General features: G+C 49.0%; 3 protein-coding genes and 3 pseudogenes across 3 annotated transcripts; 2 read left to right on the top strand and 4 right to left on the bottom strand.

Annotated features, from left to right (window-relative positions):
- Positions 1–26,618: 26,618 nt before the first annotated feature.
- Positions 26,619–26,736, bottom strand: LOC120596833 (uncharacterized; annotated as a pseudogene).
- An 8,448-nt stretch (positions 26,737–35,184) lies between these two features.
- LOC120596677 (acyl-CoA (8-3)-desaturase-like) lies at positions 35,185–40,364 on the top strand (annotated as a pseudogene).
- Positions 40,365–43,386: 3,022 nt separating this feature from the next.
- Positions 43,387–59,514, top strand: MAP3K10 (mitogen-activated protein kinase kinase kinase 10). Its single transcript, XM_039854052.1, has 10 exons — positions 43,387–44,627; positions 48,784–48,964; positions 51,832–51,980; positions 52,442–52,617; positions 53,233–53,479; positions 54,912–55,028; positions 56,886–57,060; positions 57,172–57,284; positions 57,630–58,286; positions 58,908–59,514. Exons 1-10 carry the CDS (start codon positions 43,943–43,945, stop codon positions 59,228–59,230), a joined length of 2,823 nt encoding a protein of 940 aa, XP_039709986.1. The 5' UTR covers positions 43,387–43,942; the 3' UTR covers positions 59,231–59,514.
- On the bottom strand, positions 46,330–46,448 carry LOC120596838 (uncharacterized; annotated as a pseudogene).
- Positions 59,515–59,686: 172 nt separating the features above from the next.
- On the bottom strand, positions 59,687–62,161 carry TTC9B (tetratricopeptide repeat domain 9B). Its single transcript, XM_039854053.1, has 3 exons — positions 61,546–62,161; positions 60,822–61,004; positions 59,687–59,897 (listed from the first exon to the last, which is right to left on the bottom strand). The coding sequence occupies exons 1-3, from the start codon at positions 61,958–61,960 to the stop codon at positions 59,794–59,796; spliced, it is 702 nt and encodes a 233-aa protein (XP_039709987.1). The 5' UTR covers positions 61,961–62,161; the 3' UTR covers positions 59,687–59,793.
- Positions 62,162–64,457: 2,296 nt separating this feature from the next.
- CCNP (cyclin P) lies at positions 64,458–68,681 on the bottom strand. The gene is made up of 7 exons (XM_039854033.1): positions 68,676–68,681; positions 68,406–68,464; positions 68,009–68,235; positions 66,381–66,695; positions 65,639–65,797; positions 65,395–65,546; positions 64,458–64,654 (listed from the first exon to the last, which is right to left on the bottom strand). The coding sequence occupies exons 4-7, from the start codon at positions 66,642–66,644 to the stop codon at positions 64,489–64,491; spliced, it is 741 nt and encodes a 246-aa protein (XP_039709967.1). The 5' UTR covers positions 66,645–66,695; positions 68,009–68,235; positions 68,406–68,464; positions 68,676–68,681; the 3' UTR covers positions 64,458–64,488.
- Between the last annotated feature and the right edge of the window lie 1,533 nt (positions 68,682–70,214).

The raw sequence follows: 70,214 nt of genomic DNA, 5'->3' as shown, positions 1-70,214 counted from the left end.
TTTTAGGGCACAGAAGTTCTTTAGATTAAAAGAAAATAAAGGAATCAAATGATAAATGAATTTTGATTGGCTCCTGAATTGAAACGCACCGTCACAAAATCAAAACTTTTTAAAGAAAAAAGAAATGGGAGAAATTTAACTATAAACTATACTTTAGACGATGCTCCTGAAATGATCATTTTCTTAGGTGTGACAATGATAGGTTATTTAGGTTAATTAGGAAAATAAAGTTAATTAGAAATAATGAAAGTTTATTTAGGATAACATCCTATTCTTAGATGATGCAAGTCATGGTATCAGTGACTCAGGCCTACACATGGTTCAGCAGAAAAGGCTGAAAACATTTCTATGTAATCTCATCTCATTTTGAAAGAAGTTGAACTTTTCTGGTTGTTCAAGGGCCTGCGTGTACTACCAGATAAGACTCGTCATGATCTCAGCATCTTGTGCAGATCTGGCTGCAGAGAATAATCCAAGAAGCATTCATATGGATTCTGCAAATGCTTCTTTTCTCTCTTTATTAGAGTAATAATTTTGATTGTTTAGAATTGCTGTAGCAGTCTTCTCCCTGGATTATAAAATGTTGCCCTTTGCAATGACAATGATTTGCCACTGCCACTGTTTTTCTTATTGTTCTTATTGTGATAAACTTTGATGTATGCCAAAATTCAGAGGAATTTACCGTTCCTCAACTAGAAGAATCCTGAAGGTATAGAATTGAGCACATTGAAATTTAGAGTTTAGCAACAGAGAAACCAACAGCCACCTTCCACCTGTAATCTTACCTGAAACCTGGATATCTCTAGGGCTTTGGATCTTTTTAAAGTCTCTCGAGCATTTTAAAAAGGAATAAATGCTGGTTTTTAAAAAGCTTAAAAATTTTTTAGATATATAAATATCTATAGCTAGTGTCGCAAAATGGTAGTAATTGGTGAATCTAGGTAATAGTTTTAAATGGAAATCAATTATTATTCTTTTAAACTTTTCTGTAGGTTTGAACATTTGCAATATAAAAACCTGAAAATATTTAGGGAAAAAAGTGACCTTGAGTTAAAGGAATGATCAAGAAATGAAGAAAATATATTGGGGGAAAATAAGGAGTGACTGTCAATGTATATGGGGTTTCTTTCTGGGGTGATGAAAATGTTAAAAATTAATTGTGGTGATAGATGTACAACTCTGTAAACATACAGAGAACCACTGAATTGTACGGTTTAAACTGGTGAATTTTATGGTATATGAATTATATCTCCATTGTTACATTAAAAAAAAAGAATAAGACTGCAAATTGTTATCCATGTACAAATACTCAGAATATTGTTCCCATGAACCCTTGCTTAAGAATCTAAAAGAGAAAAAGTTCAAACGACCGAATTGACTAGAGATACAACATTCTTATAGAATCAACATACATTCTTATAGAATCAACACTAAATTAGGATTATAAAAAAGAGATTGTTATATATAATGGCTATGTAACTTTGAAATATAGATAGAATAAAACTATGAAAAACAGAGAGAAAATGGAGAGAGCATAAACTGTTTTCAATAATCACGTTTTCATGGTAATGTTGGCACTGTTATTCTCAGAAAGTTTTGTATATAATGTTAGATACAACAAATCAGTAATTATAAGATATTCAAATTCTGTTATCCCCAGTATCATTGAGAACCAGGAATTTCCATTTGAGAAACAGATACAAATTTAAGACAAATTAGGTTAAATAAATACCCTGTAATTCTAAAATTGAGTTAGAAAGATCAGTATGAACTCGTGAGGTATTTATCTTTAAAGTAAGACTACATATATTTATTTCTTATCTCTATCCATTGAAAACGCCTAAAAGTAATGCTCTAACCAGGAACAATGAGCATCTCTGGTACCCAGACTATAGTCTCGAAATACTATTAATAATAATGGAAATTAAAGAAACCAGGGCTTTTTGGAGAAATATCTAATTCCAGGTTTGGAAAAGGATATGTACAAGACAGGCCTAGGACAGCTTGTCTTATGAGAGAGCAAGGAATCTCTCGAAGATTACCAGGGTCAGGTTAAAAGGTCTCAGGAGCCAACTTGAAGAAGCTCGCACTGGCCAATGATGACACAATTTGAGCATCAGTAAAAATAGTTACAACAGAATAGAACACATCAAATAATTTAATTCCATGTATTCGTAATCATCATAAAAAGTAGGCCACCTTTGAAAGGATGGTAAGAAACTAACTCGTTATTTAGAAAACTGGTAAACAAAGAAAAAGAATCTAGTATTTATCTTGACTTCTTATCTTGATCTGTATAACTGAGTAACCAAGTAGTAAATGAGCCAGTTTCTTTTTACAGATGCATTCTAGCTGATAAAGAAGGATAATCACCAATTTGCAACCTCTGCTGAATTAATGGACACAGTAACTGGCTATCCACGGTTGCTAACATCACTAAAACTAGACATCCAGATATGGTGTGCCAACTGACTGAAGAACATCACTGCCACCCACGCTAACAGTCTTGCCAAAAATACCCCCCAAAGCTTCCAGACCCAACCTTCAATTTACAGGAAATAGAGCACAGAGGAACAGGGTAATCTGTACCACAGGGAGGCAATCAGCGAAATCCAGGTGGTAGGAAACTATAGGGCAAATGATCTCATTTCATCAAAAAAAACCTGTTAAGAATAAAAATAAAAATAAAAATGAAGGGGAATCTAATTTAAAAGAGACTTAAAAGACTTTTTAAAACAACAGGTAAAATACAATCAAGAGTTCTGGGAGAGGCTCACTTAGGTGATAAAACTCTAAAGAAAATATTTCCTGCGGGGAGGGAAAGCTTTGTGATCGCATAGAGGCACATCACAGACTTCTGGAGCAGCTGGCAAAGTCCTAACTTTTACCCAGTAGTTAAAAGTGTGTATACCTTAGCATAGGGAATGCAGTTAATAATATCGTAGTAACTATGTATGGTGTTAGATGGGTATGAAACTATAATTGAAAAGAAAAAAAACATAAAAGTATGTGTGATAAGAGGTTAATATCCAAAACACATAAAGAACTTACACAACTCAACAACAAAAATCCAATTAAAAAATGGGCAGAAGACCTGAATAGATATTTCTCCAAAGAGGAAATACAGATGGTCAATAGACAATGAAAAAATGCTCAAGGTCACTAATCATCAGAGAAATGCAAATTAAAACCACAATGAGATATCACCTCACACCTGTCAGAATGGCTATCGTCAATAAATCAAAAAACAACAAGTGTTGGTGAGGGTGTGGAGAAAAGGGAACCCTCATACATTGTTGGTGGGACTGCAAATTGATATAACCACTATGGAAAACAGTATGGAGGTTTCTCGAAAAATTAAAAACGGATATACCTTTTGACTCAGCAATTGCACTTCTGAGTATTTATCCAAAGAAAAGCAAAACAATAATTCATGAAGATCTATGTACCCCAATATTCATGGCAGCACTATTTATAAGAGCCAAGATATGGAAGCAACCTAAATGTCCATCAACAGATGATTGGATAAAGAAGTTATGGTTCATATAATACAACATTACTCAGCCATTTAAAAAATGAAATCCTACCATTTGCAATGACATAGATGGACCCAGAGGTTATTATGCTGAGTGAACTAAGTCGGACAGAGAAAGATAAATACCATATGATTTCACTTATATGCTAAATCTAAGGAACGAAAAGAACAAACTAATCAAAAGCAGACTCACAAATATAGAGGACCATCTGGTGATGGCCAGAGGGGAGAAGGGCTGAGGGGCTGGGAGAATGGGGTGAAGGGTTAAAGAAGTACAAATTAGTAGCTGATAGATGGTCACGGGGATGGGGGCCACGGCATAGGGAATGCAGTCGGCAGTAATGTAATGGCGAGGTGGAAAAGCAAAGAAGAGAGGAAGCAATCAGGGGGATCATTTTATAAACTATATAAATGTAAAAACTATATAATGTAAAAATATAAATGTACTGCATACTTGAAACCAATAATAAAATAAAAAATTTTTAAAAATACTTGAGATTTTTAGTGTATTTTTAGGTATTTTTACCTACTTATTCTATGTAGATCATTGATAATATTTTTTATTAGCCTCTGAGAATTAGCATTCTGAATATTCTGGGTGTTACCTCTGGATCCAATATTATTTTACTGTCTGTACCAACATTTGCAACTTTGTTGTATGAGTCTTTATTGAGTGTTTGCTTTGTGCCTGATCTTTTGTTATTGTTCTATTTATGAACTGAGGCGATGTAGAAATTTAAAAAATATTCAATGAACAAACAAACAAAAAAAGTCTGTGTACCTCAAAATAATTAATCCTGCAATTCTTGTTTTATGTGGTTTTCTGTATTCTTGTCGTATTTAGTTTCTTTAAAAACTAAGAAATGAAAATAATTTTAAACACAAATGAGAACATGGCTATAAATAACTCTTGACAAACATTCTTTACTCCCCAGGACAATCAAAACCTCCACAGATCCGGCCCAAGCCTAAGGCTGGACCTCCCTCCCTTCTCTCCCTTCCCTGACTCTGCTTTAACCCTCACTCTGCTTCCAGCCATACACAGGTCACCTGTCCCCAGGGCCTCTGCATTTCCTCATCAGTCTGACTAGAATGCTCTGACCCCAGGTGGGTGGCCTGAGCCCTGACCACCCACGCTCTGTCCTTCTCATCTGACTACTCCTATTCACTTGTCCGCACAGCATGATTTCTGATATTATTGATCTATTCATTTGTTTATTTGTTTAATCCATGTCTCTCCAACTGCAGGTGAAGTCCACGAGAGCAGTGACCTTAACGGTCATGTTCATTGTCACTGTAGTAGTGACTGTGCCAAAGTGCCAAAGTGGGCACTCGAATAGTATTCGCTGAATATATGAATACATTTTTAGATGCTGAAAGCTGTCTAAAATAGAAACAGTGTCTATTACAGAAATCTAAATGCAAAGCAGAGCCGGGAAGCAGCTGGATCCAAAATATGTGTCAAAAGGTGATAATGGCAAAGACAGAGGCCCTGACTCCACGAAAAGGAGAGGAAACGAGAACAGAAATTAGGTGATTAGCAAAAGATGATGTTCCTTCAAGAGCTTGTGCTATGACCTTTCTTTCTTTCCCAGGTCTCAGGCATGTTTATCCTATGGGCCTCAGGTCTTTGAAGGAAGTTTGCCAAACCACATCCCGGGAGTGTGACTCTTCCATGTGGGCTGTCCCCAGCAATGATGGCTTCCCCTGCCTGCTTTTCCCTCACCTGGGCACCATCTGCTTATTTCTTTCCTCGTTCTTTCTCTTGCTCCAATAAGGTAATCGCATCTGGCCTAAAATGGAATTTCCTGCTTAAAAGAAATAACATACGATGTAGAATTTTTTTTCGTTAAAGAAACTTTAATTGAGACCTGGTTGGATTTATAATAAATTAAAAGTCAAAACGATATTCAGAAAAGACGTCAGAAAAGGGCAAGAAGATTGAATAAGAGACCAGATAGATTAGAAGAAGAACTTCATTTCATTTAAATTCATATAGCGTCTGTCCTTTGAGACAGACTTAGTGGTTGATATCGTGAAGCCTCAAGCCGGCTGCCTGGTTCAAACCCTGTCTCTGCCACCCACGGGCAGTATGACCTTGAGCGAGCAAGCCATTTAAACACATTGTCCTTCAGTTTCCCCATCTCTAAAATGCGGACGATAATCATACGTATTTTATAGAGTTGATGTTAAAATTAGATTCGTTAATATAGGTAAAACAGTTCGAACATTGCCTGGTATATAGTACTACAAAGCTAACTCTTATTATATTTATTGTTGTTACTCATTTTGCCTCCTTAGACATTTCGGTTTATTCTTAGTATATTCATTCAGTGAAAAATACACTTCAGTTTTAAATGAATTCAGTTCACCCGGTCAATATTAAAGAAGTCGTAGAGGTTCTTTTGACAGAAAAATTCAACATACCGCTCTCCTTGCAAGTGAGTTAAAAACAAAAACAAACATACAAAAAAACAGAACATCCATTGTAATTCTGTGATCAAACACAATATGAAACTTGGTTTCCTAGATAATGATCATGCAATGAATGTCCGAGACTTCAAATTCAATTCCTTGGTCATTAAGAAAGAGGCAGTTAGAGAAAGCACCGATGTAAGGCAGACGGTTCACTGAGGGGTGGGCAAGATGCAGGCATTCTCAAAGTCCCAAACTATTTCCCATGGGAACAAGAAGAAGCAAGTCCCAGTGAAGAAAGCTGATATTCTAGAGAACAAACGCTCTCGACTTATTATTAACAATTATAGTTATTTCACAGTAATTTTAATTTAATGTTGATTAATTAACACTTACTATTAATTCACATGGGGCAGTTCATCTTACCGAGTGAGACCAAATTACTGTAGTTCTCCAACATTACATCCTGGTACAGGTCCCTCTGAGCAGGGTCCGGGCACTCCCACTCCTCGTGGGAGAAGCCGATGGCCACATCTCTGAAGTCACCAGTCCCTGAAATCACAAACACATGGATCGCAGTGAAACTGAAGGAAGTCGTTTCAAAATGAATGGTGAGGAGAGGAAGAACAGCACTTCAGGAAAGAAGCGATATGGAACTCACAGAGTGCCTCCACGTTCTTGAAGAATCCTGCTATTGCGAGGGCAAATTTCTTGCATGCTGCGTTTGTTGGTAACTTACTTACCCCAGCATGTCTGGGAACAGACAAAAATATCTGAATTTTGCTAATAAACGAGCACTATGACCGCCATAAATGTGCATTTCTATGCCATCTTGACCCTTTAAGGTATAAGAAGAAAAATTCTCATGAAATCTTTCCTCCAAGTTTTATATAAAATATCTATCTTAAAAGATAGTTTACATAAAATTGAGAATGTTCTCATTCCTCAAGTCAATTATATTAAATGATATCAAAAGAATTTTTCTTGTCATAAGTGAGTTTATGAGCTGCATAATAATCCATACGACTGACATTAGATTTAGTCACATTTTTATTTATACATTAGGATGTTCAAAATCTCTAAGATCTTCCTCAGTTCTGGGGATTTATAATTACATGCCACTTACCCATGGCTACCATCTGCCAGCCCTACTAAACATTTTCCTAGGAGCCACATAGAGCAGATCATCACATCACATACAGAGACTGAGGCCACGCGATGTCAAATTCTACCTTAACTACCTGGAAAGCTCAAGTCTGTGGAGAAGTTTCAAGGTTTTCCCAAGGGGGGTCAAATCAGACAACCACCTTTAACTTCTCAAACCCCAAAAGCCCCTGTTTCTCTGCAGGGACCAAGTATCCAACATTTTTCCTGACAGAGTAAGATTAGTACAGAGCAGAGGCTGAATAACGTGTTCAAAGAAAATGTCAACACCAGTTGGAAAAGAGGCACAGGTAGGAAAAGGACCGAATCTTTTGCTTCACCTGCCTTTGCTGTAATGGGACAAACTGGGGTAGAGGATCTTGGATCTTTAGGTAGGAAGCTTCAAGATAAGTAAAACCAGCCACCTAACCTGAGAGTCATCCTCTGGCAAGGAGAAGAGAGAAATATCAACGTACATGGGCCATGTTTTTAGAATTACAAAGTTGGTCAATCTCCGTCATGTTTTCCCTCCTGGGGGTGGGGGGGTGGGGGGGTGGGAATCCTTAAGCCAAGCCATGTGTCAGTGCTTCAAAAAAGACTGAAATTTAAAAAACGATTTTTTCTTCCATTTCTTTCTCAACTACCCTGGTAAGGTCCTTCTTCCATTCCTTCCCCTAATGCACACACTCATACGAGTTGGCAGCAAACAGAAGGAAATCAAGCCCTGAACAAAATCGAGCTCGCTCCTAAAGCTCACTGTCCTTCAACATATCTCGGCAGGAGGGACCCCCGCAGGTTCTCCATCCTTGGGCTGTTCACCACGGCTCAGTACGAGGCCCCTCTTCCTGCTCTCAGCAGCTCTTCCTCCCCCAGATCCCCTCTGTGAGCGAAGGATGGGGAGAGGTGGGGCGAGGCTGGGCACTGGAAGGGAGGCACATGCAGCGCTCGGGCCGCGGACCGCCCTCTGGGCCCAACCAAGTCAGCTGGGTAGATTCGGCAGAGCACTCCTGTAATGGAACGCTAAGTAGTCATTACATGTCCAACATATATAGTCAACGGAAAAAACAAGTTACAAAATAGGATGTATAGGACTACATTTGTAAAATATGTGACATATAAATATTAAGACGAATAGACATTGATACAAAAAAATTCCAGAAAATTATGCAATGTTAACTAACAGTTCTTGACTCTGTATTGTGGCCCCAATTCTCTACTTTTTCCTTACAAGTACTTCATAATTGTTGTAATTATGTGAATGGTCAGGCATTAACTTAGAAATACCCAGAGTTACATCTTATATAGACATATACATATATGTATGTATACATATACAATTTCCTATGAGGAGGACCTGGTTCCATAGTGTAGCGGTTAGCACGTCTGCTTTACACGCAGAAGGTTCTGGGTTCATGCCCCAGTGGAGCCACGGTCCACGGTCTACAGCCATGCCACCCTGAACAAACCCGATGTCTGATCTCAGAAGCTAAGCAGAGTTGGGCCTGGTTAGAGACCACCTAGGAAGACCAGGTCCTGCAGGCATAAATGATAATAAATAATAAGAAAAAAATAAGAAAAACAAAAGCAAATTCACAGATACGAAAGACATTTTGAGGGTTACCAGATCAGAAGGGGGCTGAGGGGTGTTGGTGAAAAGGGGGAGGGGATTAAGAAGTACAAATTGGTAGTTACAAATAGTCATGGAGATGGAAAGTATAGCATAAGGAATCTAGTCAGTAATATTGTAGTCACTGTGTATGGTGTCAGAGGGGCACTAGATTTATTGGGGTGATCATTTTGTGAGTTATATAGATGTCTAATCACTATGTTGTACACCTGAAACTAATATAGTATTGTATGCACACCATAACTGAAAAGTAAAAAATTATTATTAAAAAGTGAACTGCAGTAAACATCCTTGGGCCTATGTCTTTATACACGCAAATTATTTTGTGGGATTGACTTACAGACACAGAATGGCTAAGCCATAGGATATGCGTGCTTTTAAATTTTATTTAGCACCCGTCGGATTTCTCTCTAAAAACTGTGCCAATTTACATGTCCACCAACATTGTTTATGAGCATGTCACCTTCTACACACGCTTGGCAGCACTTCATATTATTGGCTTAAGTTTTGCTACTCTGATATCTGTCTTTCTCTGACTTTAAAGTTCATTTGCATCCAGAGTTCCTGTAGCCACAGATATACATATACACATACACTTTAACTAATACACCTTCCCTAATAAAATGTTTGATCTGGGCAAATTACTTTGCATCTTTGATCCTCAGTCTGTTCATTTTAAAGTGGGGATAAAATGGCTGATTTTCAGAAGTTTATGAAAAAAAAAAGACTATACATAAAGCACCTTTCGCACAGTAATTCAATGAGTGACAGTGGCAGCAAGCAATACTAGAAGTGGTAGGTAGAGACAGCAAAAGTTTCAGATCTCTGGTTAATGGAGGAGATACACGGCAGGACTCTGTGTGAAGTCAGGGCATGCACATGGCCCAATTGCTGGCATCTCCAGAGAATGGGGTTTGACGCAAGGAATTTGAAATCAGACATCTTGGGCTCAAATCCTGGCCTCACCATTTGCTAGTTCTGTGGCACTGGGCAGATTACATAATTTCTCTGGGCCTTTGGTTTCTCATCTGCCAAATGGGGATGAGGATAGTGGTAACTACTGCCTCACGGGGCTAAGCTCCATAACATGCAGAAGGTGCTTAAAGCAGGGTCTGGCGCTCGGCGAGCGCGTGTAAATGTCGCCGTTACTATTGCTTCGCTCTCTGCTCCTGCCTCCCCCGCGTCTGCCACCGCCACTCAGGAGAGGGGAGAAGGAACAGGCGCCACTTGACTTCTGTCTTCACAGTCAATTGAGTGGAAAAAAACAAAGGCTTTTGGTGATTGCTTCGTAAGTTACAGACATGTCTGATCACTATACTCTAACCTGAAACTAATATAATATTGTAGGTCAATTGTAATTGAAAAAAATAAAAAGAAATTAAAAAACAAAACAAAACAAAAAACTAGGACTTGAAAGCAGGAGACATAAGTTCCAATCCTGGATCCAAAATAAGTTACCTCAGTGACCTTGGGCCAGTCCATGGTCTCCTTCACGACCGTCTCCTACTCTGTTTAAGGGGATTGGAGGTGGCCTCTAGGCACATGGCATTGGGGGCGGGGGCAGACACAGACCGGGCGTCCCTTCACTGCCACCCAGGTCCCTGAGAAGGGCCTGGGGCTGAGCGAGGAGCCGGGTACCCGCCCCCAGGTGGAGGCAGACTCCGCCCGGCCCGCGGGGGGCCGTTCCCCAGGTCACCCGGCCCGGAGCAGCAGGCCAGAAACCACGGCCATGAGCATGACCCTCCCCGCCGGTGACTCGGCGCTTCGCCCTTTCTCAAAGTCAGAGCCCAAGTGAAGGGAGGTGTTTATGGAGCGGATGCCGCCATTCTTAGGTCGTTGACCCTTTCCCACTGCAGAGAGTCCGGGGCAAGAAGAGAACCCTTGTGCGTCTTCTGGCTGGTGTCCCCGGAAAGTGACTCTCCGTCTCTCGACACCGGTCTCCTCTTGGAGAAAATGACAATAGCAACTGCCTGTTGGAGTTGTTATAGAGACTGTCAGTTACGGTGCAAGCAACAAGAAGAACCCAAATCGGACGGTTTAAACAACAGCGGATTTACTCAGCTATCCCACTTATAAACGGGCCATATGTAGGGCAGGCTCCACTATTTATAGTCTAAACAGATCTTTTCTGTATTTCTCCCTTTTTATACAGAGGCAGGAAACGGAATACATAAAAATAAAGCAACAGTTGCCTACACTCTCATCTCTTTACTTGTTAATTATGGAAATCAAGAAGTAAAAGTTTCCGATCCCAACCTCTAGAGGCGATTCCCGCTTAGAATTTGTGGCATATTTTTTCAGATTTTTTTTTCCATTCCACCTAGAGACATCTCTAGATGTTCCATATAGACAGATATACACATACACTTTAACCAAAATAAAATCATGCTACATATGTCGAGTTTCAAACTAGTTTGGATTTATCTAGAGCAGTGATTAAAAATTCATATACATCATCCCTAGAGACAGAAAGCAGATGGGTGGTTGCCAGGGGCTGGGTGGAGGAGGGCAGGAACTGGTTAATGATTACCCAACGAGGTCTACGGAGGACAGAGAGAAAAGATCAAGGAGTGAACAAAGCCAGGTGTAGGGCAATAAGGAGTGGCGGGAAGTGGGGCGAACTAAAAAGGCCAGGCTGGTGATCACGACCCCCTCCATCAGTTGTCACCATGAGGAACATGGGCCCAGTGTTGTCAGATTTTAGAAGTTTTCAAGATAAGGCAGAAATGTGGATGTTATATGAAAACCACCATTAGATATTTAGATATGGGACACGTAAGTGACGTTTTTAAAAACAGAGTCTGGGCCTATAGGTTACCAATTTACAACTTTGGTAGCAGGTCACCTTCGGGGTTCAGCCAGCCCGCTACAGAAATGTGGTATACAGGGACAGGGGACAGGTGCTGGGAGGTGTCTCGCACCTGGCCAGATACATGTCAGCTCTCTGACTGTGGAAAAGGGAACCAGCCTTACATTCAGTAGAGCGAAGAGCCCCTGCCTCTGAGGTTTGGATTAGGTTTCGGCAAGCATTAGCCCCGCCCCTTCGCACAGTGGGTGGAGTTTGTTTGCCTCTTCCCCCAGTGATAGTGCGCATAGCTGCATGACTGGCTTTGGCCAATGGAAGGTTAGCAGACACCGTGGCGCACAAAAGTCTCAAATGCGCCAGTGCAGTTGGCTTGACTCTCACTCTGGTGGGCACCCCTGAGAAAAGCGTGTCCCAGGTAAAAGCATGTTGCCTTCAGCCTGGGCCCTAGAATGAACCTATACAGAACAAACCTGAAGCCAAGACCAGCTTGACACAGAACCACCCGGTGAAGCCGACTTTAGATCAGTCACACTGCAGCTGACCTCAGGCTAGTGATCGTGAGGCTAAATGTTTGCTGACGCCACTGAGGCCACATCTGACACTGTCGGGAACCAAACGATCTGTAAATCCTGCCCCCAACCCTGGTCTCGTGGTTACCCCTATACTCGAAAATTACTGAGGACCACAATGAGCCTTTATTTATGTGAGTTCTGTCGATATTCACTATATTAGAAATTAAATGCCATTTAAACAGAAATTTTTAAAACACAAGAATACTCGACATCCTTAATCATCAGAGAAACGCGAATCAAAATCACAGTTTTGATACTACTTCGCACCCACTAGGATAGCTATGATAAAAAAAAAAATACAGATAATAATTATTGGCAAGGGTATGGAGAAGTCAGAATGTTCATGTCCTGCTAGGGGGAATGTAAAATGGTGCAGCCACTTCGGAAAACAGACTGGCAGGTCCTCAAAAGGTTAAGTATAGAGTTACCATATGACCCAGTCATTTCTACTGGTAGGTATATACTCAAGAAAAATGATGACATGTGTCTGTACAAAATTTATACGCAAATGCCCATAAGAAGCCTAATTTGTAATAGCCAAAAAGTGGAAACAAACCAAATGTTCCTCAACTGACGAATGAATAAATATAATGTGGTATGCCCATACAGTGGAATATTACTTGCCAATAAAAAAGGGAATAAAGTATTGATTCATTCTACAATGTGCACGAACCTTGAAAACATTATACTAAGTGAAAGAAGTCAGTCTACATGAAATTTCCAGAACAAGCAAATCTTTAGAGAAGAAAATAGATTAGTCAGTGCAGGAGCTAAGGGTGAGGGAACAGGGAATAACTGCTAATGGGTGCCGGATTTCTTTTGGGGGTGACAAAATTTTTGAAAAATTGATTGTGGTCATAGCTGCACAAGTCTATGGATGCACTGATAACCATTGAATTGTACACTTTATGGGGGTAAACTGAATGGGCAAACATGACTTATATCTCGATAAAGTTGTTAAAACACACACAGGAATACCTACGCAGAGAACCCGTTAGCCGGCAAAGCAATGACACCGTCGCACATGTAACCTCTGGAAAACTCCGCTGAGTCCTCGTGGGAGATGATAGTGAATGAAGCAAAAAATATCTGATTATTATAGAAACCGTACTGACAGGGGCCCCAACCCACACGTTGAGAACCACTGCCCCAGATGCCGAGGGCACCAGGAATAAGGTCCCCGAACCACATGTCTTTCAGGAACCGGGGGTTTGGGTCCCCATCGCTGCCTCTCCGTGGTTCCCAGTTCTTTGGACCATTCTGAGTTCCGGCTCCACGAAGATCCCCCAGGGGACCTTCAGCACATGCCCATCCCCTCAGCCTCTCTGCCTACTGGGAAGGTATCAGAAAAGTCTGCCTGCAGCAGAGGCAACCAGTTCCGAGTCTCGACAGAGAAAAAGAGCCAGACACAGAAAAGAGGAAGGGGCTCCCTGGCAGAAGAGCCTTCGGCTGCAGCTAGGGACTGACTAGCTGTCCTGGTCCGCGCGGGAGGGACCTCACCGCTGAGCACGCTGAGTTCTCCTTCTCCCTCCTTGTTCTCGTTCTTAACGAGAGTGATGGTCGTTAACGGCTTCAGGCGCTGTGTGCTTCCTTTATATACTGGGCTGGATTTCACCGTTAGCACCATGCTGCGGGGAGCAGGACCGAGCACTGGGTGAGCCCCATCTCGCGGCAGAAGAAACTGAGGCTCGGAGAGATGAAGTCAGTCACTCAAGGTCACACGGGGTGGGGCACACTTCCAAAACGTACTTGATCCCAAGTCCCTGCTCTCTGCCATTGCCTCGTATTGTATCGCATAGGCTCGGATGTGAACCCCTTAGGACCCAGCTCCGTTTATTATGCAGAGCTATTCTCCCCGGCCTGTGCCTGAAACAGTGCATCGGGACAGAGCGTGAGCTGTTTATTAAGAAGATGCTTAAGCGCATCTCCCTGACTACGCCAGATCTTTCTGGAAACAACACTTAAATCCTGCAGCATTTTGCTACGTTCTAGGCACATCGTCGGCATTTTACACGTATTGATTCATTTCATCTTCGCAGCAACCTTGGGGACGGGCATTATTCACCCGCTCTACAGATGAAGAAACTGAGGTTCGGAGAAACGCTTCGTTCAGCATTTTGCACGCCTGGTAAAAATATCAGAGCCAGAGTCTGCGCTTAGCCAGTTCACGCTTAACCTCACTATGCTGTGTCTCGGAGGGAGTGAAGGAAGCGATGTGACAAGAATATACAAGTCTTGTCAAGAAGCCCACACTCAGCTTCTGTGGCAGGCTGAATAACGACCCCCAAAGATGTCTTTGCCCCGATTTCCAGAACCTGGAAATACATTCTCTTACATGGCAACAAGGACATTGCAGATGTGATGAAGTTAAGGATCTTAAGATGGGGACATTACTCTGGATTATGGTGGTGGCTCAACATATTCACAAGGGTCCATATAAGGGGGAGGCAGGAGGACTGGAGTTCGAGGGAGAAGGTGCAAGGGCAGAAGCAGAGGTCAGAGAGGAAGAGGATGCTGTGCATCTTTGAACGTAAAAGGAGCTTCGAGCCAAGGAGTGCAGCCTCTAGAAGCCAGATGGACAAGGAAATCGATTCTCCGCAAGAGCTTCCAGAAGGAATCGGCCCTGCAAGCACCTCGATTCTAGCCCAGCGACACCCATTTCTGATTTCTGACCTCCAGAACTATACAATAATAAATTTATGTTGTTTTAAGGCCTTGAGTTTGTAGCAATTTTTCTTTTTTTTGATTATTATTATTTCTGCCTACAGCACCTGGTCTTCCATCCAAGTACTAACCAGGCTGGACCCTGCTCAGCTTCTGAGGTCAGACAGGATTGAGCTTGTTCAGGGTGGCATGGCCATAGACCGTGGCTCCACTGGGGCGCAAACCCAGGACCTTCTGCGTGTAAAGCAGACGTGCTAACCACTACACTATGGAACCACGTCCTGCAGCAATTTGTTACAGCAGCAACAGGAAACTAATACAGTCTCTTCAATGGGAGCTGCTGATTCGCCTTTTCCACCAAACCCACAGAACTAAGGAGTTTCACCAAAACAGAAGAAACGTTTGGCTTCTGGGTAGACGAAAAATGTAAAATGTCCACCACATACATCAAGAGGGACTTTGTGTTCCTCTAATATTTTAATGTCTCCTGAGAACACTTCCATATACCAACAGTGTAATTAAAATTAAAGAAGGAACAAATTTATTCTCGTGTAGAAGTAAGTGCTACATCAAACTCCTGCCAGCATTCATTTAAAAATATTTATTGAGCACCTAGTATGTGCTGGGTACCATTCTAACACTGGGGATTCGGCAAGAACAAGAGGGACAGAATTCCCTGTCCTTGTGCATCTTGCACACTCTGGTGGAGAGATAGATAATAGACGAAAGAAATAAGTAAATTTATTGGGTGGTGATGAACACAGTGGAGAAATACACGCCAAGAAGACATGGCGGACCCAGACGGGAGCTGCGAGTTGAGAGGCGGAGCCAGGAGCACCCTCTCTGAGGAGGCAACTTTTGAGCAAAAGCCTGAGGGATGCAAGAGGGGGAGCCTCAGGGATCCTGGAGGAAGAAAATTCCAGATAGAGCGGAGTGAGCAAGGAGGGAGAGAATAGATGAAGTCAGAGTTAACGGGTAGTGGGGGTGGGAGGGGGTGATCTTGCCGGGCCCTCTGAAGGGACTTTGGACTTGACGAAGCCACCGGTGGTAGCAGCAGAGAAGGGACATGATCTGGTTTGCATTTCAACGGGAGAATAACTTAGCAGGACCAAAGTGGAAACACACAGCCCGGTTCTGGCTACGGAGCAACTGCAAGAGCTCAGGGAAGAGGTGCGTGTGTCTCCGTCCGGGGTTTTTGCATTGGGGATATGTCAGTGGCATTTGCTGACGGATCAGGCGTGACGTATGGAAGGAAGAGGGGAGCCCGTGGAAGACGCCTCCAAGGGCTGCGGCCTGAGCGGCAGAGCCGATGGAGCTGCGTTACCTGGGACAGGAAGCCTGCAGGGCGCGCAGGTTTGGGAGGCAGATCGGACGCTCCGCTTCAGACGCAAGTCTCTTGCGATTCGCTTAGACAGCCAGGAGCAGATGCTGGAAAGATGAGCCCAGAATTCGGGGTGGGGTTTGCACTGGACACAGAAGTTTGAGATGAACAGCGAACAAGGCGGCACTCGCTCAGAGCAGTTATCGCTGGAGCGTTTGGCTGACAGTGGTGTCGTTGCGTGGTTCGGTGTTTCCCACGCAGGGCGGGAGACAGTAGCAACGCGGAACCAGCGGAACCGGACCCGAAAACGCACGCGTCCCAGTCTGCGAGATAAAACGCGAGGTGACGGCACAGAGCAGGGATTTGGGATCGAGCACGTGTTGAAAGTCAGCTCTACCCCGCGTGCTTTCTTTTAATTAAAATTATTGGGCGACATTGGTTAATACAATTAAATAGGTTTCAAGAGTACAATTCGATAATACGTCACACGAACACTGCGTTGTGTGTTCAACACCCAAGTTAACTTTCCTTCCGTCACCAAATATTTGACCGTCTTTACCCCATCGACCTCCCTGTCCCCGTTTCCCTCTGGTGACCACTGATCCACTGTCCGTGTCCCTGAGTCTCTGTTAGTCATGTTTGTTTGCGGTTTCCAGTTTTATATCCCACGTGAGTGAAATCATATGGTTCTCAACTTTCTCTGACTTATTTCACGTAGCATGATAATCTCCAGATCCATCCATGTTGTCACAAATGGGAATATTTCATCTTTTCTTATGGCCGAGTAATATTCCATTGTATACACCCTGTGTGATCTGCAGTGACTTCCTCTCTCCAGCTGCTGGGGGCTGTCAGCAGACAACTTCCTGTTGTCACCTCCCTCGGCGTCAGCCTCAGGTGCAGAGAGCTGCCCCGCTCAAATCCAGGCCCTTCCCAGGATGGCCCCATCAGTGACCGATGGAGTCGGGGATATGAAGCCCGGGAATTTAAGCCAAATGGGACAGTTCTGTTAAGCTATCCACACTCAGAGTCTCCTGTGGGGTCAACCGAGGCCGATGTGGGGCCTGCATCACAGTTCAAATTCTCCATCTGCCCAACCCTGGCTCTCCCCTCCCCCTTCCACTGGCGTGAAGCGCTAACAAATGTCCTGCACTTCAAACTGCAGCTCAGCGTCTGCTTCCAGGGAGCTCAAATTGCAACAGGATTCAACAGCACCGAGGTGGGACACAAAGCCTAAAAGTTGCGTTTAACGTGTAGGCAGGCCCTACAGTATTCCAGGCTGGCTTCCTAAGACACAGACCCCTTTCTGTGCCATGAGCCTGACCTCCCGACCTGGAGAGACAAGAGAAGAATGACAAACACCTGCTATAAGTGTTTCAAAAAAGTCACAGAGGGAAGAGTCAAAGGTGCCCAACCTCATTAGTATTCAGTATTCAGAAAGATTCTAGTTGAAATCATAATAGCACGCCGTTTTATATCTAAATTGTCAAAAAAAAATTTTTTTTAAGTCTCCCAATATTAGGTTTTAATCCTTAGTATGAAACAAATATCCACAAGTCCATACTGATCTGAGCAAATGATCAAACACATAAGTAAATGGGGAGAAGGGATAGCTCTGCCTTTCAATAGAATTCTAATTAATAAATACAGAAGGAAAAGGGACGTAAAAAATCACTACTAGGCAAATGTGCCGATAATAACTGCTGTAGACAAGATCCACCCTTGGAAGCTAAAATCGGTGGGTAAAAGTCTGAGGAGAAACGAGGCTTGTATAGTCTCCAAGTATCTCCCCATAGGCACTTCTTAATAACTAGTTGTTAATAACATTAATTATTATAACCAAGTGGTCAAGGCCAAAAGGAATAAGACTCAGGGACATCATGAACCCCCTGGTATGAGGCACTGAGAAGGACACAACATCATTTTGTGGTATTCTTGGCAAAAATGCATAAACTTCGTGCATTTCTACCATGAAGAACACAAGACGAACCCAAATCAAGAAACGTTCTACAAAACAGCTGATAAGTACTCTTCAAAAATGTCAAGGTTATGAAAGACAAGGAAATACAGAGGACCGGCCCACAGACTAGAGGCTAAAGAGACAACCAAGTGCAGTGTGGGATCCTGGATTCGATCCTAGAACAGAAAAACTGTTAAAATTCAAATCAGGTTGGTACTTTAGTTGATACGGTATCAAGGCTCATCCCTGGGTTTTGGCCACTGCGCCACAGCGTTAACTTAAGGGGGACAGGGGAGAGATACTGGGGAACTCTGCGTTATCTGCAACTTTCCTCTAAGTCTGAAATTATCTAGCAGGCTACCTTCCATCTCTCTCTCTCTCTCTCCTCTCTCTCTGTCCACCTTTGATATGAGGGAGCCAGACGTATGTCATGAAGACACCATGAAGGGGGCCACGCAGTGAGAAACTGAGACCTCCTGTCAACGAACAGCACTGTCTTCCAGGCATGTGAATGACCTACCTTGAGAGGGGATACCCTCGGCCCCAGTCAAGCCTTCTGATGACCGCAGGCCTGGCTGACATCTTCACTGATAGGGCTTCGAGCCAGAACCATCCAGAGACCACCCCCCACCAACTCAATACTTGACCCACAGAAAGTATGTGTGATGATATTTACAGCTTTGAGCTGCTTTTTAAAAGAAAATATTGCTGTTGCACACAGTAGCCACCAGATGGCGCCTGGACTCCAGGGATGGAAACCAAGACTGTGCCAACATTACAAAGCCCTTGAGTTCATCTACAAATGTATCTCGATCCTAATAAAAATGTCATTGGGGTTTCCTCTAGAGCTAGACAATTTGATTATAAAGTTCATTGAGAAGGACAACAGGCAAAAAAAGGGGGAGGAGGAGAAGTGAGGCCGTAGCTCTACCAGATGTTAAAAACAATATAAAACAATGTCATGGATTCATGAGTTAAGCACACAGATCAAGGGAAGGATTAGAAAATCCAGAAATAGAAGCATTTGCTCATGGAATGTATTCTATGATATAATTAACGTAATAGTTTTGAATTCGGGGGAGGGGGACTTTAGGGAAGTTTTTTATGCAGCACTATTAGAACAGCTTGATAACCCAAAAGCAAAGCATGAATTCAATCCTCGCACTGGATGCCAGATTAAATTCCAAGTGTATCTAAGATCTAAGTGAAAAAGTGCCACCTCGCAAGTAATAAAAGAAAACACTGGTGATTGCCCTCATGGCCTGAAATTGGGGTAAATTTTCTAAATTATTCATCGAAACCCAAAAGCAATAAAAGAGAATTTTGTTAAATAGCTAAACAAAAAGGAAAACCTTTTCTAGTTCCAAAAAATAAACCCGCCATACGCAAACTAAAAACTACAGATGACAAAACAAGGAAAACACGTACAGCTTACGTGGCAAAGGATTAGTGTCCCTAACATATAAAGCGTATCTAAAAACCGATGGAAAAAAAAGACTAAGAAACCTCTTGAAAGCGGGAAAGGTATGTGAACAGAGTTCACATTAAAAAATGCAAATGTCCCCACGTATATAAAAATATGCTCAACCTCACACAGAGTAAAAAAAGTTACAGCTATACTGAGATCCTTTTTCTCACCTACCTGATGAGCAAAAATCCAAATGTTCGACAATGTGCCAATGGCAATGCTGTGAGGATAGAGGGGTTCTCACACGCTGCTGGTGAAACGCAGAGACGGACAAGCACCGTGGAGGAGCACCTGGCAATACCTAGCAAACTCGCCCTCTGACCCAGCAACCCCACGTCTAGGATTGCATGGCACAGACACACAGATGGGGAAATGCAATGCCATAGGAATGTGTCTCTTCACTGCAGCACTATTTGTGACGGCAAAACCTGGACACGACGGAAGTGGCCATGAATAGGGCGCTGGTTAAATCGACGACGCTGCATCGACCCCAGATAGAATGCCATACAGCTATGAAAGGAAGTAAGATATATTAGGATTACATATACACAAGATGTGTGTGTGTGCGTGCTTAAGATACAGTTCCGTGAAAAAGGCAAGGTGCTAACTGCCGTGCAGAGTTTGCTACCTTTTGTGCAATAAGGAGGCACGGGGTATCCCCCAGTTGTCTGGGACCCGGCCCTGGGGTGATTAGAGCAGGCAGCTAGTGGCCCAGAGTGTGAGAGCCTCATAGAGGAGCTGGGCGGGGGCTCTGGATGGGTTCATTCGTATTTGAAAGGCGTGCTCATGGGTGAGTTCTTTACTACCCTTAGAAGCTGGCCAGTCCTGGCAAGGGCAGTCCCTCCAGGGTCTGCGAGGCCCCAGATGCCAAAGCACCAGGACACAGGAAAAAAAGGCCTGGCTAATACACCTCCTTGGCCTCTCGGCTACACTTGACCCAGCTTCTTGAACCTCCCTTGTCCCCCGCCCTCTATAACTCTTCATCCCTCTGACTCTCCTCCCACCACCCTGCCTATCCCTCCTCAGGGTCTGTCCTGATCTCTACTCCGAGGACACCTGGCTAGAGGATCTTTTTCTCATGCTGCTTGGCTCCTTGGGAAGACTCATCCAGGCCCATGGCTTCAGTTGCCACTTGGATGCTGATCAGTCCCAAACCTCGATTTCTATCCAGACCTCTCCCTTGAGCTCAAGACCCTATAGCCAACTGCCTATGAGATGTCTGCACCTGAGTATCTCACTTGGAATCAGATCAAATCCAAAAGCAAATTGATCTTGTCCTCTACCCCACCCCCGCCCCTCCTCCTACAGTGCCTGTGTTTTATGAATGGGCACCACAATCCATCTGGGACTCGGGCCAAGAACCTGGGAGCTGTCCTCCCTCCTCCCAAATAGTAATCAAGACCAAGACCAAACATCTTCTGTCTCTCCTCTTCTCCAACCCCCCGCCCTTTACTCCCACTCACCCCCATTCCCGCTGCTCTGGTTTGGACAATCTTCATCTCTGACTTGTATTATTGTAGCAGGCTCTAGATCAGTCAGGGTCCAGTGAGGAGACAGAAACCACACCAGTTACTTTAACAGAGGAAATTCAATGTATTTCGGAATGTAAGGAATTGCCAGCTCCATATAAAGTTATCTAGATAACCGAGCTGGTAAAGAGAGAACTCTAAGGCCACAGTTCTTAAATGTTAGAACTGCCTGGAGGACTTGCTAAAACACAGCCGGCTGAGCCTGACCCTGGGCCTCGGACTGGTCTGGGATGGGCCTAGAACTCTGCATCTCTAACAAGTTCCCAGCTGATGCTGACGCTGCTGGTCCAAGGCCCACACTGACACTCAGGGCTCTAAGGTACCACAGGAGTGACATCTGCAGGACCCTGCCCCCAGAGTCAGGGGACAGAGACTCTGCACCAGCTGCCTGGCACGGACGTTTCTGATGAAACTGGTCTGGCAAGTGTTAAGAGAACTACAAACTGGATCAGCCTCTGCTACAGGAAGACGTGCTGCAGCTGCCGCCGCCCCAGTAAGTAACACGCGACAGCCTGCAAGTCCCTTGCTCGTAAGGTGACCAACCCGGCTGGGAAGGGGTCCCCTGGAGGCAGGCGTTCCAATGTTAAAAGTCCTGGGCAGACCGCAACGAGTGGCTCACCCTCCTTCTGCCGTCACCTAGCAAGAGCCTAACGTGGCACCATCTGGCAAAGCGGGCCGCAGCACAGAGCGGGGCCCGGGGGCGCGGCTGGGAGCTGAGACCACAGCGGCTGCTGGCTCCTCCTGGTCTCCCTCCTCCACCAGCCAACCCCGGGTCTGCCACCAAGAGGAGCTTTATAAATCGGTAGAACTGATCATTCCAGGCTCTGGACAAAAGTTTTTCAATACTGACTGATATTGTGATTTACAATAAATAGCTATTTGGTCTTCGTGCCCTTTCCTGGCACAGAGCTCCTAAAACCCTTAGTTTCCCAGGTCATAGCGCCATAAAGGCAAAGGGTCCTTTTTCAACTTTTTAATGCAGCATAAAAGCCTCTTCAGAGTTATCGTCAGCTGCAGCCTAGTCTCATCTCCTTCCCTGAACTTGATCATCTGGAAATACAGAAATCTTTAGTGTCCTTTTTATTCACAATTAGCCCCTTTCAATCACCGGGGGCTTTTGGAAAGCCCGGGCATCGTAAGGGTGGGGCTGGTTACCAAGGGAACCCACCTGTGACTGGAGGGCGGGAAACTTCAGACCCACCGCGCACACCCTGGGCTGGAGAATGACTCGGGCACGGAGGGCCGTAGATTTAATCCACCGCGCCTACATAACGAAGCCCGGTAAAAACCTCGTAGGGGTTTGGGGAGCCTCGGGGCTGGTGACCGGAAGGAAGTTTCCGCCCCTCCCCCCATGCCTTGTGCTATGCATCTCTTCCACCTGGCCGTCCCCGAGTTGTATCCGTTCATAACGAACCGGTAATCTAGCACGGGAACCCCCAATCTGTAGCCACGTTGGACAGATTGTGGGTAACCCGTGAACGCACTACTTGCAATGGGCATCTGGGAAGGGGGTGGGGCGTCTTGTGGGACTGAGCCCTTAACCTGTGGGATCTGATGCTGGCGCCAGGTACTGTCAGAATTGGATTGCATCACGGGACACCCAGTCGGTGTCGGCAGAATTGGAGAATTTCTTGGTGTGGGAAAAACCCGCACACCTTGGTGAGCAGAACCGAAGTACCGAGAGCAGAGTGGTGAGCAGAGAAAGACGCAGAGTTCTTCCTTTTCGCTGCCTATCGGCCGCCCATCGGGATGAGCTTTCAGCTTGTTAATGCTGCACAAAAGCCTCTTCAAAGTTACCTTCTCCTGAGCTTGATGTTTGGGAAGTACATGTATCTTTAGTTCTCCTAAAGCAAATCATATTCTCAAGTTGCTATGCTTTGAATATATTATTCCCTCATCTGGATAAAAAAGCACATAAACTCCCTTTTTCAGAGAAAAATAATAAGAACGAAATATGTGCTTCCCCTTTAAGAATGAAAGTTTGCTTTTTCAGTCGGTAACGTGCTAGCTGGATGTGAAGGCCAAAGAAAATCTCAAAGCAAGTGTATTTTTGAATTCCACAGTATTTACTGTTCTTCAGCTTCTGACACCCGAGGAGAAAAAAAAATACGAACACTCCTAGTGCTAATGAAACTTGTTAGTTTTTCTTTCCTGTTAAAGATATTTTTACTTGAATTCTTTTCAAGACTTGAAACGTTTTTAGATAAATTCCATAACCGAAAAGCAATGGTTGGTTTGGAAATTAGAGATGGTTTGTAAAAATCATGTCAGATGATTTAAAAGATTCAGCGATGGTTTTCAAAGCTTATTCTTCAACTCAAAGGCTCTAAGTTCTTTATGTGGTTATGTGGTTAAGAGTGATTTTGCTTTTTTTTCCTCTCTACTGCAATACTTTTTTAAAAAATTAATCAAGCGGTTTCTGACCAGTCTTGTCTGGTTTTTCTCCAGCATAAATTTCTTTGTGAAGACTTCCAAGGCAAACTCGCGGCTCCTTACAGGATCCCACTAGAATCAATACCTTCTCCCTCCAGCAAGCTGAATTAGAACTGTTGGCATGGTTGTCCTTCCATTCTGCTGATCCCTTTTTGGGGCAGTAATTGTGGGTTTTGGTCTTCGGACTCCACCTTTTCGGAACGATCTCTTTCCTGTGGCAGACACGCATCGAATAGTTGTTGAGTGACTGCAACAGCATTTTTGATAAAACTGAGTTCCAATGCTGCCTCGGCCAGCCCTCCTTTGCCCATGGGCACATTTACGGTTACCTGAGTCCCAGCTGACTCGCGGGCAGAAGGCAGAGTGCAGTGGGCATGGTGAGCACTCTGGAGTCAGCCTGCTCTGCCTGGCAGCTGCCCATTGTGTGACTGGGCAAGTGACTGAACAGCGCTGGGCCCGCCTTCCTTTCCTACAAAATGGGGATGTAACGTTACTCAACGGAACCAAAAGGGGGTCCGCCCTCCCGATGCATAGCAAAGCCAAACACTGGACATCGATGGTTCTGATGGAGAAATCGAAGCCATTTTATTTGCAGGGTGCCAAGCAAGGAGAATGAGAAGTTGGCAGTTAAACCTCAAAATCTCCTGATGACTTTTAATCAAGGGTTTTTAAAGGCACAGACTGAGGGGTTGGGGTGACAAGCTGGTGTGCGGAAGTGCCTACGTGCAGGTTTTGACTGGAGAGCTTTGCAACTTGGCCATTTAAGGTAAGAGGCCTCAGCGCCGGGCCTTCTTGGACAAAGGGCACTTTGCTTCTGAAAGGGTTCCGTGTTCGAGTTCGGTTACTGTCTCAGTCCTTTGGTTGGGGTGGGGTAGGGTGAGACTTTGGTTTCCGGGGTAACTGAAGGTCAAAGTTCTCTCCTTTGTGCGTGCTTCTGCTGCATGATTTGTGGTTTTGGTCTGTTGTCTCTAAAAAGGCAACTCAGGATCTTCTTAGAAATAGGACAGGGCCATTTGAGCTGGTTCTGTGGTCACAGTAATGACAGTTCCTACCTCAGACGTCGCAGTGAGGATTAGATGACGTGATGCACGTTAAGTCCAGAGCACGGTGCTTGAGACTTTACACAGAACTTCAGTGTTTGCTGTTGAAGTTATTTTCTTTGAAGTATGGTAGGCGGTACTCACTTCATAGTGCTGTTTTAAGGACCAGAAATAGTCTGTTCAGTGACTAACAGTGATCTGCCAGGTAGCAAGCACGCCTTCTCGTCTACTGCAGCTGTTTCGAGGCAGCTCTGTCTCCTAATACACCCAGCTGACCAGCTGGCTCTGCTACTTCTTTGTATCATCCAGAAAAAAAAAAAAGTTCTCCAAAAGCCACGCCCCCTCCTCTCTGACTCTTACTGTAAAGTCACTTGAAAACCACAGCAGATTTTCCCAGGCCTTGGGGTCAACCCACAGGGGAAAGAGCTAATCAGGTGGATCAGACTGCTGGCCTTGGGCTTCTTAGTCACAAATGCCACTTGCAGGCGCGACAAGACAGGGCCCTCCTCTAGGTTTGCGGTCCTCCTGGTTGCAGTCCTGCTTCCCACGGCCCTCTCCCCGAGGGCCTCGGCAGTGACGCATGGGTCACCCCGTGGCCTGCCTCAGCTTGCTCACTCTACGGGAGGCCTGAATGTCAGTCATGGCCGGTGACTCAGAGGCCTAGGTCTCCACCCCACAACCTCACTGCCAGTCAGGACACTATATCGGAACAAGGCACAGTCCATGTTCTGCCACATTTACAGACATCAGCCAGCGGACTGACAATAAAGTGGCCATGCCATCTACTCTGTGAAACCGGAAAGGTCCCAGACTCTGTCATGCTGGTCAATCCAGCACGCACCTCGTATGAAAGGTCCACTGGAAACAGATGCCATGATCGATACCAGCCATGGGTCAGCTAATCTTGTCAGGGTCAGGTGGCAGGAACCCCCATTCGGGGGGGTGGGGTCGGGCGGGGAGGGGTACAGGGTCCACAGACTCTAGGGCAGGGGTGCCACGGCAAAGAGCGGAGGCTCTTTGGCTCCTGGGACTTGAATCCGCATTAGTTTGTCTACTCAGTCTACACCTTGACCTTCACTCATTTCACCAAAGAAAAAGCCGTTCTAACACACCTGTTACGCTAATTAAAAGACCCTCTGTGTTGCCCGGAAAGTCAATGAATGCTGGTAACAGCCACCTCTGAAGCCTGGCTCTCTACTAAGTCTTTCAAATAATAACTAACCCGACTGCGTGCTGTGGATTCAAACAAAACACCTACATATATCCGTCTATCGCCATCAGCGGAAGTATCTTTTTTCCTTGATTTCAGATCTCTTGGAAATAATCTTTTTTCTTTTAAAATTAAAAAAAAAAGATATACCCATGGTTTATACTGCAAACACCCCCTACACACACTCCCTGCCCATTCTCAACCTCAAGCTGAGCTCTGCTCCTCAGAATGTGTGGAAGTGTCGTAAAGTAAGAGGCAAAGCTCCCTCTTCCTAGACTACTGTAGAGCCTGGATTTTACCATTAGGGAAAGAAAAAGGAAGTGGTGATGAAGGATGAAACTTTTTTTTTTCTTGAAAGTAGAAAGATTCAGAGGTGACGTGACATAGCAGATTCGAGGAACTAAAAAAGAAATCCAATATGGCAGGCAGGCCGTTTTTTAAATTGAGATATAATTCACGTGCCATAAAATTCACTGTTTTTAAGTATATAATTCAGTAGTTTTCAGGATATTCACGATGTTATGCAACCATCACCACGTTTAAATTCCAGAACGTTTTCATCGCCCCCAAAACAAACCCCATACCCAGTAGCAATCACTCCCCACCCTCTCTGCCCCCAGGCTCCGGCAACCACTAATCTACTTTCCATCTCTATGGATTTGCCTATTTGGGACATTTCATATAAATAAAATGATACGATATTCGTCATTTTATGTCTAAATCCTTTCGCTGAGTGTAATGTTTTCAAGGTTCATCCATGTTACAGCATGTAGCAGAATTTTACTCCTCTTTATGGCTGAATAATATTGCGTTTTATGAAAATAACATTTTGTTTATCCATTCACCAGTTGATGGACATCTGGGTTGTTTCCACTTTTTGATTTTTATTTTTTAACACCTATAGCACCTGGTTTTCCTAGGTGGTCTCCCATCCAAGTACTAACAGGCCCGACCCTGCTTAGCTTCCAAGATCAGACGAGATCGGGCACGTTCAGGGTGGCGTGGCCGTAGACTCCACTTTTTGGTTTTTATGAATAATGCTGCTATGAACATTCGGGTACAAGTTTATGTGTAAACGCATATCTTCAGGTCTGTTTGGCACACGCCTAGAAATGGAATTGCTGGGTTAAGTAGGAACTCTGTGCTTAACTTGTTGAAGGACAGGAATGTCGTTCCAGGGCAGCACTGAAGGCCAGCGAGAGAAGAAGTCTGTATCAGTTTGCTGGGGCTAACGAAACACCGCAGCCTGGGTGGCTAAAGAACAAATTTATTTCCTCACAGTTCTGGAGGCTGAAAGTCCAAGATCAAGGTGCCAGCAGGTCTGCTTTCTCCTGAGGCCTCTCTCCTTGGCTTGAAGACGGCCACCTTCTCACTGTGTCCCCGCAAGGCCTCTTCTCTGTGTTCGTGTGCCCTTGGTGTCTCTTCCTCTTCTCACGAGGGCTCCAGTCCTGTTTGATTTCGGCCCCACTCTTTTGATCTCATTTAATCTTAATAACCTCCTAAAAGCTCTATCTTCCAATTCAGCCACGTCGGGGGTTAGGCTTCAATCTATGAGTTTGTGGGCCACACAGTTCAGTCCAAGAGGTGAGTAGGGACCAGAACCAGAGCATCAATGGCCTTGGGCACATGTCTGGGGAGGGGGGCATTCTTCACCCACTCGCCCCCAATGTCTCTCGGGAACTGACTCCATGGAGAGTCCCCTTTCTCTCCGTTAGCTTCCAGACAAGACTAAGCACTGAGCACAGCTCAACGGTGCATCTCTCAAGGTTGTCTGGGTAAGAGTGGACTCAGTGGGAATCATTAGAGAGAGGTTGCCTGGGCAGCAAACATGCCTGAGAGGAATGCATGCAAATTAGATACAAATGAGCGGCCTATTTGGCTTCCTTCTTTAGGTCAGCTGACAGGGCTTTTGGAAAGAAGAGTCTAAGCCTGAACAGAGCGGTCCATTAATTCTTGCTTTCGACAAATCTGAGGGCCTGTTGTGCCAGGGACTGTTCCAGGCTCTGGGGCCCTTGCAGGGTTTATGTTCTAGGCCTGCACTGTTGGCTGTTAGGTACATGCAGTGTTCGAACTGAGATATGGTAAAGAATAAAATACACACCAGATTTCAAAGACTCAACATAAAATATCTCATTAATAATTTTTACATTGAATGAATGCTGAAATGATCATATTTTTGATATACTGGATTAAATAAAATATATTTTATTAAAATTAATTCTATCTATTTCTTTTTACTTTTTTTTTAAAATGAGACTCCCAGAAAATTTGAAATCACATATGCGACTCATATCTGTGGCTCACATTCTATTTCTCTTGGACTATGCTGTTCCAGGGGCTCGACCTGGAGACCCTGTCTGATCCAGCTCACTCCAGTGCAATCAGAGGGGACCTTTACCTAGACTGCCGTTCACAAGGATTAGGGGGTTTGGAGCAAATGCCTCTAGCTGATGGTGCCTGTTTTAAATGTGTTGCAAGGACAGAAATAGATGGGAAAGGGAGGAAAAGAAAGACAGGAGATCGGCACACAGCTGGGGAGACTGGGGAGGGACACGAAGAGTGCTTGGCTACCTGAGGGCCAACTTCTAACTTGTCCTCTGTGGGACGCAGAATAACGGTCCCCAAAGATGTGCATGTTCTAATCCCGGGAACCTGTCAATATAATATCTTACATGGCAGAAAGGACTTTGCGCGTGTGATCAGATTAAGGATTCTGAGATGAGGACGTTATCCTGGATTATCCAAGTGGACCCGATGCAATCACAGGTCCTTATAGATGAGAGAGGGAGGCAGGAAAGCCAGAGAAGAAGATGTGACCATGGAGGCAGAGGTCGGAGTGATGCCACTGCTGACTCTAAAGATGTAGAGGGGACCACGAGGCAAGAAACACAGGTGGCCTCTAGGAGCCGGAAAAGGCAAAGAAGTTCCAGAAGGAACGCAGCCCTGCAAAACCTTGATTTTAGCTCAGTGAGACCCATTTCTGATTTCTGTCCTCCCAAACTATTAAGATAATACGTTCGTGTTGTTCTAAGCACTAAGTTTGCAGGATTGTGTTACAGCAGCAACAAGAAACTAATACGCTCCCTTGCCTGCTGGATATTTCTTTGAGTCTCATCCCTCACTAGTTGAGAGGGCCACTTCCTTCTAAGCGGTCGTGGGGAACGCCCTGGATTGGGTCTCCCATCTGCCCTGTAGGTCTGTGGACAAGTCCCTTTTCCTCTCCGTAAGGCTGGGGACAAGGAGACTGGGAAAACTGTGTGGACTTCTAGTGAAGAGGAATGGCATATTTGTCTGCACCGGGAGTCAGCATAGATGCCATTACTAAAATTAGGACAAAACAAGTGCCAACGAATTGAATAGTTGTTCAGCAGTCTGAGTCATTTACACAAGCCATCTCATATAATTCTGAGAACAGCCCCATGAGTTAGATAACTGTTATTATTCTGTTTTCAATCTAAGGAAACTAAGGTCAGAGAGGTTTCATAACTTGCCCACAGTCACTAAGACAATAAAATGTGAGCCAAGAGTCAAACCTTGGTTTACAGACCACTGAGAGGCCCTCTTCGCTGAAGGGAGAGATCTGACCAGTGGGAGGGATCCATAAGTTTCATTCATTTATTGATCTCAGAAATAGTTGGGCCCCTGTGCCTGGCATTCGGGGTATAGTGGTGACCAGCTCAGGCCAGATTTTTGCAGCATGGGAGTCATATTCTATTAAAAGGACATCGACGACTGAGAAGTAAGCCAATTAGGAGAAAACGATGAAGAACATTAAGCGGGTGAGATGAGAGGGAGCAGATGGGACTGAGAGGCAGCTCTTCGAAGCAACACGTGGTTAGGAACCCGAGAGCCTGCTGCCCTCCATCATGCTTCCTCTCTTTTTCCTTGGTAATGCCCTGAGTACAGGCCCCTCTCGTCATCTCAGATCCTCTCACCGCTACCATTCTCTGTGCTGTGTTTTGCTCCACCCGACTCCTACCTGCCTCCATCCTTCTCAAACTGTAACCCCTGTAAACCTTTGACTGAATGTTTCCTCCAATTCTTACCTTATCTAAAGCCAACTCGTTTCCTGAAGATAATTGCCACAATCCTAACTGAAGGTTCTTCATTCCCCCCCATTTGCCAAACAGCTCAGGTTCCAAAGGAAGAGCGAGGTAGTCAAGATACGCTGTGAAAACAAATGAGCCTGAATCCCAGCGGTTCACCCAAACAAAGGAAGAGACTCACTCACGTGCCACGTCCAACCGCGGTCGGCGGGGCTCTACTCCATGTCTTCTTTCATGGACCCAAGCTCTTCACTCATGCGGCAGCCTCTGAAGCATTGCCAGTCTCCTGGCAGGGGGAAAAGACACACGGACAGCCATGAGCTGGCTCTTGAAGCTTCCACTCAGAAGAGCTGTGCGTCACTTGTGTTCACATTTCATTGGCTAAAGCGAGTAATATGGCCAAGCTCGCTATCAATCAGGGAATCTTTCAGGACAGACAGCAAATATTGTGAACGACGCTACAATCTGCCATCCTTGGCACCCCAGTGCTGTCTCCAGACATTATTATTCCTTCTCCATACTCGTATGTTTTTTAGAAATTCTGCTTCCCATGGACACACCCCTAGAATAACATGTAGACCCTTTTCTTCTAGCTCATCACAGTCGCCCCCTATATCAGATCCTTTAGTGTTCTAGAGCTTCTAAACCTGTCACTTTTCTCGGTCCCACAAAAGCTACCCTCTTCCAAGGCGCCATCATCCCTCGCCTGAACTACTGCTGTAGTCACCCTCCAAATCTTGCTCGACAATTAATTCGGGACTCACTCAACAACCAGAGTAATCATGTCACACTACTAAATCCTTCTGTAGTTTCCCACTGGCCTTCAGGGAGGGTCTAAAATCCTCACCCTTCCCGAGAATATGCTTTCCCAGTAGGCGTCTGTTTGCTGCCTCCCGCCCTACAGTCGTCCCCTTCACGCCACAGCCCAGTCACTGGGCTTCATCGTTGGCAGTGAACTGACATTTACTTCAGGGCTTTCGCAGCAGGGTCTGTTGGCCTGCAAGTCCCTCTCCCCGCCCCCTCCGCCCACCTTTTCATCTATCAGGTCTCAACTTCCTCACGGAAGCCCTCAGATCCCGCAGCGCCCCCTACTGCCCCTTCTGGAACGCGCACCATTTCTGTCTGCGCATGCTCAGTGCCTCTCCTGCCCGCCCAGACTCGTAGCTGCCCGAAGGGCAGGGACTGTCCCTTCCCCTGCGACGTGCCCAATACAGTGATCGTGCTCGGTAACTATTTTTTCCATGAGAGAATATATTTGTCATACCTAAAGACGGGGGAAGGAATAAAGGTTAATAGGTGTTATGATCTATGACCGAATTAGCCTCCTGACTTAATCAATTTAGACATTTGCACCACCTCTGAATCGCTTAGTCCTAAGCTCATGGAACACCGTGCCCTTCCCACATTTCCCTCTGTTTCCAGACCTCATAAAATGCCTCCCTCCCCCACATCTACTGCAGGAAGTCTAGTTTCATGCCCGATAGGGTGCTGCTTCCCTCTCCGCTCTCCCTAACTCCTGCTGCTCTCACCTCTCCCCCAGCCCTCCTTCTCAGCATGGCCCGCAGAGCTTCTAAACCAAGTCGTCTGGAAAAGATGGGAGCGTCACCAAGGCGTTGCCTATCCTCAGAGCCGTTCCTCAACAGAAGGACTTGAATGACACCCTGAAAAAAGAAATATCATCGTGGGTGAGTGAGACACATCCTAGGCCTGGGCTGTTAAGTCTGTCTGCCAAACCTGGCTGTGCTATGGGTGTGACGTGAACAGCTTCAGAAAGGCCTCGTGTCAAATCATAGTTCCTCTCTCTAGGCCCTAGAAGATGGTGTCTGAAGTTACGGCACTGGAGACAACGTTCATCTGCTCCGGCCGCTGTGATAAAGTACCACAGACTCAGGGGCTTCGGCAATGACGGAAATTCGTTTTCTCACAGTTCTGGAGGCTAGATAGCCAAGACCGACGTGTGGGCAGGTCTGGCTCCTGGGGTCGCTCTCCACAGCTGGCAGACGGCTGCCTTCTTGCCTCTGTGCATACGCATCCCTGGTGTCTCAGTGTGTGCAAACTTCCTCTTCTTCTAAGGACAGCGGTCAGACTGAATTAGGGTCCACCCTAACAACCTCGTCTTAACTCAATCACCTCTTTAAAGGCCCTATTTCCAAGTACAGTCATTTTCGGGTACTGAGGGTTAGGGCTTCAACATATGAATTTGGGGGTGGAGGTAGGGAGAGACTCAATTCAGTCCATAACAGAGACATCCTTTGGTTTTAATGCATTACCGGCCCTTCAGGGTTCTCTGAATAAGAGCAGTAACTGTTGGATGAATGTGTAAATGAATTTGTTGTCCATGAAAGATAGGGACAAGATGTAATTAATTTTAAAATGAATAGCTACAATTAATTATATGGAGATTAGCTCTCTAATTCAAGGAAGGAGAGCAGAGGAGGCTTGGGGGGCCAGATACCTGGGCCATCCCCTCGGTGGTTACACTCTTAAAGGAGAGACAGTATGCCTTAAATGTACCTTGCAGACCAAAAACAAGAAAGCATGAACTCAGAAAAGTGAAGAGATCTGAAGACTCATCACTTGTCCTGGGATTATCTGCATAAAGCCTGGGTGTTAATAGGCTATTTTCATAGAAGAAAAATCCTAGGACTCAAGCAAAGTGAGTAAAGATCAGAGACCTATACATAAAATTCCAGAACCTCAAGACAATCCCTCAGTTGGTACTGTTTTTAACCTCCCTCTCCCCCTCGCCCCAAAAAGACTGTGGGAATCTATGTTTCTCTGACTCTGTAATGAGAAAAATTTCCCCTGAGAATTCCTAACAATAAATCCATATCCCTATGGGTTTAGAGCCTAAATCTGTACCATCTGTGTAGCCTGAGAGACCTCCAGACAAAATTTTAGAGTGGTCCCAAGTCGGCTAGTCTCACAAGTCCATGGCATAAGCAAACACTAACTCTATCCAGGAAAATGCATTTTAAACCCAGGCTTTAAAGAATTTCCATAGATAAAAATCCCAAGGAACATGAGTTCCACAAACCACAAAAGCAGAAGCAATAAACTTCAGCCTCAAACTCACCAATGGTATTGAAATTATAAGGTACAGAATATAAAATAAATATATTACATTTTAAAAACGTTAAAGATGGAGCTTAAGAAATACATAAGGAAAAACAGACTATCGAGATTGGCAAGGAAGATTTGAACAACAACAACAAAAAACCTAGAAATAACATAAGTGAGAAATTTAAAACCCAGTGGACAAATTAAATAGATTTTACCACAACTGAAAGGAGAAGAAACTGGAACATGTACATATTTGAAGAAATTACACAGCATAAGAAAAAAGGCAAAAATTAAGAACAATGGGTTAAGAAATATGGAACAAAGTGGGAAGGTCCGACATACATCTAATTTGTGTTTACAGAAGCAAGATAACAGAAGGGGAGAAGCGCATTTAAAGAGACAATATCTAAGCATTTTTCAGAAGTGATGAGCCTCTTCCTCAAATTCAGGAAAGTCTATGAATCTCAAGCGGAATATTTAAAAATAGATCCACATGAGACATATAGTAAACCCTAGCACACACATTAAAGAGAAAATCATTAAAACAGAGCCAGAAATGTTTTCGACAACTTTACTGTGGTATCATTTACATACCATAAAAGTCATCTGTTTTAGTGGTTCAATTATTTTTAGTAAATTCACAGAGTTGGGCAACCATCGCCATGCCACAGTTCTATTTTTAGAAGTGTGACGCAAGCCAGAAGATAGTGGAATGAGCTACTAAAAGAACTGAGAGTGAGAAATGAATAACTGTCATGCTAGAATAGTGTGCCCAGCAAAACTATCTTTCGAGAGCAAAAATAAGATTATTGTATAGACACACCAAAAACTAGAAACTGATTCCCAAGATACCCTCTTCCAAAGAACTTCTAAAGGACATGCTTCAGGAAGAAGGAAGGTAATCCTGGAATAAAGGTCTGAAACGCAAAAAGAAATGACGAGGGAATAATAAGGAAATCAAAGGGAAGGTCAACACGGATGCGCTCTGTCAAAAATATCGCGACGATGTCGAATTTCGATGTTAAAAAAAGAACTACAATCTCGAACGACTTATAAGTGGAGAGGATTTTGTTAAATACACGTGATAACACTTTTGGGGTAACCACTAAAAGAAGAGAATCTAAGCTTAAGAACACACTCTGTAACTGGGGGTTAGGATTTCAACATATCTTTTGGGGGGACTTGATTCGACCCCTAACAACTAGTAGAAAAATGTAGACTACCTTTTGACTTTGGGGTGAATAAAAATTCTTAAACATAGAAAACATAAACCATATAGCGAAAATGAGATGGATTTGACTAGATTAAAATTAAATATTTCTTCCAAACAAAGATATGATTGAAAAATTAACTAAAGAGTGACAAGCTGGGAGAAGGTATTTTCAGCTTCAAAAAAAAGAGTGATTAATATTTAGAATATACAACAAAATCCCACAAACATTTAAAAATAGGAAACCCAACAGAAAAAAAAATGGGCAAAGTATAGGCAATTAACATCAAAGGAAATCCAGATGGCTAAGAAGTCTGAAAAGACGCTCAGCCTCATTCATAATCAGTTAGGAAATTAAACATGTTAGTTTAAATCCATCAGAGTGGCCAAAATTAGAAGGTCAGAGAGGAACCAATATTAGCGAAGACATGTAGGATTTGTAAGGGACATGCATCTCTGGTCGGTATAATTCAACAATATGTAGCCTATGATCCAGCAGTCCCAATCTAAGGTATGCAATCCAAGAAAAATGCACAAGTCCAAGGTCGCTGATTAAAGTATTGTTTGCAGTAGCAAAGAATTCAAGGCAATGTTGGTCTTCATTAGTAGGTGAATAATTAAGGACAGTGAATTAGTAAACTGGAGTGCTATGCAGCAATCAGGAGCAATGAACCACATTATTAAAAAACAACATGTAATGCTCTTAAAACAATATTCAACAAAAAAAGTGAAAATAGAAATTTATTTTATACCATGTTTGTAAATTTAAAACATACACATCTACAAAAATGCACATATACAAAAACATATATGATATATAATATATATATAATAAACATAGTGTGCAGACAGAGCTGCCTCTGCCTTAAAGCTAATCCGCCATCTTGACTCCTAGGTGAGCCCAGACCCTGGCCCCCAACACTGGGTCAGTTTTTGTGTGAGAACGTATACAAAAACTCTGTGTTCTTCCTCTAGAGTGAGATGCCCTAGACATTACCTGCCTCTTAACCAGCTCTGGAGCCAGAGCCTCTCAGCACCTGGCGGTCCCCTTCCCCATAGACTAAACATACGTTCCTTTTCCAGCGCATAGACTCACTGCTTTAACTATAAAACACAGAGCTGGGGGATGGAAAACACGGAGGATGTCCACCACGACTTGCTGCTGCCCAAAACACATCTCCCATGTAAGTTCCTTTAACAAACTCTTAATGTAATGTTGGAGCTGTCAGCCTCTTTCTTCAGTCTCCCAGGCTGGGATATCTTACATAACACAGAGAAATATAGATATGTCTATATTCCTATATATCTCTTAGAAATATAAACATATCCAAGAACCATAAATTGAATACATTAGAAAGTATGTATACGAGATAGAGGAAGAAATACAAGTGGAACTGGGGATATGGGGGAAAAACAACATAAGTGAATAGATGTATAGAAACTATTGCTAATAGTGTGTCAGAATGAGATGACGTAGCATAATCAGCTCTCAGAAAAGGAAGGAAAAAAAAAGAAGAAATGAAGGAAAAGAAATACCAAGGAAATGTTAAGAAAAGGAAGCGTTAAAAGCAAAACTCATTATGAAAGACGACAAAGGATACTTTATACTGATAAAAAAATAATTCACTGACATGTTAGTATCATAAACCCTTATGTGCCTAACAACATAGCTTCAAACAAATATAAAGCAAAAACTAATACAGCGAAAAGGAAAAATGGACATATCCTCACTCCTAATGGGATACTTCATACACCTTCCAGAAGCCAACAGATCAAACAGAAATATATATATATATATATATATATATATATAGAGAGAGAGAGAGAGAGAGAGAGAGAGAGAGAGAGAGAGAGATAGTAGAGAAGAATTAGATAAAATACTTGTATATTCAGACCTCCGATCCCAAAAACTAGAATCCACATTCTTTAAAAACACATACAGAACATTTCTAAAACAAAACGAAAAAAGCCACCACACACTAGGTCAAAAGGAAAGCTCGACAAATTCCTAAGACTTTATATCATTCAGAATATGTTCATTGAATATAATTAGAAATCAACTACAAAAAGATAATCAAGGAAGAATCCATGTACATATTCAAAAACACATTTCTAAATAATGTGAGGGTTCAAGGAAATTGAAATTACATTCATTGGACACAATTACCACAAAGTGACCCTCTGGTGCAGTCTCTGTGGGGGAAATGAACGACACTGAAAGCACCACATATCAAAAACTGGGGTATCCAGAATAACAAAATAAAAACTAAAACTGAGGGGGAAAGAATAAATCGACAATCAAAGCAGAATTTAATGAAATTAAATAACCCCCTCCAAAAAAATAAGAAGAGATTACCAATAAAACAAAAAGCTGGGATTTTTTTTAAAAAAAAGATGACTAAAACTATAAAATTTTCAGCAAGTTTGATCCAGAAAGATTAGAGAAGGAACAAATAAACATCAGGAAAGCCAAAGGAAACATAATTTCAGATAGAAATGAGTCATAAGAAATAATACATATAATGTTATGCCAGTGAATCTGAAATCCTATATAAAATAGATAATTGTTGTAGGCAAAAACAAATTACAAAAAATTATTCCAGGAGAAAGTAATTAATTTGAATAAACCATAGCCACAGAAGTTAAAACTGTAATCAAAGACCTACCAGAAAGGCAGCAAGCATGGATGATCTTACAGCCAGCTTCTACCAAATGTTCAAAGAACAGATAACTCCAATATATCACAAACCAGTCCTGACGGCAGAAAAAGTAGATGCTTTCCCCCAAACCATGGAACAGGGCTAGCACTCCCTAATGTCGAAACTGGGCAAGGAGAACACAAGAAAGAAAACCATGGGCCAATTCCATTCATGAAAACAAATGCAAAACACCCCTAAGTAAAATATTATTAAATCCAGCAATGGTGGGAGAAGGAGGGAGGTTCCACATGAACAGATCAAGGCAGAAAAAACATCTGATCACATCGACGAATGTGTGAAAAGGGTCTGATTAAAGAAGTCAACACCTGGCAAAACCTTTTAGCAAATTAGGACTAGAACTTGATAAAGAACTTCTCTACCAGAGCGCCCTTGCGCAGCCAGCCAGCCAGCGTGCGGCGTCGCCAGGCCCCAGTGGCCCCATGAGACCCCCACCCAGGGGCGGACCCCGCATTACTTCCCCTGAGACAGGTGGCGCGACAAGGAGCGGTGGCTGGGGATCCAGTGGAAGGAGTCCAACACCGGCTAGCTCACCTGCCGGCACCCTAGAGGCTCCCGGGTCTTCAGCCACTACACGGGGCAGGATGCCTCGAACCCCTTTGTGGCACTCCACACCCACAGGGGCCTTGCGAGGAAGCGCATGAAGTCTCTCAGTCCAAGAGCTGTCCTGAGCCGCCCAGCGTCGAGCCCGGTGACAGTAAAGAGCTGACCGCTGAGTTCCGGGAGCTGCGGGCCACAGAGGAACAGATGGACGGGGCTCACGACGGCCAACTCTGTCTTCTTCCTGCTTCAGAAAACGTCCTGCTATGGGATGTTGCTGCCTGGCTCACTCTTTGGGTCTTTGGGACGTCCTTCGTGCCCTTCCTCCTTTGTGCAGTGCTGCTGGGTGCAGTTCAGGCCGGGGCTGGGAGCTGCAGCACGACTCTGGGCACCCGTCTTCAGCGCCCCTACATGGGACCACCTGGACACCATCCTATTCGGCCACCTGAAGAGGGCCCCTGTCAGCTGGTGGAACCGCACGCACCTCCAGCACCAAGCCAAGCCCAACTGCTTGCACGAAGACCCAGACATCAACATGCACCCCTTCCTCTTTGCCTTAGGTCAGATCCTCCATGTGGAGCTTGGGAAACAGAAGAAGAAGCTACCAAACCCCAGCACAAGTGCTTCTTCCCTGGGCCCCGGGCCTGCTGCCTCTCCGCTTTGCGTGGTGTATTTTCTATTTTGTTACCCAGCGAAAGAAGCGGGAGTGGGGACTCCGCCTGGATGATCACCTTCTACGTCCCCATCCTCCTCGTTTATGTGCCATGTTGGGAGCGAGAGGCCTCCTGGGCCTTTTCTTCATGGTCAGGTTCCTGGAAAGCAACTTCTCTATGTGGGTGACTGTATCCCCATGCACACTGGAACACGGGCTGGGTCTTTACCCAGCTCCAGGCAACATGCAGTGACCACTGGTCTGCTGTCGGTGACTGGTTTGGTGACATCTCAACTTCCAGACTGAGCACCATCTTTTCCCCATGATGCCTTAACACGATTACCACAAAGTGACCCCCTGGTGCAGTCCCTGTGTGCCAGGCATGGCAGAGAGTGCCAGCCCGAGCTGTGCTCTCAGCCTTCACTGACATTGTTCCCTCATGAGGGAGTCTGGGCAACTCTGGCTGGATGCCTATCTTCACCCCAACAACCCCCATGCTGGAATAGGGGCCTCTGGAGCCGAAGCAGGGAGGAGCCTGAGGGACGAGGCCACTACAATTCTAATACTCAGAGGGAGTGGGTTTGAGACGATGAAGGCTTTGACTCAAACCCCTCCCCTTTATCTCCTAGGCAGATCTAGGACCCAAAGAGGGTGAGGGAACAGCAAGCCCCCTGGAAGAAAGGATGGAGCTGCTGAGGCAGGAATGTTGTTTCCCTTCTCTAATCTGTCTGATGCAGATGGTCGGTGAACAAAGATGGAGTCAGGAGGGTGTTACGAGCCCAGAAATCAGGAAGATTTAGCACTAAAATTCCACCCAGGAAAGGGGTGAGCTCATCCTTCCAGCCCACTTCTCATGCCTTCTCCACCCCTGCTTGCCAACTTCAGAACTCGCAGGCTGGAGGGAGAGAGGGCAGCTGGGCCTTCTGAGCTAGAGGTAGAAAGGAAGCGTTAGAGCTGAGAATTCTGAGGCTTGGCAAAATGCAGGGCCTGGAGCTCAGCTCCCTCTGGGCTGGGTGTGACTTATGTCTGCCTCAGGCTCCCGAAGAAGGAATTTCTCTACTTTTAGAAGCAGGCAGGGCAAAGGCCACGACATGGTATTAGAGACATCTGGCCCTGAGGGATGCTGGCACTACTGATTTTGGTCTCATGTTCCACCCAGGGTACCTAGGGAGCATTAGGTCCTAGGTCTTGCCAAAATGGCCAGCAGAGAGAACTGCTGGCCATTAAAAATCCCTTCAGCTTTTGATTCACTTCTGTAACCAGCACCCAAGAAACAAAACACTCCTAGGACAAGGATTCCACCTCTTGATCCACAAGCAAGTAGCAGATGGGGCAACTTCTCCTAGGAAACAAATGGATGCTCCTAATGCTTTCTCTTTGCTTTGCTACCTATAATTCCAAGTTAATATAACAGCAGGGAACACAAGTGACCGAGCTAGGAGACACCGGTCATGAGGAAAATGCAAATTTCAGTCATAAAGAATATAAAGGTTGTAAGAAATTTTCTATAACCTGAATTCTGTTATAGCATAACTTTTGAGCAGGAGCAATAGGGTGAAAAGTAATCACTTCACAGTTCTAAACCGGAAATAGAAAGAAAAAAACACAGACATTTGTCTGTCAACTCTGTTCAAGTGTTTTTCTCTGCTGGAGACCAAGTAGGAATTTCAGATAATCTCTTAAGCATACTGGAATGCGATTTTTTAATCTCCTGGTTTTTAAAAGATAAAAACGGTTCGACCCATCTCTAGAGAGCAAACATAGCAATGTGCCCCGGGAGTCTCACTCCAGGTCTTGTCATCAGCATTCACACCCTCGTCCCTCCCCGAACCCCAGCCTTTCAGTCCAGGTGACTATTCTCCTGTTCAGCAACATCTCCTGTAAGTGTACTGAGCATTCGCAACATTGGGAGGAGGAAACGTCAAACTAGAAGGACAAAGTGCAGCCATAGGAGACTTCGCATTGAGTTTTGAGAGAGAGTGGCAATCAGAGAGATGAAGAATGTAGGGATGGGAGTGGAGGCACCACCTATGGAAAGGTGTCTTGGTTTCTTAGAGGTTTGTCCAAAGACAAAAAGATTTGAAAAACAAACCAATGGGGAGAAGAGGTTGCAGAAGAGTTCAGATCATTTTCATTAGGGCAGAACCTGATTTAAAACAGCCTGGGTAGGAAAATTAGAAGCAGAATTGAAAAGTTCTATTTTCATTGGCTTCCTCTCTCCAGAATAGGTGCTGATCCTTTCCCATCCTTCTGTTCCCTGCTGCCTAAGGCTTGGGTGTGGTGTCACCAGCCTGTCAAGCTACCTGGCATTGGGCCCAGGCTGCCTGATCGGAGCAAACCAAGTGAAGCTTATTGAGCCAAGTCCAGATCCTTGAAGCACCTCAACCACTGTGGCCTTCTCTCCGTAGCCTAGACCCATGCGGTCTCACGTGTCCAAAAAAGGGACATACCAGCGACAAAAGGTTCAGACTCTTAGAACGGCAATGTGAGTGATCTCAAAACCAATGACAGATGAGAAGCAGGCTTAGATAGGACAAGTCACCTCTGGTCACAGAATGTGGCAGAACTAACATTTGAACTCACTTTCTAAACACTCCAACTTCTATGTTCGTCTTTGTTAGTTTCATCTTCCAACCACTTAACTGGAGGCATTTTCTTTAGTTAGCCCCATATTGGTGTCCTTTTTGTATGGGCCAATTTTGTGACCACATCCCAATGAAGTAAAGCTGAAAAATAAAGTGAATTTTGACCAAAAAAAAAAAAAAGAAAAAGAAAAAAAGAACCTCTACTAGAAATCTAATGAAACCTTAGGGTTATTCCTTTAAAAGTCTAGAATAACACAAAGATTGTCCATTACCATCACTATCATCCAACATTGCATTGAACTCTTAGCCAAAGGGAGAGGGGTGAGGAATGAGTGCTAAAGATTGAAAGCCTAAACTGTCTTGTTGTTGTTGTTGTTGTTGTTGTTGTTGTTGTTGTTTTTCTGGCAGCAGGATCATCTAGCTAGAAAAGTATGTCAAGCTATTCTAGAACAAGTAAGAGTGAGTTCAACAAGGTAGCCAGGTTCATGATCAGCATTAAAAGCACAGCAGTAACTAATTAGGAAAAAAAAAAATCCCAGCCACAAATAAATAAAAACAGCAACATCCCAGTGAGCAAACCAGAGAAAACATGTACAAGATATCCTAGAAGAAAATTATATTTATGTCCAAGGACAGAAGACTCAATATTTTTATGGAACTGACAAATTCCATCTCATACCTCCCCATTCCTGTTGTAAGGCCCAGCCGGTTGACCACCAGCCCAGGTCCCTTTCCTCACCCAAGTCTAGGCATCTGCTTGAACACTACTTGTTCTGCTGCCCACCTGCTCCTTTGACTTGAATCACCCCCATAAGCAATCAGTAAACAGAGTAATGATGTTAGCATAGTACAAGCATGTTGGTTAATAAGCAGTTTTCTCAAGGAAGTTAAAGTTTTGAAGCAACAGAGGGGCCAGCTTTTTCACAGTTAAAGGAGCTGCTTTCTTAATCAAAGATCTTAAGGGGGAAAGCTGCATATCTACAGAACCGTCTTCCTTTACATTCGGGGGCTGGTTTAGCGACTTCAAAGATCACGAGGCTTGCTACGATGTTATGGGTCAAAGCTGCATTTAAATGCAGGTGAAGAAACTGCAACATATTCTCCCATATGAAAACAACAGATTTATGAAGAAGACTACACGTTGGGTCAGATTTTTAATTGTGATGAAAATGGTCTCCATTAGAAGTTAATATCTCTACATCAGCATCTCCAAGGAGGATGCACAAGCCCCAGCCTTTAAGATTGCAAAGAAGGGACTGAAGATGTTGCTAAGTGTAAACGCCCATGGAAATTTAACTGTGTTAGTAATTTCTGTTAGAATGGTTACTGGTTTTGAGTGCTCTGATTATAAAGTTGCATATGTTTTGAGCAATCTGTCCCTAATTCTACTCTTCCCATGTGGATAAAAAAGGAGTGTGTAACAAATCTAACCATAAGAAACCTCACAGGGTGGTCTGATCACAAATTCCTAACTGGGCAGGTAATGGTGGGTAGTCATGCCCCAGACCTGTGACTTCTCTAGTAAAAGGTTATCTTTGCCTTAAGCCAGCCCTGTCCATTGTTTCTGTGCATCTAGGTTAACACACCTTTGAATTGCCTTTTTCAGACCCCTCAGAAGAGTTAACCACCCTTGGGAGAGCACTTAAAGCAGAACTGCCTGTACTCAGAATGAAGGGGGCTCCGTCTTCCAACGAGCAATCTTGATAGGTCCAGAGTTTTCCTGACAGGTAGCCAGGAGCCCAGGTACCCACTTCCGCCTAAGAGTGGAACAACTTCCCAAGGACCTATGGGATAGTTCTCTAGCATTAGGGCACCAGAGCCCACCAGAGTTTCTCTCTTCTCTCCTCCCTCCAAACCCCCAGACCACGCAAGAGAGACCAAGAGAGGCCAAGTGAAAAGACCCAGAATTTTACCACTTACAAGTTTACAGACCTTGAGCAAGTCACTGAACCACTGCAGGAGGACTCAGTTTCTTCATTCTTTAAATGAAACAGCATTTTTTAAAAATCGTGATTATTGGTTTGTTGGTTTGTTTTTGCCTTGCCATTTATAATTCTCGACCTGGACTTCACTTTCCTATGCGTCATCTGTAAAATGGAGCCTTTGCGAAGATTTAATGATACCATGTGTGCAAAGCACAAGATGTACATTAAGCGCCCCCAAATTAAAGTTCCTATTATGGGAAGCAGGGGATTCTAGAGGGTAGGAGAAGTTCTGACTGTGGAGGCAGAAGAACCCAGAGCTGGTGGGGAAAGCAATCGTGGCTGTGATATCCCCAGGGCCAGTAATTGCATCCTATCAGCCCGGTCTTCCTCGCAGAGGCCTCAGCATTAGCCCGACCCCCTAACTTGCTGGAGCCACCAACTGGCTTCCCAAAGCCTGCCTTTGGGGTCGCCCTCCGTGCAGCGCGGGTCCGAGAGCGAACTACATTTCCCGGCGTGCACCTCGGGTTGAGGCCCCAAGGGACCGTCCAGCAGCAGGGACCGCGTCCCGTCACGTTAGAGGCTCCGGGCAGTAACCATCCGCGCAGCTTATACTTTTAGCTTTGCGAAGAGCGTCAGTCACAGTCAACCCCACCTTGGGCCACGGCCTCCTCAGGGTCTGGGAGGAGCGTTGGCCCCCTCCTCCTTACCTCCAGAGGTCACTGCCTCAGCTTTATTCCCCCGAGAGGATTCCTTCCGCCCCGCAGCGTCCCCACTGCGACCGGAGGCTGGCAACGAGGCTCTGGGGGTTGGGGGACTGGGACGAGCCTCGAGGCCGCGCAGCCGGGACTACAACTCCCAGGCGGCACCGCGGCGGCGGCGGCGGCGGCGGCGGCGGCGGCGGCGGCGGCGGCGGCGGCCGCGAGCACGTCACTTGGGCACCGCCGGCGGCCCCGGGAAGCTGCGCGGGCGGGGGCAGGGGCTGCGGCCGAGCCGGAGGCCGGTGCAGAGGATGGGGGCCGCCTGGCAGCCCCGCCCGTGAGGAGGCCGAGGGGCGCGCCACCCCCGCCCCGCCCGGTGGTCGTGTATCGGGATGAGGAGCCGGGGGCCGCCGGTGGAGCTGCGCGGGGTGAGAGGCGCGGGGAAGGGGGCTGCCTGCTGCCCTAGCCCTCGTCCCCCACCGGCGGGCCCCGGCAAGAATTCGGGAGCCAGGCGGCCAGGCTTTCTTAGTGCTCTGACATTTGGGGGGAACAGGTGAACCCGCCCGCCTACCCCTAACCCGCCCCGCCTGGACAGCTGAATCAGAGCGGACGACCCTGCCCTTTTAACGCTCCTGCTCCTGCGGAGGGCCCCCCAGCCATGGCCCTCAACAGTCCCCTAGAACCCACAGGGACTGCCCCCCATCCTGGCCGCCGGAGCCAGCCCTGTGCATCCCGCGGGCAGCCAGTGTGAAGCCGCCTCCTGCAGCCCCCAGCCCCTCCCCCATGGAGGAGGAGGAGGGGGGCGCGGCTGCCAAGGAGTGGGGCACGGCCCCCGCGGGGCCCGTCTGGACCGCGGTGTTCGACTACGAGGCGGCAGGCGAGGAGGAGCTGACCCTGCGGAGGGGCGACCGCGTCCAGGTGCTTTCCCAGGACTGTGCCGTGTCGGGCGACGAGGGCTGGTGGACCGGGCAGCTACCCAGCGGCCGTGTGGGCGTCTTCCCCAGCAACTACGTGGCCCCTGGCGCCCCTGCCACGCCTGTGGGCCTCAGGCTGCCCCAGGAGATCCCCTTCCACGAGCTGCAGCTAGAGGAGATCATCGGTGTAGGGGGCTTTGGCAAGGTCTATCGGGCCCTGTGGCGTGGCGAGGAGGTAGCCGTCAAGGCTGCCCGGCTGGACCCTGAGCGGGACCCGGCGGTGACAGCAGAGCAGGTGCACCAGGAGGCAAGGCTCTTCGGAGCCCTGGAGCACCCCAACATCATTGCCCTCAGGGGCGCCTGCCTCAGCCCCCCGCACCTCTGCCTGGTGATGGAGTATGCCAGGGGAGGCGCACTGAGCAGGGTGCTGGCCGGTCGCCGGGTGCCCCCTCACGTGCTGGTCAACTGGGCTGTGCAGGTGGCCCGAGGCATGAACTACCTACACAATGATGCCCCTGTGCCCATCATCCACCGGGACCTCAAGTCCATCAACAGTAAGTGGTGTCCTTCCCCCCAAAACTTGCTGCCACAGAACCATGTGAGGCCAAGCCTAGATGGTGGGAAATGGGGACACCAGAAAACCCTGCCTGGGGCAAGAAGGGGCAGCACTATACCTTTAGGGAGGCCTTGCCCCATTAAGGGAGGAAAGGGTGGCCCAGAAAGGCGGAAGGACTACCTGCCTCCCAGGCTAGAGTCACAGTAGCTCAATAAATACGTCAGTATGAACACTGTGACAGGCCCTGTGTTCCCAGCATGAACAGGACAGATGCAATGCCTGCCTTCATGATGTTTCTTGTCCAGCCAGCATGCCAGAGTCACACCAGGCAGAGACAGAACTCGGCCTGTAGTGAGAGTTTCTCAGCCTCGGCGGAGTGGTCATAGAGGGCTGTCCTGTGTTTAGCTTGTTTAGCAGCATCCTTGGCCTCTACCCACTAGATGCCATTAGCATTCCCTGCCCCCTCTCCTCCAGTTATGATAAGGAAAACTGTCTCCAGACATTGCCAAATGTCCCCTGAAGGGCAAAATTGCCCCCAGTTGAGAACCACTTCCTGGAGTCCTAAGCCTCTGCCCCAGCTGGCGGAGGCAAACTAGAGAAGATGAAGGAGGAGGAAAAGGGCCATATTTTACAAAAAGCTTCCACGCTGCCAGGCCTATCACAGATTCTCAAAAGTCGATTGATTGTTGAATGAGGACTGAGGCCAGGTAGAGGGAAGTTTCCCCAGGACCCACACCTAGATCAAAGAGCATCTCATGACGTCAACGAATATTAATCGAGCACCTAGTGAATAGGAACCAAACAGGGACCAGGATGGCCATGCCCTACTGATACAAACTAGAGATTTCATTCATTCCCTAGATATTTCTGGAGCGCCCATTGTATGTCCTGGGTCCTTAAGAGTATAGCAAGGGAAATCCCACCTTCCTGGCTCTCTTATCCTTCCTCTGCCCCATCTCATAAATCCGTGCATTTCCGCATTTATTTATTCTTTCATTTGGTATTTACTGGGCCAGATCATGTGCTAAGCTAGAGGGACCACTGGTGAATGAGACCAGCATGTTCCTTTCCCTCACATGAAGTGGGAGGGATTCTCCTTTGCCCTTGGCTCTCACTTCTCATCTATTTATGATTCCTGTCAATTTTACATTTTGAAATTTATTTGAATCCATCTTTGCTGTGCCCCCACCACCACCTAGAACAAGGGCGTGTCTTCCTTACCTCCCAGGTCTGGCATTTGTACACTCAACAGAGAGCTCCCAACTGTCCGAGGCCTGCCAAGCCCTGAACCAGAGCTGGGGAATGGGGCAAGACAGACACAGATAGTCCTGCCTTCATAGATGCTCATGCCCTAGCTCCTCTGAAATGCTGGGTGAATGGAGGCAGGACTGCCAGCCTGCTCCTCTTGAAGGCTGGGGCCCCTTCTTGGCTCTTCCTCACCCCTGCTGATTCACAGCCTGCAAGTGGGGTATAAGGACAGCACTCCCACGCCCCCAAGTTTTTCTGTAGCCAGTGCCACCTGGACAAAAAGTTGGTGGAACTCCTTAGGCCAGACTTTCTGCTGTTTCATGCCTGAGACAGAGGACACAGGGTGTCCACAGCACAGCTTCCTCCAGTCACCTTTCCCCAAGGAGCTCATCATCTGGTGTCACTCATTCATTGGTTCATTCAACCAGTAATTCTTCTTTTTTTTTTTTTTACACCTACAGCACGTGGTCTTCCTAGGTGGTCTCCCATCCAAGTACTAACCAGGCCTGACCCTGCTTAGCTTCCGAGAACAGACGGGATTGGGCTTGTTCAGGGTAGCATGGCTGTAAACTCAACCAATAATTCTTAAGCAAATTAAGTATACTAGGCTCTGTTCCAGGCTCTGAGATTACAGACGTGAACGAGGAACGGTGCCCCCCTTATGGGAGTTACAGTCTAGTGATCAGAGAATAGAGAATATGTGATTGATATTTAGATGGAGAGATAACAAAATTTCCAGAGAGCATCAGGGGCTCTGACGGAAATAAAGCAGATTAAGGATGGGACAGAGATATCTCTACAGCAGATGGTCAGGGAAGGCAACATTTGAGCAGAGACCTGAACAAAGAGGACCCAGCCTTACAAAGACGTGGGCAGGGGAAAGGATGTGAGGTGGCAATGAGTGTGCCTTGCTGGAGAAACAGCAAGGGGAGGAGTGAGGCAGAGATGGAAGGAGATGAGGTCGGAAAGGTAGGCAGGGGCCAGATCACGACCTTCGGGGCTCCAGTGAGGACTTTGGGCATTTTCTACAGTGTAGTAGAGGCCAGTAGAGGGTTTTAAGCAGGGGGCAACATGATCAGATTTATATATTATAAAAGGAACTGATTTAGGCCCAGCCTGGGAGATGCAGAAACAAAATGTAAGACCATGGGGTCACTCCACAAACAGGAGAGGTGGGGACTCAAGAAAGGAGGACTTCTGGGAGGTAGAGTTAGGCTAGAGAGTCACAGAGGCTTCCAGGAAGAGGTGGCATTCAAGTCAGGCTTTAAAGAATGGACAAGATTACTAACTGCGACCTTGAACAATATATCCGATCTTGCTAACCCTGGGTTTCTTCATCTGCCAAATGAGCATCATAGTAGAATTATCTCATTGTTATTGTGAGTGCAGAAGTAGCAGGGAATGGTCAAAGATAACAATGGAGAAATAAGGAACAATTATGGCAACATTACACGCTAATAATAATATCTAACACTTTTAAAGGACCTACTGTTGCTTCAGGCAATAAATCTCTGCTACAACCGTATAAGGTAAATACTATTATCATCTCCATTTAACAGAAGAGAAATCTTAGTGTTAGGAAAAATAAGTTATACAGGGTTATACAGCTAATAAATGACAGAGCTGGGGTTCAGACCCAAGCAGGACACTGTACACTTTGGGGCCTCTGATGAAGGTAGTAGAAGATTGGACTCTGACAACAAATGTGGTTCAGGTCTTTACCCCACTTTTTGCAGGCTGTGTGATCTTAGTCAAGTGACCTCGTGTCTCTGAGCTCAGTTTGCTAGTCAACAAAATGAGTAGTTTGCTAGATAATTTCATGTAAAGGACTTATCACTGTGCCTGCCACATAATAGTCTCCTGTTAAACACCAGCCAGGATTATTATCGTTGTTAGTGACCATAGGCAGCAAGTAAGCTGGAACCATTCAATGTGCTTGGGGGATATATCAGTCATATTTTGTCACAGTAGTGTTGTGTAACAAACCGTCCCCAAAACTCAGTATCTTCAAACTCCGTGACATTTATTACTGCTCATACATTTGCAGGCCAGCTGGAGGGTAAACTGATTTAGGTGAGACTCAGCTGGAAAGGCTTTACTCCGCGTATCTCTCGTCTTCCTTAGGCCAGCGGTCCCCAGGTCCCCAACCCTTTTGGCACCAGGGACCGGTGCTCCTATGAGAATCCCATGCCTGATGATCTGAGGTGGAGCTGAGGCCGTGATGCTGGCGCTGGGAGTGGCCGCAAATACAGATGAAGCTTCGCTCTCTTGCTCACCTGCCGCTCACCTCCTGCTGTGTGGCCCGGGGCGGGGGGGGGCAGGGGGGGCGGGGGGGGTTGGGGTCCCCTGCCTTACACCATCTGGCTAGCCAAGGCACGTTCTCCTGGTGATGGCAGAAGGGCAAGAGGGCAAGCAGGCAGGCAAGGCCTCTTAAGGCCTCGGCTTGGACCCGGCACTCTCGCTTCTGCCTCATGCTGTTGGCCAAAGCCAGTCACACGGCCAACCACAGTAAAGGATGGAGAAACGTGCTCTGCCTGTTTAGTGCAAAGACCTGCAAAGTCACGTGGCAGAGCGCGACAAAGAAAGGAGTAGAATTGGGGCCGTGAGTGCAGTATACCACAGGGGATGACAAAGGAAACCCTGTTCACCCCTTCTCATGGATTCTAGTTCCCACTCTGGGGAGGCTGAGAATTCAGAGCCTAGACTAAGGAGAACCAAGGCCTTGGCCATCAACCTTCCACTTAGTTCCCCGGACCCCAGGTTGGAGTCAGGGGGGCAGAGGATGCAGGGGGAGCTCCCTGCCCCTGGGAGAGAACGAGGAGCAGCTTGCAGTTGAGGCAGGGGCAGGACACATGCTCTGTGCCCCAGCAGGTCTGGGATGACCTATCTTTCTTCCTACCCCACAGTCCTTATTCTGGAGGCCATCGAGAACCACAACCTCGCAGACACGGTGCTCAAGATCACGGACTTCGGCCTGGCCCGCGAGTGGCACAAGACCACCAAAATGAGCGCTGCGGGGACTTACGCCTGGATGGCCCCGGAGGTTATCCGTCTCTCCCTCTTCTCCAAAAGCAGTGACGTCTGGAGGTGCTGATGGTGGGGCTGGGGAGGCCTCCTGAAAATGAGGGCGGGAGGAGCGGGTGAGGGCAGAGTGGGAGGGACAGTCTCCCACTGAAGCCAGGGGCCGGGCCTGGCAAAGGGACCTGCCAGCAAGGTCAGACTGGTCATCAGACAGGTCTCTAAGCAGGTGTCTGCTAGCAGAAGTGGCAGCTGAAGAAGTCTTGAATTATAGCAAAAACTTCCAAAGATGTAGAGCTAGAATGTCAGCATTAAAGGCCCCTCAGACTCCATTCGATACACTGCCCCCGCTTGTCGAACAGAAAATTGAGGCCTTTTGTGGCAACCATTCATTCATTCATTCATCCGACTGTGTGGGGTGCTAGGGATACAGTAGTAAATAAAAATAGGCACATCCCTGCTTGCAGGGTAGTAAGTAAATTCATACACAAGAAGCTGAAAGAACCTGTTTTTAAGTTATAAAATAATATTTAAAAGGTAATCCACCAAAAAAAGTATTAGTGTTACAAGCCTGGTTGATGGAGGGCTGGAGGATGGCTTTGCAAAAGGCTTTTCTGAGAAGCGATACTTGAACTGAGTTCTGGATGATAAGGAGACAGACTCTCATGGAGAGTTTGGGGGAAAGAAGCTTCCCAGGCAGAGCGAACAGCTGGCACAAGGGAGGTACTGAGGTGAGAACGAGCTTGGTGTGTTCTAGAAACAGCTACAAGGGCCCGTGTGGCTGGCTGGAGCAGGCAAGGAGGGACGTGGCAGGAGATGACATAGTGGAGGGAGCTAGAGGGCCGCACACAGGAGGCTCTGGACTCGGGTATATTCTAAGAGCAATAGAAGGTCATTAGAGGCATTTATGAATGACGTGATCTGATTCAGCATTATCGCATTCAGCATTAGCGGCTGTTTGGTGGAGAATGGGCTATGGGGGAAGGAGGGGGCGGGAGGCCAGGGAGGAGGCTTTTGCCATTGCCACTGAGTCTTGATGGTGGCAGCAAAATTCTTCAAATCAGGGCCTCCTGCTAGGGAAGAGCCAAACCCAGATCATTCCCCAGCCAAGGCTGCAGATTGACCAAGCAACAGGGCCATGGCTTTTGGGCAGACAGGTCAGACAGGAAGTCACCTAGAGCAGCAAAGCCCTTTGGGGGAGGTCCCGACTGGCTTCACGTCAGGTGTTTATTTGTGGTTCCAGGCGTTTAGTGGAGCCATATTTCAGCAGCAAGGAACAGAAACCCCAAAATGAAAACAAGACTGAAGTTTCTGCTCCCATGTAAAGCTCAGGACTGATAAGATGCCCCCAGCATTAGGGACTCAGGGTCAAGATTCCTTAACAGGAGTGTTATTAGGCAGGATACTTCTTCCTTGTGCAGTACTATCCTGTACTTTTCAGGACAGAAATATCCATGGTCCCCAGGCTTCAAACATCAGCAGCACTCCCTAGTCATTGTGACAATCAAAACATCCCCACAGGTTTCCAGGGATGTGGGAGAGGTGAAGGATCATGCCACCTCTAGTTACAAGCCATTTTAGCTTCCTCCACCTTGTATGGCCTCCATTCCCAAGCTCACGTCATGGTCCAAGAAGCTGCTTGAGCTCCAGCTTTTATGTCCACATTCCAACCAATAGAAAAGAGAAAAGAGGAAAGGGCATCCTTGCCCTTTAAGGACACTTCCTGTGTTCTTGCATACTACACACCCTCCTTCGTCCCACTGGCCAGAGCAGTGGTCATATGGACATACTTAGCTGCAAAGGAACATGGGACATTATTTCAGGCAGCATATGCCCCGCTCCAGTTCACCAGCGCTGTCACTGAGAATGAGGGCAGGGCTTGTGTCTGTTCGTTGCCTAGAACGGTGTCTGGGACGGAGTGGACACTTAATAGGTAGATGTCGAATGAATGCATGAGTGGACGCGGGGGGCATGGGGCTCTGCTACACATTAGACACTGCACACAATGGCGATCAGGATCCAGAAGGAGCATAGTTAACTGGAGAAGATGGACACGCAGGTGACGGTAGCACAGCGATGCAGGCTCTGGTGTTGTGTAGCAGTTAAGACACTGTCATGGGCATCAGGCAGACTGAGGCCAAGTGTAGCTCCACCACCACTTATCAGCTGTGTGACCATGGACAGGCAACGTAACCTCTGTGGGCCCGCGCCTGCTCGTCAGGTAAAATGGGGCTCGCAGCGGTACCTTCTGCCTTCCGAGGCTGTTGCGAGGATTACTGAGAGCGCCTAGCACGGGGTTGGCCTGGCCTCAAGTAAGTGCTTTATAAATGTTAACTAGTGTTAACTTGTCTTTAGAGGTTAAGTGCCAAAGGTTCTGTGGGAGCATACAGGAGGGGCCTCTAACCCAGGTTTGGAGACTGGAATCAAGGAAGGCCACCTGGCAGAGGGGCACCTGAGTTGAAACTTAAGGGACAGTTGCACAAAGGGAAGGGTTTTCTCACCGAAGGGAACAGCATCTGCAAAGGTCAGAGGTTAGGAAGAACCTCAGTGTAGCTGCAGGATGCAGCTGGGGTTGGCACAGGGGCTGAGAGCGCTTAGAGGTGAGACTGCAGAGGTCATCAAAGGTCAGGGCTGAGAAGGGTGGATTTGCCCAGGGGATGAGGGACAGAACAAAAGTGAGACTAGAGAGCAACCCCACCGCATCTATTTGGGATCAGGCCATTGGAGGTCGCATCAGGTTCTGGTGGCCTCCTCGGCCAAGGCTGGGTGTTGGGGTGAGGGACACCCACCATGGGACCAGAGGCAGGACTGGGGTACAGGACTGTGGCTGGGTGTTGGGGTGAGGGACACCCACTATGGGACCGGAAGCAGGACTGGGGTACAGGCCAGGGTTGGGGAGGGCTGTGGCCTCACCCCTCCCTCTTCCCCACCTGCAGCTTCGGGGTGCTGCTCTGGGAGCTGCTGACGGGTGAGGTCCCCTACCGTGAAATCGATGCCCTGGCCGTGGCGTATGGTGTGGCTATGAACAAGCTGACGCTGCCCATCCCCTCCACGTGCCCCGAGCCCTTTGCCCGCCTCCTGGAGGGTGAGCCAGGGCCCCGTGGACAGGGCAGGCTCAGCTTGGGGTGGCAGGGGTCCTGGAGCCCAGACCTCGCCCCTTTACACCCATGCATACCGCCGGGCCCCGGACTGAGGGAGAGGAGCCGGACCCATCAGACCACAAACGGTTCCCCCCACACAGCTGGCTCCTCGGCCCCCTGACCCTTGCCCTGGCCAGGCCTCCAGCTCTGAGGGCGACCCGTCAGGGTTCACTGGCCCTAGGATTCTTCCCCCGCCCCTGATCCTGCCACCAGTCAGGGAGCGGGTCTGGGGGTTTCTCCCTCAGGGTGTCACCAACCGGAGTAACGCCAGGAATTTGGCTTTGGATCCCTTCCCCTCGCCCCGTGGAAGCTGCCTGTCCACAGTCCCCTGAAGTCCTGCCTTCCACTGAGCAGGCCGAGGCCCCAGAGCAGGGCCGCTGACATCTCCACTCCCCCTGCCCCCTAGAATGCTGGGACCCAGACCCCCACGGGCGGCCCGATTTTGGCAGCATCTTGAAGCAGCTCGAAGTCATCGAACAGTCAGCCCTGTTCCAGATGCCACTGGAGTCCTTCCACTCACTGCAGGAAGACTGGAAGCTGGAGATTCAGCACATGTTCGATGACCTCCGGACCAAGGAGAAGGTGAAGGCAGGGGCAGGGCAGAAGGGGGAGGGATGGAGCAAGACCCCTGAGTTCCCATACCTTGGGTGGCGTATTTCCCCTGAGCCCGGAGTTTGGGGTCCATGCAGGGCCAGGGGAGCCTTTTTTGCATATTAAGAAAACACAGCCTCCTGTTGGTGGATGCGTAAGAAAGAGGGACTCTGCCCTGAAGCACTTCCGAGTGATACCGTAGGACGCCGGAGGCTGGTTTTTAAGTTCAGCAGCAAAATGAGTGAGAGAGAAGGAAGGGGCTGCATGCAAAAAGGATTCGCGAAGTATAGATAACTGTTGGATGATGGGCAGATGGGGGCGCACTATTCTCTCTCTGCTCTTGTGGATGTTCGAAGCGTTCCAAATTGAAGAGTTGAAAAATTAAAAATCAAAGAAGGAAAAAAAAGGCACCCTTTCCCTAGGCCAACATGGACCCCTGCCCTGGCATCCAGCTTGGCTAGTGAAGTGTGAGTTGGATCGTGCCCCCAGTTTGCCCCATAGCAGGACGCCCCTGTTCCGGGCCCCAGCCCGACCCAGCAGCCCTGGGGCCCGCCCCGGGGCAAAGGAGTTAAGCCCCGCCTCGCAAGCCTCCCTTCCCCTCTCCAGGAGCTCCGCAGCCGGGAGGAGGAGCTGCTGCGCGCGGCGCAGGAGCAGCGCTTCCAGGAGGAGCAGTTGCGGCGGAGGGAGCAGGAGCTGGCCGAGCGCGAGATGGACATCGTGGAGCGGGAGCTGCACCTGCTCATGTGCCAGCTGAGCCAGGAGAAGCCCAGGGTCCGCAAACGCAAGGGCAACTTCAAGCGCAGCCGCCTGCTCAAGCTGCGGGAAGGCGGCAGCCACATCAGCCTGCCCTCTGGTACCCATCTCGTCCCTTGAGCATCATCACGCAAGAGGCCACATTGGGAGCATCCCGAACCCAGGGTTTATTGCTTCCCTTTTTTTTTAAACTTGTTTTTTTTTTTTAGTAAATATATCACACACAGTAAACAACCAAAAAACTGTACAGCTTAAGGAGTTAGTATAATCACCCCCGTGAAAGCAGAGAGAACATAGAGCCTGAAGTTGCCCTCCACATGCCCCCTCCAACCCCTTGCCACACCCTAAGAGTAACCCTGTCTTGACTTTCAGGGCAATTACTTTCTTTTCTGTATACTTTTGTCTCCCAACTATCTGCTTCATATATTTTAATCTGCCTCTTTTTCCCCCTGATCAAAAATTTGTTGAGGATACAGCATTTATGCTGTAGCATTTCCCACAGCCTGGATTTTGCTGCCTGCATCCCCTGGTATCACGTCAGACGTCCCTATGTCCCTGGAATTTCCTATAAATTGGTATTAGCTTAAACCATATAAAATTGTTGGTGTTTAGTCATTTTTGACCTACCATAAAACAGAATTTTCACACGGATCTTAAGCCTTAATGAGTTTCAAGGTCGGGTTTGATTTTCATTGTTTTTGGCAGACTGCTCCCTAGGTAATGTCAGAAGGCACATGGTGCCGGTCATCTCTCTCTGTGACATTACAGCCATAGAGTGATGCCTAGAACAGCACCAGCCTACAGTGCAAGTCACACGTGAAGTTTTAAACTTTCTAATAGCTATATTAAAAAGAGGAGAAAGAAACAGGTGAAATTAATTTTAATAAAATATTTCGTTTAGCCCAGTTTATCCAAAATACTGTGGTTTCACATGTAATCAAGAAAAGAAATTGTTAATGAGATATTTTACCTTCTTCAACACTAAATCTTTGAAATCCAGTGTGTATTTTATATTTACAACACATCTCAATCTGCTAACTTTTCATCAAAAGTACTCGACCTGTATTTAGAGTCCATAAAATTTACAGTTGAAAACGTAGATTCATACACTCAGTTGTTCCAAACATGCTTAACTGTTTCCGATGACCGAACCGCATATCTGTTTTTAAAGGTAAACTTTAATTAAGGCAAAACTCCCAATTCCTCGGTAGCACAAGCCACATTTCAGGTGCTCAGTTGCCACATGTGGACAATCAGGTCTAGATCCTTAGCAAGGGCAGCAGCTCAAACCTGAGCTTGCATCAGAGGTACCCAGAAGGCTCGTCCCACCAGAGTTGCCGAGTCGGGGAGAGCCGGAGAACGTGCATTTCCAGGAGGTTTGCACTTGATGTTGATGTTGCTGGCTGGGGACCGCACTTTAAGAACGCGTGAAGGAAATGCGGAGCGGCGGCAGTCCGTCTATACTTCTCTAAAGGGGACTTCTCAGGTCGGCCATGGAACTATTTGCTTAGGAAAGTCTCTCTGTTTTGCAGGATTTGAGCATAAGATCACAGTCCAGGCCTCTCCAACTCTGGACAAGCGGAAAGGATCTGATGGGGCCAGCCCCCCCGCAAGCCCCAGCATCATCCCCCGGCTGAGGGCCATTCGCTGTGAGTATCTCCCACAGCCCTGACCGGTCCATCAGTCGGCAGACTTCTCTGAGCACATACTGTGCACCAAGCCAGAGGACCAGCAGGGAACAAGACAGGCAGGGTCCCCTCACTCCTTCCAATCTGGGAGAAACAAGCAAAACAAGTCAGTATGCAGAATAATTTCCAGTAGTGACAAACACTGTAAAGGAAATCAGGGAAGGAAATAAAAGAGAAGCGTTGCCATCTTACATCGAGAAGGCCTGCCTAGGGAGCTGCGGTTTGAGCGGGGACCTGCCTGGTAAGGAGGAGCGAGACACGTGGCGATCTGAAGGACGGGTGTCCTTGGCAGAGGGAGCAGCAAAGGCAAAGGCCCAGAGGTGGGAACAAGCGTGGCGTGTTCATCAGCCTCGAAGGCCACCTTGGCAGTAATAGAACGAATGGGAGGCAGAGCAAGCAGTGGGTTTGTGGTCGGGGGTTCCGCAGGGGCCTGATCACTCCGGGACTCTGGGACAAGGAGTCTGGATTTTATTTGGAAGGTGATGGGGGAGCCCCTGGAGGGCTGCGAGCAAGGCAGTGATGTGATAAAATGTACCCGTTCCCTCTGGCAGTTGCGAGGAGCATGGATAGGAGGAGGGCGGGCGTAGGGGCAGGAGACAGTGGGGACTGGCCTGGGGTAGGGCCTCGGAGGGGAGATGGCCACATCCGGGCTGTCTGGCAGAGGTGGAGCCGCTGGGGTTTGCTGATGGGTAAAGGATATGGGGCTGACTCCCAAGTCTGTTCTGCGCCTTCATTCACCCCCAGCCTTGCCCCACACACTGCCCCGCCCCCCTGCACACCTCTGTTGGGTACCAGCTTTGTACCAGGCAGAGAAGTCATTCTCATGAGGGACACAGAGACAACAGCTGAACAGTGTAGTCAATACTGGTATTAGGGTGCGTTCAAAGTGTGACAGGAATGGAGAAGACTGACTCCAGGGAACAAACTACCCCAGAGCTGGAGGCTGAAGGGGCAAGCAGCCGACCAGGCCAGGAAAGGGACTGAAATGGAGCAGAATCCAGTGAAGGGAACAGCACGGAGGTGTGAAAAGGACCATCTACAGGTCCTTGGGGACCTGTAGATGCAGGGCCCCGACCATGGCACTCATGCCCTCTGCCCGGGATCCCAGCTCCACCCCTCTCCCTCCACACCAGCCACGCTGGCCGCCTGGCTGTCCCATGCCCTCTCAGGCTGTCCCGCCCCAGGGCCTTGGCATTTGCCGTCCCCTCTACCCAAAATGCTCCTCTCCCTTGTGCCTATCCGACTCACTCCCTCACCTCCCCAAGTCTTCGCTCAGATTCCTCCTCCCCTGTGGAGCTTCCCTAACCTCAGGCCTCCCGGCTTCCTGCCTAGTGTTTCCCACAGCACTTACCGCCTTCTAACGCCTGCACAGACGACTTACCCAGTATGAGTCTTGCTGATTGTCTGTCTTCACCCACTGAACTGCCAGCTCCCAGGGCAGGGGCTTTGTCTGCTTCGTCCACTGCTGTCCTCTAAGCACCCGCCACGGGGCTTGGCGCAGAGCAGGTGCTCAGTAAACACGGGAATGAATGGACGGTCGAAGGGTTAGGGTTGAGGAGTGATGGAGATGAGGCTGAGGAAGTCAGCTGGGAATAACATGAAGGGCCTCCAATGCCAGGCCGAGGAGCTGGAGCGTTGTCCTGACAGCAGCGGGCAGCAGTGGAAGGGTTTAGAGCAGGGGAGGGCCACGACTGGAGTTGGAATCCGAGATCCTCCGGCTTCCAGGTGGGGGAGGGATCCAAGGTGGGAGTGAGGCTGGGAGCCCAGCGGGGGCAGACTCGCCAAGACCCGGTAACCGAGTGGCTTCTCTCGGCGCAGTGACTCCTGTGGACGGTGGCGGTGGCCCCAGCAGTGGCAGCAGCAGTGGCGGCAGCGGGACGTGGGGCCGCAGTGGGCCCCCAAAGAAGGAAGAACTGGTTGGCGGCAAGAAGAAGGGCCGGACCTGGGGGCCCAGCTCCACGCTGCAGAAGGAGCGGGCTGGAGGGGAGGAGAGGTAGGCGGCTACCCTGCGCCCGCGCCCCACCCCTGCGCCCGCGCCCCACCCCTGGGCCCAGGGCCCCCAGAAGGCCCATGAACCACTCCCCCCATTTGGTTCCCCCTGCAGGCTGAAGGCCCTGGGGGAAGGAAGCAAACAGTGGTCATCAAGCGCTCCCAACCTGGGCAAGTCTCCCAAACACACCCCCATCGCCCCAGGCTTCGCCAGCCTCAATGAGATGGGTAAGACAGGGAGGGTGCCTTCAGAGGAGAGGGGAGGGGACATTCCCTGGCCTAAGGGGACCCTAACACAAGACAACACAGTGATCGTTCCCCACGGTTGTGGGGAGGAAGCCAGATTTCTGGGTCAGAGCGTAGGTGGCGTTCCTGGAAAGGGGGACAGTGGTCCCTGGAGTGGGGGCATCACTCCCAGGTTCACGGTTGGAAGGGGATGGATTCTAGAACTATGCTTAGCCGACTTGGTGCCGCTGTTGGAGGGGTCATTGGGGACAGCCCTTTGCCTCCAAGTCTCAGAGGCCCCGGGGTCAGCAGTACCCAGAGTCGAATGCCGCCCTCTCCCGCTTGCAGAGGAGTTTGCGGAGGCTGACGGAGACAACAGCGGGCCCTCCTCGCCCCACAGCACCCCGGCCTACCTTGCGGTGCCGCTGCCCGCCGAGCCCTCCCCGGGGGCGCCCGCGCCCCTCGCCCGGCCAGGCAGCCGGCGGCGCTGCGAGCTGGCGCTGCTGGGCTGCGCCACGCTGCTGGGCGCTGTGGGCCTGGGCGCCGACGTGGCGGAGGCGCGCGCGGCAGACGGCGAGGAGCAGCGGCGCTGGCTCGACGGTCTCTTCCCACGCGCCGGCCGCTTCCCGCGGGGCCTCAGCCCAACCGCGCGCTCCCCCGGCCGCCGCGACGACGCCACCCCCAGCCCGGGCCTGGCGCCCTCGGCCACCCTTGTGTCACTGTCGTCGGTGTCTGACTGCAACTCCACGCGTTCTCTGCTGCGCTCCGACAGCGACGAGGCCGCGCCCGCCGCACCCTCCCCGCCGCCCTCCCCGCCCGCGCCCCCGCTCATCACCAACCCCCTCGTGGACCTGGAGCTGGAGAGCTTCAAGAAGGACCCCCGCCAGTCGCTGACGCCCACCCACGTCACGGCCGCGCGCGCCGTGAGCCGAGGGCACCGGCGGACTCCGTCGGATGGGGCGCTGGGGCAGCGCGGGGCGCCCGAGCCCACCGGCCCGGGCCCTGGTGAGTGAGGCCGCCTGTGCCCAGGGCACAGAAAGCGGCCCTTCTCCCCTGCGAGGTCCAATGTCCCAGCCCTGTGGCCACCCCCTGTTTAGAATGGGGAGGAAGAGGCAGTGTGTCCTCCTGGTCCTCACTGCTGGAAGTATTGTGGGTCCCTGGGTGATTGAGACACAGGATGAAACAGGGTTAGTGAACTCTAAAGCCCACAAGGACCAGGGAGGTGACCTTAATGGCAACAGTAATAGCCATAGCTAATACTCTCACTAGGCGCTGTCCCCTATACCTTTATTAAGCCGACAAAGGTGATTGGAACAGACGGCGTTAAGAACCTCCTATCAGGCGCTGAGCTGCTGTTTACAGTTATTACCGTTTGATTTAGTCCTCTCCTCTGTGGGCAGGTGCTGTTATCCCAGCTCAGAGATGGTGTCACACCTGAGGTCTCTGTGTCTCTGAGCTGTCTGCCTGACCCTGGCCGGGTGTGAGAGAGTTGGGAGGGATGAGGGTTTTGTCGCTAGCAGATCTTTTGAGAGGAATCAGAAATTCCAATTTTCGTGTCAGCTCTTCTGGCTTTTGAGCGCCACCCTGTGCCTCTCTCACTCCTCTCATCTGATCCTCTCTTACCAGGCCCGCGAGATCCCCTGGACTTCCCCCGCCTGCCCGACCCCCAGGCCCTGTTCCCCACCCGCCGCCGGCCCCCCGAGTTCCCTGGCCGCCCCACCACCCTGACCTTCGCCCCAAGACCCCGGCCAGCTGCCAGCCGCCTCCGCCTGGACCCCTGGAAACTGGTCTCCTTCGGCCGGACGCTCAGCATCTCGCCTCCCAGCAGGCCGGACACCCCGGAGAGCCCTGGGCCCCGCAGCATGCAGCCCACGCTGCTGGACATGGACATGGAGGGGCAGAGCCAGGACAGCACAGTACCCCTGTGTGGGGCCCAAGGCTCCCACTAAGGCCTGCCCACCGCAGCCCGCCTGGGCAGCCATGAATGTAGCGCCCCAGGCCCCGCCCCAAGCCCACCAGGCCACAGGGAAGGGGAGGCCTCGGGCAGGATACTCACTCTATTTATTGGGGAAGGGGGGAGGGGGGACATTTAATTTATTCCTTTGTACCCCAGGGGCTAGGGCCCTGTGCCCGCCTTGCAGTGGGGGGAGGGTGGGCAGGGATACTCAGGGACAGGGCGTCATGGGGGATTCGGCACAAAATGCAGCATTAAAGGTAACCCCTGCCCCCTACAGCACTTGGCCGTGTGTCTTTTCCTGGCCCAGGCCCTGATCCTGACTCATCCCCAGTGGGGCATTTCCCACCCCATGCTCCCTCCCTGGGCTCTCTGGATTTCTGAGGTCCAGGGGGTGAAGCCCAGGCCTGTGTCCCCTCCCTAGTCCCCACAAGAACACTACACAAAGAGGTTGTGGTTACCAGTGATGAGCACTTTACCAGCAAACACACAAGTCAGGGGAAATTAGAAGGTGAGGTGGGAGAGAGTCGGGGTAGGAACAGTTCCTCCAGGTTGGCCTCAGCCAATGACATCCCTTGGCCCGGCCCCACTGTCTTCCCGCTGGAGGCTGCACCGGTTCATCTTCAGCTGAGTCAACTGGATGTAGCGTAGGACATTGGTGTCTGCAGGAGAGGAGGGCAGGAGACTATCTGGGTGTTCTGGGGCATCAAGTGACATCCGTACCACCTCAGCTCACACATCATTGTCCCCAGCCTTCAGTGGCTCCCCAACACAGCTGGTATTGCCAGAGCCCTTCTCCAAAAGCCCCAGCCCAAACAAGCAGAACAGAGCTTGTCACACCTCCAGACTTTTGCATTTGCCATGCCTGCTGCCAGGAATGCCTCTGCTTAGACTTTGGTCACACTTCTACTCATCCAGTGACAACTACAAGAAGCCTGCTCTCTCCAAACCACTTACCAGAAATTCATTTTGCCTCTGTTCCCATGGCCCTGGGCCATGCACCAGTTGCTCTCCCTCTTCATTGCTCTTAATACAGAACTGTATTGTCTGCGTGCGTGCACGCGCACACACACACACACACACACACACACACGCGCGCTCCCTGACTGACCTCCCAGAGGGCAAAGAACAAGCTTCCAGCTCTGCCAACCCCCCATACTACCCCTCAGCAAATTTCCTGGCATTGCCCACCCTGGGCTCCGACTCCCAGTAAGTGCTGCACAAATGGTGGCCGGGAGAACGGGTGAATGAATAGGTGAGTGTGGGGATGGGTTCATGAGTGAGCGGATGAATGAGTGGGGGAATGGAAATGAGGCGGTGAGTGGATGAGGGAGCTGCCGAGTGGGAGGCATCAAGATGAGTCAATGACTAGATGGGAGGTGGTTAGGTGAATATCAAGGAAGAGTGGGGTGAGTGGACATCTGAATGGCGGGTGAGTGGATGAGTGGGTGCGTAAGGGGCAGGTGGGGGAGGTGGAATAGGGTGGGTAGTACAGCACTCCCTCAAAGTAGCTCTGCCCTGACCAGGAGCCCCTCGGTTCCTCTGCGTCAGCCCCTCTCCCTGCTCCGCCCCGCCCCTCACCTCACCTGTGGGCTCCCGGCTGCGGGCCTCCTGCAGGTAGCGTAGCGCGCGTGCGTAGTCACCTAGGTGGTAGAAGGCAATGCCGGCGCGGTAGGTGGCCTTGAAGTTGCCCTGCTGCTTCTCCAGCACCTTGAGACAGTACTCGCGCACCCGCTCGTAGTTCACCAGCTCCGACTGCAGCAGGCAGGCTGCGGGGCACCGGAACCGGTTCTCTCAGAGCCTGCCGGCACCCCGAGACCTCACCTGACCGCGAGGAGCCTGGCTTTCAGGCTGCAGGGAAAATCCACCTTATCCCAAGGCTGAGCGGGGCATAATGGATTTCTCAGGCAACCAGGGGGCTTCAGAGTTTCTGACCAGTTAGAGTAGACTCAATCTGCGCCGCCGCTAGAGGGCGCAAAAAACACAGACGCGCTCGCGGGCGATTTCCGTAGGGGGAAGTACTACTAAGGGCGCTCTCAGGTGAGGGATAGGGATCATCCAGGGTAAGCTTTTCTCACCTGAGGGTCGCGGGTGGCAGCCCAAAGCCCATTTCCTGCATCCCAGCTCTTTTCATCCCTGTGTTCCCCTACAGCCCGACCCCTCTCCTTGATAAGTTCTGAGGTCTCCCCCCACAGAACCCAGCCCTGGCCCCTTTAAGCCTCCAGCCCCCGCCCCGCCCAAGGCTTCATGATTGCCTCTCACTCATCCCTGTCACATATGCACCCTCTGCGCCCCACGACGTCCGCGTACCCGTGAGAGAGTCGTAACATTCCACCTCCGTGCTCTCCACCAGGCGCCGCTGCTCCTCGCTGAGGCGGGCCGGCCCCGGGCTGGTAGTGGGCCCAGGGGTAGGGGCAGACAGGCCTCCAGGGCGAGCACCCTGCGCCGCCTTCAGCTGCAGCAGTGCCCGATGATACTTGCCGATGGCTTCCCGGAACTTCTTCTCTCGGTAACAGCGCTGGCCCTCCGCCTTGAACGCCACGGCGGCCCGCAGGCTGCTGTCGAGCGCCGCGCCCAGGCCCCCCGACGGCTCTGGGGCAGGACTGGGCTTTGCCGAGCCATGGCGGGGGCCAGGGCCGGGTGGGGAAAGGGCGGGAGGCGGACGCGGCGGAGGTTCTGGGGCAGCGCTGAGCATCAGCACCGGGGACAGCGCACCGCGCTGCATTGTGGGAAACTCCTGCGGCCGCCGCTGCAGCTACCGCATCGTCCCCCGCGAGGCCGGTCCCCACCCTTTCTCCGCCCCCGCACCTCCGGCAGCCGACTCCGGCTGCCCCCTATGGGTCTAGAGAAACCCCTCAAGACTTCCCCATTCTCTCCTTCAAACTAGCCCAGTCCTCATTCTCCAGCCTGCCTTTCTCTCCTTCCCACGCCTCTTACTCTCCCCGCCCTCCTGCCTGCTCTCCTCCCCCGTGCCCGAAGCTCCCGAAGCTTTCTAGAAGGAAAGGACAAGTCTAGGGGAAAGAGCAAGAGGATATCAACCTCGTGGAAAGCTGGTTTTCAGCCCACTAGGCATTTGGCATGTTGGATAGGGACACAGGCTATGGACTCGAGCTGCCCAGTTTCAATTCCCTGCTTATTTTTTCACTATTTGTATGACTTGGACAAATCACCTAAATTACCTGGAACCCAGTATCCTCATCAGTAACATAGGATAATTATAGCAACTTTGAAACTCATTCGTGTATCTATGCAATAAACGGGTATTCACTGATTTCTTTTCCGTGCCCAGCTCTGGGCTGGGTGATGCTGGAACATAGCAGGGAGTGAGAGAGCTTCAGGTCGTACCCTCACTGGGCCCCGAATCCACTGGGGAGACAGAGCATCGGCCGATGACAACACAGAGGGGGCTAGCTGGAGAAGCTGAGGCAAAGTGGCCATGGTGGGATGGGAGAGGCACGGGCAGAGGAGTCAAGTCCAGGATGGAAGACGCACAACAGGCTCTGAGGGCCCAGAGGAGGCGCCTGCCCTAGACAGGTTGTGTGAGTGACGGCTTCCTGGAGGAGAAGATAACTGTATGGACAAGAGACATCTGCTTCTTGCCCTCATCAAGCTCACTGTCTGGGTAGGAAAACCAGTGGGAAAGCAAGTAAGTGACAGTCCAGAGTGAGCAGCACAATCATAAAGGAGTGTACAGAAAAGGAAACGTGAGAGGCTTCTGAGAGAAAAACCGAGACTTGTCCTTCAACCCTTCTTAGCCACTTACTTAGCAGTGGAATCTTGGCCAAGTTCCTTGATCTGCCTTACCTTGCTTTCCTTCTGTGTGACATGGGGATAACACATGAGTTTACGTCAGAGTAGTTGCAGGGACTGGATTATGTTATGCAGATAAAGCACTTAGCACAGGGCCCGGTACAGTAATGGGCAACTAACAACCTTTCTTATCATCTGTGAGACTGTGAGGTAGGCGATCAGAAGTGCCTGGCTCTGAGTCAGCATCTGTACATGACTGTTAAATGAGTGAGTGAGTGAGTGAGTGAGTGAGTGACTTTATTAACTCTTCCATCCCCACAAGACCCTAGTTTCGGTCTCAGTTCCAAGCACCAGGTTTCTATTTCCACTGTCCTCTCCCTCTACCACCGCACATACTCTCCCTGGAGGTCCCCTAGTGGGTTTCAACCAACAAGCCCAAACCTGAACAGGGCACCTTCCATCCCAAAGCAGTATCTGCTTCTATCTCTTATTGTACTTTGCTAAGTGAGTCTCTCCCCCATCCCTGGTCCTCCAATCTTGAACATTTCAAGGGCAGAAACTTCCTCCTCTCTGCACCTCCAAACCTGGCTTAGTTAAGTCTAATATTCCTGAGGTTGAATTCCAGAGAAGTGTGGTCACCTTTCTGCACCTCAGGTATGTTTTTGTTTTAATTTAAAACGTAGAGATTCATAACATATTTTCTGAACACCTACCAAATGGCTAGGTGCAAGGGGCTAGGTAGAAACAGGGGACCACTGTCCTGACTCACGGTCCCGATAGGATGCAGTGCGAGCACTTTCACAACACCCACTAGATATCAGGCGATGCCCTAAAGCTTTACGAGTATGTTAACTTACAACCTCATCACACCTCAATGAGGTTAAGTAAATCAGGTCCCATTTTCCAAACTCTTGCCATCAAAGATCTGTACTGTTACAAACTGATGACCCTCGCAGGTCAGCATATGTGATGTGTTGTACTTGTGTAACCACTAAAAAAATGTTGAATTAGCATCCAACATATAAAAGCAGAGATATTTATGAAATTGCAGATTTTCATCTTCACTTGGATAAAATCTGAAAATCTGGCAACCTCCAGGTAGCATTCATGACTGGGACGGGCATTCTCAGTTTCCCACAGTTCCCATCCCTCCTAAATTCTTCCCAACCCTGAGGCCGAGGACCACTCAGCTTGTGTTACGATTTTCCTCTTAGCATCTCTGCACACCTCTCCTGAAAGGGTTTGCGCTTGGGATCCGGGTTGGATCCGTCTGAGCAGCGCTTGCAGAAGCCCGCCAGTGCCCCCTCGCGGAAGAGTTCGGAATCCGCATCCATTAAGGAACTTGGTGAGGACATCCAATCAGAGAAAAGCGAGGACCGGAAATTGACCAATCGAAAGCGAGAGAGGGGCCGGATTCAACCAATGAGGACAGAGAGCGCTTGGAATAAAACTCTTTTATTGAAGTGGGACGCGGACACACACGGAGTCTTTTTTGATAGGGTCTCAGGGCGGCCCCGGCTGGGGGCGGCGGAGCAGACGGGCGGCGGCGAGGCTGGTGCCATGGCGCTGGGGCCGCGCATACTTGAGGAAGATCGCGGCGCGGCCGGGTGCAGGGCCTCGGAGCGCGGCGCGGGCCATGCACGGCTCGAGACTGCCCAGTTCCGCGGGGCTGCGTCGGGGAAACGGAAAAACTGAGGTGGACGCAAGGGGTAGTGGTGGAGACGACCTGTCCTTGGAGCTGCGGACTCGAGGCCGAGAAGACGCGTTGACTTGCGTCCGTGGGGACTGCCCAGGGGCTCTCTCGAGGTCGGACACTCATCTAGAGTGCCTGGAGGGAGCCGAGGAGCGGCACACCCCCGATTCTCCCCTCAGGGCGCGGCTAGGGAAAGCCAGGGCCCTCGGGGAGGGAAGGAGTGGGGATGAGGACAAGCACGCATCCAGCTCTACGCAGGGTCATGGGCTGGGAGCAAAGACGATTCATTCTGCCCCTCGGTGGCGGGGTTAACAGGGAGGTGGGAGCTCTAGCAGCTGAAGGGACACCCCGTTCGCGGCTAGTGAGCTGAGGAACTCGAGGCTGGCAGACCTCTCATTCTCAACCCTGGAACGCAGTGAGAGCATCTTCTGGGCCTGGGAGATCCTATCTCACACCCTGGACAAGATTAAGGGTCCCCAGATCTGGATAAACACCGCCATTCTCTCAGACGCCCCTAGAGAAAAGCAAATGCGATCCGCCTCCCCCCTACCCCATTCTCTCTTACACTCAGAAAAATCAAGTCTAGGGGTCATCGTGTCCCCCTTCTCCATAAGTGTCTCTCATTCTCTGTGACGGTAAAGACAGCAACCAGAAAGGCAGATCTCTGAAGTCGCCGACTCTCAGGAGGGTGGAGAGGTCCACCGCCGTGTCCATACCTGTAAAATGCCGGCTCCAGCCCAGAGCCCGACCCGTCCAGCACGCGGTGCGCCAGGCTCAGCGCTGCAGCTGCAAGGCGACCAGGCTCCCACCCAGCGGCCTCGGCCTCCAGCAGAGATAGCTCCAGGAAGTAAGTAGCAAGTAGCATCACCTGCCAACGCCACAGAGAGACTAGCAGACCACGCCCCTAGCCCCGCAGGCCGCGCCCCAAGTCCATGCAGGCCACGCCTCCGCCCCGCTCACCTGGGGACTGCTCCTGGCCAGAGCAGCGAGTAGCCCAAGGCAGAGGAGCGGACCTGGGTGGTGCAGCCGGAAATCCAAGCGACTCAGGACACGGCGCTCCGCGCGCAGAAGCTCGGCCTGTGAGAAGGAGCCAGCGCCCAAGAGGCAAAGGGAGGCGGGCTGCGGATTGTGAAGAAAGAGGTGTTACTCCCTGCCATGGAGTAACTTGGGATCTGTTCCGTCCCATTTCTGGACTTCTGTTTCCTAGTCTGTAAAATGGAGCCGCTGATTTGTTGTCTGGAAGTAGCGGAGAACGGAGGCTTCAGAGTCGGAAATACCTGGGTTCGAGTTCAAACTCTACCATTTGTGCACTGTGTGACATGGACATTCGCGGGAGCGTTCTAAGACTCAGCTCATCTGTAAAAGGACGATGTTGCTCCTACTTCACCACGCAGTTCTGCTAAAGCACTAAGGTTGGTCATGTTAACTGTATCTACTAAAGAAGAATTATAGCTACTGCAACTATTCGAGACTGAGTCCAAGTCCCAACTGCTGACTTTGGGCAAATGTCTTCCTCTCTCTGGGCCTCAATCTTCTCTGTTAAAGGGACACATTGATAGCCCCGAACGTATACAGGTCTGCTGAGATTCCAAGAGGACTTAAAGCGCTCGCTGGGCACAGTGCTCGGCACAGTGAGCGTTCATCCTGGGACTGCGGCAAGAGTAGTAAGGGCTCCGCCCTCCCAGCCCCACCCCGGAAGTACCTCGGGAAGCACGCACTCTTCCACTTTGCACGCCACGAACAGGCAGGCCACGCCCAGCAGCTGCAGGTGACGTAGGCGCACTCGGCCCGCGCGCAGGTAGGAATCGAGCAGGTGCACGGCCAGGTAGAGCGTGTCCCCTGCCAGGCCCAGGTACTCCTGGGGAAAAGTGCGGGTGACCACCAGGCTGCGACGCAGGCCCAGCGCCGCCCCCTCCCCGGTACGTACGTGCACCTGAACCAGCCAATCCACCACTAGCGCGCGCATCTCCGGGGTCACGGTGCGGGGCAGGGCCCTCCGGGGCGGCGCACGGCACACCTGGGGTTGGGCAGGGACGGCCTCACTCTCCGCACCTGTACCTCGGCTTCTCTCCTGAGCTCCAGCCCTGGGTGCCGCAGCATCCCCGCACCAGCTGGACATGACATGAGCGCCAAACCCAAACTGGCCTCCAGCATCTCCAGACGTGCTGCTCTTGAACCCTGGACTTTTTTTCTGGTCGCCTCCTTACCCATCTCTCCAGTCTGCAGCCCCCATTGCCACAGGACCTCCGGGGCATCTCTCCCTGGATCCTCAGAGTCCACTCGTGGTCACCAACCCTCAGAGCACCCAGAAGGGTCTTTATCAAAGTACGAACCTGGCCAAGGAGCTCCCCAGCTCAAAACCCTTCCAGGGCTTCCAGTAAGTACCCTCAGGAGAAAATCCTAATTTCTTTCAGACTCTCTCAGGCCCTGCCCCTGCTCTAACATCACCTCTTTGTGCTCTCAAGTCACACTCCAGCCACACAAGGCTTCTTTTGGCCCCTGGCTCTGCCAAGCTCATTCCTACCTCAGGGCCTTTTCATGTGTGTACTGTGCCCTCCACCTGAAGCGGTCCTTTTCCTGTGCGTTGCATTGCTGACTCCTCAGTCCTAACTAAAATTTCCCCGACTTTACCCATACTCCTATTCCATCATCTTATTTCCCTCAAAGTACTTTTCAGTCTGGAGAGAGCCGGTGTTTCCTTGTTTTGTCTGTTTGCCCCACTAGGCTGCAGACATCACAGGGCAGGTATTACTGTCCCAACGCCAGCTGTATCTAGCTAGGTTCCTAACAGAGACGTGGCCCGGAGAGACGCTCACGTTAAATTTGTCACTTCGGTGTTTCTTCTGACAGTGCCTGTCTCAGACAGATGTCTGTGGACTACCAACGGCCTGTGTTTTGGTCTTCGTGGCCGTTCTAAAATGATCACCTACATTTGTTTGCGCGTCTCCCCACAATGAGGACAGACTGTCTATGTTGTTCATCACAGCATCCCCAGTGCCTAGAACATGCTCTAAAACACTTGTTAATAAGTCGCTAAACATTTCTGAAACAAATAGAAGTGACGAACGAGGAGCTCTGAAATATCGAAGGAGGGGCTGCAAACAGGTTGGGGAGGATAGAGAAGGGCATTCGAGGGTAACTATGCGGGAAAAACCAATCCGCGAACTTGGGGCGGGGCTGGGAAGTCAGTGGGACGGGTAGAGACAGACTGCTGGCCGGGAGGGAGTTCAGAAACGCCTGTCGAGCGGGCGCCGGGCGCATCCGGCAGCTCTGGCTTCGGCTAACCCGCCCGGCTCCGCTGTCCTCCGGGGCTTGGGGCGGCCCTCTCACCAAGACCTCGGCGAAGATGTCCCCGGCGTACTCGCGTTCTCCCTGCAGCCCCAGCGCGCCGAGCGCCTCCTCCAGCCCCGGAGGCGCGCACGACCCCGGGGGCTTCTCCGGGCGTCCTAGGGAAGCGCTTGTGCCCGCGGGGACGACGTCTGGGACCGCGGCACTCAGAGGTTCTGGGTCGAGGGAGGCAGCCGGACTCTGCAGGGGTGACGGGCTGAGGTCAGCGCCTGCAGGGAGGCCCAAGGTGGGAGGTGGGACCCCGGTTCTTGCATCTCACCAGCATCCTCCTGACTGGCACCAGGGGCGAAACCGAGCGCCCACCCCTTCCTGATGGAAGAAGGCCCCGCGCGCGGCGCTTTAAATGCGTCTGGGCGCATGCGCGTTGAGCACGCCTCACCTGGGCAGGTGCGTTGGAAATGGAGGGTGCTGCACAAGTCGGCTCTGCCGCTCCGAACCCTGTAAGATCAGGAAGCTGGAGTCAAGCCCGCGTCCTGCCACTTACTACATGACCAGAGCAGCCCCTCGGAGCCTCATTTTCTTCAGCTATGAAGCGGGAATTATTTCAAAATCCAGCCGACAGAGTTGTTCTGAGGATTGTATAAGTTTGTCTTTATTAAGTGGCCAGCACAGGGCTTAATACAGTCAAAACTCAAGACATGGGACCTACCAGTCGCTTCACGAATATTTATGGAAGCTCTGTGTTCCCTGCAGTGGGAGTTGAGCCGTGAGCGACCCAGCTGCAGCCGCTGCCTTTCCAAGCCAGCGCGTCCCTCAGCTGAGCCGGTGATGGGGCCGAGTCCCCAGCAATCGGTCTGGACCAGTGCAGCGGCCTCCTCCCTGTCCCCAGCTCCTACAGTCGCTTCCCCCACAAGCGGCCAGAAGGGATCCTGTGCACACCTAGTAAGTCAGATCACACTCAGCCTCCGCTCAGAACTCCATCATGGTTGCCATCTCCCTGAAAGTCCACGGGGCCCTATATTATCCTCCACCCCACACACACCTGTGAGCTCATCTCCTATTGCTATCTCCCTCACTCCCTCTCCCACCGCACTGGCCTCCTGGCTCGTCCTCACCCACACCAGGCACGCTCCGACCTCAGGGCCTTTGCACTGGCCATTTCCCCTGCCTGAAATGTTCTTCCCTCCCGGACCCCACATTTCAAGGTGTTTACTCAGATGTTACCTTCTCCATGAAAGTGTCATCCTGAGCACTTTATGTCCCCATTCTCTGTACTTATTCTCTTCTTAGCATTTACCACCTTATTGTCTCCCTCCTGACTAGAATGCGAACCCCATGAGACAGGGCTTCTCGGGCTTTTCATTGCTGTAGTCCCAGAGCTTAGAACAGGGCTGGGCACACAGCACTCACTCAATAAATATGTGTTGGATGAATGAGTGAACAGGCTGAATTTAACTTAGAAATAGTGGTCTCGAGGGACCACTCTGAAGAGGTGACATTGGAGCTGAAAACTGAAAGAGCCAGGAATGCAGAGAGAGGGGAGAATATCCCAAATGGAGGAAACAGCCTGAGCAAAGGCCCTGAGGTAGAAAAGAGCTTCCTATTTTCAGGCATTGAGAGGCCAGTGAGGCTGGAAAAGCAAGCAGAGAGAAAAGTGTGAGATGCTGGACCAATGGCTTCCTGTCACACTTAAAACCAAACTCCTTACCTTGGCCACAAGGTACCTTTGGCTCCGTGTTCTCTCTCTAACCTCATTTCCTTCCGCTCTACCCTTCCCTCACTCCACTTGAGACACCTTGTCCTCTTTTTGTTCCCCAAACACGTCAGGGGCTTTTGTACTTGGTGTTCCCATCGCCTGACACTTGGCGAGAACCCAGATATTTACATTCTCCAGTATCTCTACACAGGATACTAACTATAAAGGCAGCATAGTGGCTTTACAGCGGAGAAACCTGACACCACCTTAACCAAGGGGTCGGTCACCACCAGTAATGGGAGAGATCATATCATGTGCCTCCTGATAGGATGCACTGAAAAGGGCACATCATTTCTGGGAATTTCTGCCAAAAACAGCATGAATATAACCACGAAGAAACATCCGGCAACAATCCCGAACGGAGGGGCAGTTCTGCAGAATAACTGCCCTCCCTGCAAGTGTCAAGCCTGACAGCTGAATGCAGCTTGTGAGCCTGGACGGAGTCTCTAGCCAGGAAGTTTTTCTTTCGTATACAAGGACATTAGTGTGACC

Source organism: Pteropus medius, unplaced genomic scaffold (assembly GCF_902729225.1).
Source record: "Pteropus medius unplaced genomic scaffold, Ma_sr-lr_union100, whole genome shotgun sequence".
NCBI lineage: Eukaryota > Metazoa > Chordata > Mammalia > Chiroptera > Pteropodidae > Pteropus > Pteropus medius.
Note: the sequence above shows the minus strand (reverse complement) of the source record. Positions and strands in the feature narration are given on the sequence as shown.

Coding starts and splice junctions, on each gene's coding strand:
- MAP3K10 (XM_039854052.1), top strand. CDS start 43,943: ATGGAGGAGGAGGAGGGGGGCGCGGCTGCCAAGGAGTGGGGCACGGCC. Junction 51,981..52,441: donor CTTTGCCCGCCTCCTGGAGG/GTGAGCCAGGGC, acceptor CCTGCCCCCTAG/AATGCTGGGACCCAGACCCC. Junction 52,618..53,232: donor ACCTCCGGACCAAGGAGAAG/GTGAAGGCAGGG, acceptor TCCCCTCTCCAG/GAGCTCCGCAGCCGGGAGGA.
- TTC9B (XM_039854053.1), bottom strand. CDS start 61,960: ATGCAGCGCGGTGCGCTGTCCCCGGTGCTGATGCTCAGCGCTGCCCCA. Junction 61,005..61,545: donor ATGTTACGACTCTCTCACGG/GTACGCGGACGT, acceptor GGTGCCCCGCAG/CCTGCCTGCTGCAGTCGGAG. Junction 59,898..60,821: donor CCGCAGCCGGGAGCCCACAG/GTGAGGTGAGGG, acceptor CCTCTCCTGCAG/ACACCAATGTCCTACGCTAC.
- CCNP (XM_039854033.1), bottom strand. CDS start 66,644: ATGCGCGCGCTAGTGGTGGATTGGCTGGTTCAGGTGCACGTACGTACC. Junction 65,798..66,380: donor AAGAGTGCGTGCTTCCCGAG/GTACTTCCGGGG, acceptor CACAATCCGCAG/CCCGCCTCCCTTTGCCTCTT. Junction 64,655..65,394: donor CTGGAGCCGGCATTTTACAG/GTATGGACACGG, acceptor TCCCCGACGCAG/CCCCGCGGAACTGGGCAGTC.